Source organism: Amblyraja radiata, chromosome 17 (assembly GCF_010909765.2).
Source record: "Amblyraja radiata isolate CabotCenter1 chromosome 17, sAmbRad1.1.pri, whole genome shotgun sequence".
Classification (NCBI taxonomy): Eukaryota; Metazoa; Chordata; class Chondrichthyes; order Rajiformes; family Rajidae; genus Amblyraja; species Amblyraja radiata.
The window spans coordinates 42299063-42371151 of NC_045972.1; the positions used below are offsets into that span (position 1 = coordinate 42299063).

At 39.7% G+C, this 72089-nt stretch overlaps 1 protein-coding gene and 1 long non-coding RNA gene across 4 annotated transcripts in view; one reads left to right on the plus strand and one right to left on the minus strand.

Moving 5' to 3' along the window:
* Window positions 1-9950, minus strand: part of irx5 (iroquois homeobox 5) — a 25533-nt gene extending 15583 nt beyond the window's left edge. The window contains exons 1-4 of one of the 3 annotated variants that reach the window (XM_033036320.1): window positions 9728-9950; window positions 8322-8543; window positions 7599-8004; window positions 6444-7142 (exon numbers count right to left, since the gene is read on the minus strand). In XM_033036320.1, coding sequence (XP_032892211.1) covers window positions 6444-7142; window positions 7599-8004; window positions 8322-8543; window positions 9728-9742 — 1342 coding nt within the window. In that variant the 5' untranslated portion in view covers window positions 9743-9950. Of the gene's footprint in view, window positions 1-4241; window positions 4836-6443; window positions 7143-7598; window positions 8005-8321; window positions 9227-9727 lie in introns of those variants that run through there. The other 2 variants (XM_033036321.1, XM_033036322.1) reach the window with 2 other exon arrangements.
* A 35943-nt stretch (window positions 9951-45893) lies between these two features.
* On the plus strand, window positions 45894-51531 carry LOC116982833. The gene is made up of 3 exons (XR_004414542.1): window positions 45894-46129; window positions 49497-49673; window positions 51050-51531. It is a non-coding gene; the product is annotated as an uncharacterized LOC116982833 (long non-coding RNA).
* Window positions 51532-72089: the final 20558 nt, after the last annotated feature.

Here is a 72089-nt window from a genome sequence, read left to right on the forward strand (position 1 = left end):
GCAGCACATCAGAATATTAACATGAATGTTTTAAGGGACTTAAAAAAAAACATTGACTGCATATGGATTGGCCCAGTTCAAACTCACACCAATATTTGCTTTCAATTCCCGATTGCATGTATTATTGTGCGATTCAATATGTTCTGTAAACAGTAAACCACGGATCCCTCGGCAATAAATGGGACTATTTGGAATATTAAATGTATTCTGGAGGGAAGCGTGTGTGAGATCGCGCCAACCCAGCTAAAATGTATTGGTCGGAATTATCCATTCTCTTTCAAAGCGCCGAGGCGAATCGTAAGAGAATTTAAAGTTTTATTTTAAAGGAATACCGGTGAATAATATGAAAATGGTTCTGATCATACATCTCACGAGAGTTATAAGTTGCAAAACAATACCTTGAACAGTGGAGCGTTTGAATGCAGCGTGTGATGTGTGTGGCACGATTATATTTTGATATCACCAGCAAATTAAGAATTCATTCGAAGATAGACACGAAATGCAGGAGTAACTCAGCGGGACAGGCAGGATCTCCGGAGAGAAGGAATGGGTGACGTTTCGGGTCGGGGCCCTTCTTCAAATTCCTTCCACGCGTTCATCAATTTTGTGATGAATTAAAATAATCTTCCCCTCTCCCTTTCCTCCCTTTCTTTTATAGTGGTACTGGGTTTGTCCCGTAGGAAGATAACAAGGATAGTGACAACGACTAGTTCATTGCTTTCAGCGACTTGTCAAGAGTCGAGAGTGTTTTATTGTCATGTGTCCCAGATAGAACAATGAAATTCTTACTTGCAGCAGCACAACAGAATATGTAAACATAGTACATTGTAAACAATATGATAAACGGGGGGGGGGAAGTTCAGTGAGTGTATATATATATAATCACAAATACACACACACCAACACACACACACATATATATATATATATAGATATATATATATATATATAGATATATATATATATATGATATATAATACATATATATATATTATATATATATATATAATATATATATATATATATTAGAATACTCTCACACACACACATATATTTATACCATACATATTATATATATAGATCCACTCACACACACACACTATATAGATATCCCATATGATAACTCTCTCACACACATATATATTATATATATAGATCACTATATAGAAATATATCTATATTTATTTATATAGCACACACACAACACACACACACACACACACACACACACACACACACACACACACACACACACACACACACACACACACACACACACACACACACACACACACACACACACACACACACACACACACACACACACACACACACACACACACACACAAAATCAATATATATATCCCCACACGTTATCCAGTCGGTTAGAAGGAGCTGAGGGTAAACGTTTCGTTTCTTCCGAGATGATTGCATTGCCTGGGCCGCCTGGAGGAATTCAGCGGGCCAGGCAGCATCTCTGGAGGGAATGGACAGGCGACCTTTCGGGTCTGCACCCTTCTCCAGCCTGATTTTCAACACTACTGCAAGTCAGACGCGAAGATGCGAGCAGTAATACTGAGCCGTGTCATTCCCTCCCCTTTCTCCCTCTGAGGTTGCGAACGACCGCTGCCCCGTGTCGCTCCAAAGACTATGCAGGGGAGGAGGAATGCCAGGAATTTGTGCCTGGGAAGGGGACGGAGACTTTTTCACCTCTCGCTATTCAATAGTGACGAGCTAGAATGGGCAGCTGCGAGCTGAACGGGCTACACAGTCCTGGTTTGGAATGGAAGGGGGCTGATTTCAACGGGATAATGCCAAAATCAACTTCCCGGTTTAGCGCGAGTTTGTTTTCCCTTAATATTTCCTTTCGCTTAATCCTTGGTCACCTGGAATACCGTAATCCCCAGCGATGGGGCGACATCCAGTGTTTCTCCTCTGCTTAAGGTCCTTTGTGAATAAATGCAAACGCTGTTTGAATTAATACTATCTGTCTTTCACCTTTCTTATCTTGTATCGATATTTTATTTAATTATTAAAGATGCGCATTTGCATTGTCACCCTTCCTAATATTACAAACAGTGATACCCTGTAGAGAGGTTTCTTACATAAATACGTGGGTGTCATATCTATATGGGCCATCAAAAGTGCACTGATTTGCATTTTCAAAACTTTCTGTAAAGCCTTATCTATTCCAGGGTGTTTTGTTTTGTGTTTGGCAACGTTTCGAGTATTCCTCAGGCCTTCAGTTTCAAACTTAATAGATCTTGTGAAAATAAACCTTGTTTTCCCTCCCTCGTTTTACCTGCTCTATGCGACAACAATCCGAAGATCTGTATCGTTACCCGCTGGGTGTTTAACGCAATGCGGTGGGTGTGTGGGGAACTTAAAGATCAGTACTAGGAACATCGTAAGCGGTATCAGCACTTCTAAAAAAAAAGTGTTTGCGGTACTTTAAAGTCGGATTAGGTAGCAGCCTGACTGGTGTGAAATGTTTTTTTGGTGGTGGGGAGGGGTGAGGGGGAGGGGGGGAGGGGGAGGTGATGATCAAGAACATTTGTTAAGTACTGTTTGGTATGAAAATGTCTCGTCTGAATTTGAACCGCTTAACCTCGATCAACCTTTCGTTAATTCCCTGCTTATTTTTCAAGAAGTCATCTATTTTCGATTTTAACCGAGGACACCAGTAAACCTGGGCTGGGTTAATGGACTGTAGTTATTTACATCTGTGCGCCTATATGCACATTGCTACTCAGTCAAGTGCGTGAACATATAATGCTCCACCAGTCACGAATATTCTGCATTGCCTACTGATAGCTGTGATCAAATAATACATATTCCGAGCGTTTGGAAGAAAGGATGACTGAACTCAGAGCACCATTAAATGTTTTTTTTTTCATTTCTTAAGTGGGTGAAACTAAAAAAAAACGCAGGCACCCAGTAATAAAACTGTTGTGATCTTGCATCGGCAGTTATAAATATTAATACATTCGGCCACCGGTCATCTTTGAGATAAAAGCTGCCCTCAGAGGAAGTCTCGTGTGAGATTCTACAACTGCAAATCCCACGCAAGCCACCAACCTCCCAAAAACCATATCATTTAGTCAAAAACCACAAGGTAACTGGAATCAGGTCTGGGGCTTGGGAAACACTCACTGTGTGTGTGAAACACTGGCAATTGCGTTTGTAAATCTGCGCTTACGCACTTGGAACAACTCACGAGAGATAATTTCTTTATAGAAAAATATTTTTAAAAATCAGCTTAGGACTAATGCCGCCTGTAAAATACTAATCCTTGAAAATTAAGTAAAGATTAATTTAATTCCTAAAATAGACACCATAGCCACACTACTAATTTGCATAGTTTCCATGTTTAAAAAAAAAGCAATTTACTACTAATTCCTTGCTTGAAATTGATCATAACTTTAAGCTGCAGGTTATTTTATGTGTTGTTATAACAAAAAATTACACTTAAAGAAACCAGATGGGGGAGGAGGCGAGGAGAAACTAATAATTATGGCCTTGGTTGATGATATATTGCAATCACACCAAACAAGCTAACACTTTAACACCAGATAAAAATAGAAGTTCTGATTTGAATTTGAGTCCGAGAGACTCCGAACATTTTTGTACTGTTATAAGGGTATTTATGTTCGCCCCCTGAGACGTTTTCGCACAATTTACTGAAAGCCTAGAAAGATGAAATTAAGTAAGATTAATAGCAATCCACCGTTTAACAATCCTGCTGGAGAAACTGTAATTTAAAGAGAACTGATAAGTAAATCTGCCCTTTTTTCTACGCTTTGTTAAACTCACTCCTATTACACATTTAATAAGGTCAGTCTGTGTCTCTTAAATGGGGAACCAATCATCGAATGTACTTTATAGGTAATTGTAAAAATAACATTGCAAAATGGGAATAACATATTGTGCATCATATTCGTTGATTGTGGGTGACTTTTGTGTGTGTGCCTGTGTCTGTATGTTCGTGTGTGTGAATGTGCCTGTGTGTGTGTGTGTCTGTATGTTCGTGTGTGTGTGTCTGTATGTTTGTGTGTGTGTGTGTGTGTGTGTGTGTGTGCGCGCGTGCGTGTGTGTGTGTGTGTATGTGTGCGTGTGTGTGTGTGAATGTGTGCGTTCATGTCAAGTCAAGTCAAGTTTATTTGTCACATACACATAAGATATGTGTATGTGAGTCTGTGTGTGAGTCTGTGTGTGTGTGTGAGTCTGTGTGTGTGTGAGTGTGCGTCTGTGTGTCCGTGCGTGTGTGACTGTGTGCTGCACCTGAAAATGTTTAGGTTCTGAATTAATCATAGACTAATGACAAGTAATTCTGTATATGTCTAATTGGTTATAATGGCAGCAACGTTAAACTTCATCCAGTGGAACTGACTGCGATATTAAAAATATATATTTTATTCATCTTATTTGTGGAACCATCTAGATTGTGATAAGTTAACAATGCAATTGTTAGGAAAAATTTCTGAATCTCTGAAGCACAGGACCCAGAAATACAAATACCACAGGCAATTAGGCGTTAACTAAATATATATACGTGCCAAGTACGAAATTTACATGAGCTCATTTCCATTCAATAACCTTAAACCACCCATAGTTCGGGCAGAATTGCACTGTCGTTAAACAGGCTCTGTATCTAAATTCAATTGAGGAAGATGGGACTGACATCTTCAATTTAATTGCCACTAAAAATAAGCCTTTTTTTGTTTTCCCCTATTCTGTGGCGAAATAATCAGATGGTCCGTCATTAATATTTGATTTCCCAATCTGTTGATCTTTTAAATTAGGCCGCTCGGATTTTGACTGCGGTTCCACAGAAGCTGAAAACAGGAAAACATCAAGTCGCGTTTGGAAAAAATCAGGCTGAGATTTTATTTACAAACATTTCCGAGTCCATTGTTTCGCGAGAGATAGAGAAGAAGAAGAAAAAAACAGCCGCATAAATTAGTAAAAGCTTACAAAAATACATTTCAAAGATTTTTTTTTCTCTCGCCTTTTTGCTGCCCACTCCGTGCACAGAGACAATATTTCACAAAAAAAAACCCTGGTTTTCGTCGCATCGCACGTCCAAGTACGGTGACATTTTCGGGTCAGTGGTCGTATTCTCTGCAAATAATGAGTTGAATTTCTTTCCCATATTTCGTCAAGATTTATCTTCATTTGTTAGTCCCCGGGTTTGTGAATTAGGAGGTTTGTGTTGAACAAAGACTGTTATTTGAGGCTGGTGTGTGTGTGTGTTTTTTTTAATTAATTATAAACAAAATCTTTTTGGCACTTATTGGAAAGTAGCACGGGTTTCTTTTCAGAACAAGTCTGACACCTACCTGCGAACCGGGGAAAAGTTCAAGTTAACACTTTTGAACTGAACGGGGGACTCCAATCTCAATCTCATCATAACGTTGAGGATGGGAAAATATAGGCAGGGAAAATAAATAGCCTAAGAAAAATCTTGTGGCCAACACCGGGAAATTAAACGAATTTACGCGATACGCCAAAAAGTAGTTGACTGTGCGAGAGTTGGTGATGAGAGAGCTATAGGCGACATTATCTAATGCTGGTGTCACTGAGTGTTCCGTTTTCATTGCCTCGTATATCGCACCGCTATGCCTTTATTTTTGCGATAGTAATGAGGACTAAATTTGGCATAAAATCGAACTCATTAGCAAAGTTCACCAGCTGATTGCTTTGCATAAAACACGACACTGATTAGATGTAATTAGGTTAAAGGATGGCACTTGAGTTTTTCGCCTTATTATTCCAGCCAGTTTTCTCTACTTCACCAGCTGCACGGGTAAAAGTGCCACACTCTCTAGCCTGGATTAATTGTCTTTTAAAGTAACGCATTAACAACCCTTAAACAAAAAAACAAAACAAGCCAACAGCAATGCTTGCCTGGGTGTGTAAGCTAAAACTGTGTTTTAATTAAATATTTACAATTTTTTTTGTCAGCAGCGATCTTTGATATTTTGTTTTTTTTGTGTGTGTCTTTTGTTGAGACCTTATTTTCCTCCGATTTCCAGAGAAACAGCTTTCGTCTTAAATTAAATTGCTACCGTGTTAATTATGAAACACTTCAAAAAAACAGATTTATATTATATATGTATATATATTATACGAAAGAACAACATTAATATCTGTACAAGAGACTCATTTCATAATTTACTTCAAAGAGGGTGTATTATCCTTTTTTTAAATACAAAAATGCTACATTAAATATACAGAATTAGTCTCAATACAAATTAATCCGTGGTTGGTTAAGACGGGTTTTTTTCAGATGTTACTTTCGGACAGTTTGAATCGACCGTTTGGAATATAACAGGAACTAAACTTCTTTGTTACTTTATACCACATAGACGGCGAAATTTGCCATGGCAAGATAATAGTGTCCAGAGATTCGGCGAAGAACCATTATTAAATGTTCGACATACCTTTCTTCAATTCATAAGGCGACGCGTCCTTACACTGGTCTAGTGGCGCCGGGCTCTTTGTTTTAGATTCTGGACACAGTTTTGCCAATACTTCTGCTCTGCTTAAGACAGTCTGACTTAATCCATTAGAACTGAAGTGATTTGTGCTGCTACCTCCGTGGTGGCTGTGAAGGTGTCCGAAAGTGCCATAGTTCGTGTAGCCCGTGTAGAAGGGAGAGGTGTAGTAGAGGGGCCGGCCCAACACGGCGCTGTTCGGGTAGGGGCAAGGTGAACGGCTCGGCGATGCAGCGCTGGCGGACACAGCGCAACCGTGGCCCGAGCAAGCGCTCGGCTGCTGCTCGTTGTGTTCTTTCGACTTGTCCGAGGTGGCGATCTCCGCTAAAGACCACAGTTTGGGCTTGGAGCTTGCAGCCGGGGGCGAGTGAATGACTGAAGTCACAGTGCAGCTCGGCGTGTCGCTGGCAAGAGTATGGACTAGGTTTGTATGTGTATTTTCCAAGTCGGAGTCGTGGCTTTCGCGTCGGAGCTCCGTTCGATGAGGAAGAGTCAGGGCTGAAGTAGTAGCTTTGGGCGAGTGAAGGGTCTCTTTTTCCTCCGAATCTTTAAATTCCGAATCGCTCAGGATCTGCTCACTCTCTTTACCGAGGTCTTGTTCCTGAAACCTCTCGCAAGCAATTTCTACCACGTTTTTCTGCTCCCCTGTTTCAAAGAGTTGAGGGAGACAATAACATCACATTTCATTAATCAAACATTTTAATCGCGATCTAATTGCATTCACTTCACGAGAAGATTCACAATTGTACACATGTTTAAACTCTACAATTATATTTACTTTCAAGCAGTATTTCTAAAGGGTGTGTAGGAATGAACTGTAGATGCTGTTGCCTGACACCGGTGATAGACACACAAAATGCTCAGCGGGTAAATGCTGGAGTAACTGCCCGTCCCGCTGAGTTACTCCAGCATTTTGTGTCTATCTTTCCAAACAAAAAGATATTAAGGTTGCAGAGACATTTCCATGCAGCGAAAATTACAATTCCCACGAAAATCCGGTGTGTTCTTTTTGCATATGCGTGCGTTATAAATAATACACTAACAATCAACCCTGCGCCATTATTGGAATTGATTTCTCTAAAATATTCATTAATTTCTTACCTGACTCTGGCTCCGACGAGTTTTCTTTCTCCAAAGGTTTTTGCGGTTCATCCTCGTCGTTTTTCTCCAGATCAATGTTCTCTTCCTCCTCCTCGTCCTCGCTCCTGTTTCTCGGGGTCCAAGTCATCTTGTTCTCTTTCTTCAACCTCCGCCGGGCGTTGGCGAACCAGGTGGACACTTGGGTCAGGGTCATTTTGGTGATGATGGCCAGCATGATCTTCTCGCCTTTGGTGGGATAAGGGTTCTTCCTGTGCTCGCTCAGCCAGGCTTTGAGGGTGGCGGTGGCATCTCTGGTGGCATTTTTCCGGTAAGCCGGGTCGCCGTAAGGATAAGAGCCTAGAGGGGCAGCGTACGGATGATATCCTATAGATCCAGCCATGCCCGTAGTGTGATCATAGGGAGATCCCTGAGATTACAAACAGCCGTCAACATCGCGTTTTGTACCAAACGCATTCAATTGTAAACCCTTTTTTTCCAACATTGTGAAATAATATATTTAAACCTGCCAGCTTTGGAAGATTATTGGAGCGGCTGATTATATATATATATTTTAAACATCATTCCCTCTCACCACCCCCCCTCTCCCCCAACGCTTATCTAAAATCAAATAGCGTTCAAATAACAGATTGAGATGCCTGGAAAGTTTGTGAAGAAGGGTGCGTTAGACGGTGTCGGCGAAGCGCCGTTCATTGTGTGGTTAACTCAGGCGAAAGCAGAACTTACCACGTAGGAGGTGAAGGCAGCGGCCGGGTCGGTGCTGTACTGGAGGTGGCTGTTGTAGCCCGGGGAAGGGGCGCTGAAGGCGGTCGAACCGGCGTAGGGGCTGAAGGCTGACCCCGACGAAGACCGACCAAGTTCATCCGTCCTGGGTCCCGAAATGACGCTGGTGCTGTAAGCCGGGCACGAGTAAAGAGCTAACGAGGCTGACGGCTGGTACAAGTAACCCTGAGGATACGACATGGTTAGTGATAGTGCGCTTCTGTGCGCGAATCAGGACACCTTTTTTTTTTCCCAAGGCTTTACAAAAAAAAAATATATATATATATATAATGTGGAACTGGGCGAACCGGAGCCACGCACCGGCAGATTGCCTGGGTGGGCGTTCTCAGCTCCGAGCGGACTCATCCGCTGTTTACTTGCTTGTAGAAGTTTTTCTTTTGCATAGAGCTGTCTAGAAAAAAAAAGGTCCTGCGAGATGCAAGTTGGAAAATCGGGACTTCTGACGCCTTCTACGCACTCACAGCTCCTCCTACCATGTGTGGTATCAACATAAGAAAGCTGTAGCATGCTGGGGTACCACAGCTAACATAATGAGAGAATATCTCTCTCTCTCTCGCTCTCCCTCCCTCTCCCTCTCTCTGTGGCGGAACAAGAATCATTTCAAGACTCAACTGCGCCGGCCCCTGGATGGCAATCTTTTACCAAGCAACTAAACTTTAGTTTGCTCGTGGCTCAACGTGACGGTAGCCTGGCGAATCAGACCACAGAGCGTGGAAGAAGAGAGAGAGTGAGAGAGAGAGAAGAAAAAAAACAGACACAAATGTGAAACTTGCTGGGGATGCGCGCCAATTAAAACGCTCCCAAAACGCTACCTTCCTCAAAACGTGCATGAAGGAAGGAACTGCAGATGCCGGTTTACGCCGAAGATAAGCACAGAATGCCGGGGTAACTCAGCGGGACAGGCAGCATCTCTGGATCTCTGAAGAAGGAGTCTCGACCCGAAACGTCACCCGTTCCTTCTCTCCAGAGATGCTGCCTGTCCCGCTGAGTTACTCCAGCATTTTGTGTCTCTTTACGTTTCTTAAACAATAATTGAAATTGAAATTCGCAGCCCCGGAATGAATTACAATTTTGGCGTGTGTGCCAGCGAGTTGTGTATCATTACAGCTGTATAACTGCTGTATAAAATGTTGTAAAGGATAGGCTTTCTTTCAAAAAAGATACAAAATAAATGCAGGGAATATGATTCTTTAAGATAGGGTTGAAATAATTTGTCTGAAGAAGGGTTCCGAGCCGAAACATCACCCAACCTTTTTGGCCTGAGATACTGTCTGGACCCGCTGTGTTACTCCAGCATTTTGTACCTTCACCTTCTTTAAAATATAATTTACAACGCGCTAGAGACTCACCCAGCTCGTCTCCATGAACCCCGCGAGTTATCCGGTCAAGAGTTCCAGCAATATCGGTATCCAGCCGGTGCCAATACTAAATGATGCACAGTGATGCTGGCTTCGGCGCCTTGCTTAGTCGAGTGAGAGTGCATCTGGCTTTCGCACTTCTGATTACCGGCCAGTGACTTAGCTGTGAATTGTGTGCGCCTGTGTGTGTGTGTGTGTTTGGGCGTCGGGCGAGGACAGGATCGGCAGTGATGGTCTGAATGTGATGTCACTTGCCCACCAGCTGATTGTCACTGTGACCACGGATCAGGAACTAGAAGGTACCTCGCTTCTCTTGCAGTCGGTGGAAGGGATTGGTCTTAAGGTCATAAGCGGTAGCGGCAGAATTAGGCCATTCGGCCCATCAGGTTTATTCCGCCATTCAATCGTGGCTGATCTATCTCTCCCTCCTAACCCCATTCTCCTGCCTTCTCCCCATAACCTCTGACACTCGTACTAATCAGGAATTTAACGATTTCTGCCTTAAAAATATCCATCGACTTGGCCTCCACAGCCCTCTATGGGTTGAGTTGAGTAGAGCTTAGTTTATTGTCACGTGCACCGAGGTACAGTCGAAAAGCTTTTATTGTGAAGAAGGATTTCGGCTCGAAACGTTGCCTATTTCCTTCGCTCCATGGATGCTGTTGCACCCATTGAGTTTCTCCAGCACTTTTGTCTACCTTTGATTTTCCAGCATCTGCCGTTCCTTCTTAAAAGCTTTTTTGTTGTTGCATGCTAACCAGTTTGCGATAAACCAATACATGATTACAATCGAGCCATCCACAGTGTACAGATACATGATAAAGGGAATAGCATGAATAACACTTAGTTCAACATAAAGTCCAGTAAAGTCTGATCAAAGATAGTATGAATGCCTCCAATGAGGTAGATAGTAGTTCAGGACCGCTCTCTAGTTGTTGGCAGGTGGTTCAGTTGCCTGATAACAGCTGGGAAGAAACTGTCCCTGAATCTGGAGCTGTGGGTTTTCACACTTCTGCAGCTAATGCCCGATGGGAGAGGGTAGAAGAGTGGCCCAGGTGCTACTCGTCCTTGATTACAAGTCTTTTGTTGACTCCTTCACTCTACCCGAGGACTTCTAATCAAGGTCGAGTCACACCCCGGCCACTCCCTCTTCTCCTCTCTCCCATCTCCTTATTAGCAGTACCTTGAAATCACTCCAGGGTATTGGCTATTATGATGTGCCGTTAACAGTGCACTATTAATCTGATGAGGTGATTTGATTCAATTTTGGGCCTGTCTGTATTCTCTTCTGACAGCAGCTGTCAGTGTAGTCTATAACATTAATGCGAAATGGGGCTCTCGCGCTGAAGGATCAACAATTGTGAATGTCATTACTGAAAATATATTGAGGAATAATTTGCAGTAGGTGCATGTAACGCACACAGAAGCAACCCCTACCCATCCAGGCCCTCAATGCTGTATTTGATGGTTGTAGATTGTGAAGAAGCTAATTTTTACCATTGGCTACCAATTGACATCCGCATGTAGCTGTCATTAGCAAGGCTTGCCAGATGATGATAAAGCATAATGAGTAGACAGTACGTACATAACATGTATGGGGGAAAAAGTGTGTAAGAATGAACTGCTGATGCTGGTTTACACCGAAGATAAACACTAAATGCTTGAGTAACGCAGTGGGTCAGGCAGCATCTCTGGAGAAAAGGAATAGATAACGTTTTGAGTTGAGATCCTTTATCAGACTGGAAATAAATACTGCTGTAACAATAAACTCAAAACCAAGTGCATTCAATAATAATAAATAATCATTTACAAAATCTATTCTTTGGCTATAAAATAATCTCGCACATATCAAGAAATATTAAGCCCCACATTTCATTATTTTACATATTGAAAAATGGAAATTGATTAATGGAAATGACCAAACTTAAAATTTGGAACTAAAATGCATTTTACAAAACATAATTGTGCTTTATACAACATGACCTATTCGCGACACAGGAAACTGCAAATGCTGGGGTCTTGAGGAAACCCATCTTGCATTTAATTTTTTTGTGGTTCAAATTAGTGAGGTAAGTGAGATAGGGAATAGTAAATGAATGAATGAATGCCTTGCTGACTATAGAAGACAGACAATTTCTCCTTTTGAAAATAAAGTATAATGTACAACAGTTCCATGCTAGATTTTTATTTTGGACCCAGAATGCTGAGAGTAACACAACGGGTCATGCGGCATCTCTGGAGAAAAGTAATAGGCGACGCTTTGAGTCGAGACCCTTATTCAGACTGATTATTATTTTGTTTATTACCTTCCATTCAGGTAATTGAGTAACAATTTTGTTTTACATATTTTGTTGAACAATCTATCATCCATTTTTAACATTTTCATTGTATAATATAATGAAATGCATGGTTTTATATTTTCCAATATGTGTAAACACCTATTAGAACTAAAGAACATAACTAAAGAACACATTTTGAAAACATTAAGTGTAAGCATTTAATTTGATTTACAATCTGAGGTGGCCTGCAACCCATCAGTGTTGGGGGGTTTTCTGAATATGGACTCAAATGCAAAATTTCCTTTGACTGTTTGGACTAACATGCACTAAATAAGGCACTGTTCATCCTACGAAGCCCTCATTGTTCTTCACATATGTCTGTAGCCACTCCTCCTGTCCTCAAAGTCTTTCACAACTGTCTCAATGAAAGGCAGTGAAGAAGTTGTTCGCAGAAGATGTGTCATTTGTCGTTAACTTAAGTTAACTGTCACACGCACATAGGAACCTGATGATTCTGAATTTTGAGTGCAACTCAACAAACTGAATACAGTAGACACAATGCTGGAGTAACTCAGTGGGTCAGGCAGCATCTCTGGAGAGAAGGAATGGGTGACGTTTCGGGTCGAGACCCTTCTTCAGACTGAAGAAGGGTCTCGACCCCGAAGGAGGGTGTCGACCCGAAATGGCACCCATTCCTTCTCTCCATAGATGCTGCCTGACCCGTTGAGTTACTCCAGCATTTTGTGTCTACCTTCGATTTAAAACAGCATCTGCAGTTCTTTCCTACACAAACTGAATACAGTTATCTGGGCTTATTATCCAGTTCCAAAAAGAGTTAGACATAAATGCTGGAGTAACTCAGCCGGTCAGGCAACATCCCTGGAAGAAAGGAATAGGTGATGTTCGGGTCAAATCCCTTCTTCAGACAGAGTCACGGGAAAACGAAACGAGGGAGAGGGAAACTGGAGGTTTGGAAAGGTACAGAACTAATCAGAGCTGGCACTGATGACCAAGGAAAGGTGGAGTACACAATGGTCCATTGTTGACTGTGGAAGAAGTGCACAGAATGGGAGCAGCAAGAGAGGGTGTTGCACAACTAGCGGAGAGAGGCGGAGAACTACTTCAAAGTAGGCATACCTAGTGGAGATTTCACAGTAGAGCAGAAATTCCTGCACTGTCAGAAATGTTTCATTTTGGTTGAAACTCTAAACCAAGGAACCATAAGAATTCTGACGTGCGCATGTGGCGTACTTTACAAGAGGAGTAAGGCAGAGTTCCTTGATATCCAACCACTATGCATCCCTCAATCAACATCTCTAAAATACACATTATCTGGTCCTTATCATATCTCCGTTTGTGGGACAATGCTATGTACAAATTGGCTGTTGCTGATTAATTCCAATCAAAAGCAAGGTCTAGACATTAATTTTATCAAGTGACCAAGAGTTCTTCAAGTGGGAATTTACAAGGAAAGTAGAACTGTTAGGTTTCACAGCTACAGTGCTACAATATTGATCCAGTGTTATGCTGGTAACAAAAATGGAGAACGTTGAAGGCTTAAAAAGGACCAATTTTGTATGTCAAAATTTGGATATAATAATTGATGTGTTATATCCAATGAAGCAGGCATCACAATTCACATCTGATTTAACAGAATTTACAGCTTTTATACAAGACTGAGATGGTATATCTCTCTACCAGGATGAATGCTACACCTTTTCCCATTATCAGCAGAAATTCATAATTCTCATCACAGTCTGTGATCACAGAAACTCACAGTAGTTGTATGGGCATCAATAATAGGTTCACAACAGGTGAAAGAGTTAGGTGCATTACAGTCAAGTGACAACCATCCACTGAGAAGATATTATAGGCTGCACTTCATGACATATTTTATTGTTTGCTAATGTAATCCACTTAACCATCATGCTTGTTGTGGTTACCTTGTTACTTTCAACAAAGTCTATTTTACCGCATGGCACTTTTCAATCAATCTTTCTGCCATGCTCGAAGTCCAAATACATTATATTTATAAACACACATAACCCCTCTGAGAAGAGCAGACATTTGCTTCAAAATTTGATACCCCACTTAGATTTATAATGTGTTTTATTTTATTTTGCTCTGATATACAGGTGGCCCTACAAATTGACATCTCTGCCTCAGAGGGCAGTGGAGGCAGGTTCTCTGGATGCTTTCAAGAGAGAGCTAGATAGGGCTCTTACAAATAGCGGAGTCAGTGGATATGGGGAGAAGGCAGGAACGGGGTACTGATTGGGGATGATCAGCCATGATCACATTGAATAGCGGTGCTGGCTCGAAGGGCCAAATGGCCTACCGTTGCACCTAGTGTCTAATGACTATTTATTTGTGTGATAGATAACTCATAGGTAATAAATGAAAACTCTATAAATTAACAACAGATATAGTGCAAAAAAAAAAGCCTGAAATCCTTAATGCAGCCAAAGACAGTCCATAGTTCATTGTTCATAGTTTAGTTAGTGTTGTGTAGTGTTCAAGAGCCTGATGGTTGTTGGGAAGAAGCTATTCTTGAACTTGGTGGTCATGGGTTACATATTCATAAATTAGTCTACTTCCCTATACTATCCATCATTGTATACCTCAACCTTCCTGGCACAGATCAATTATATAAGTTCCTAACAACTTGGACAAAGTTTTAGGTATGCGTGAATTGCATAGAAAGAAAATAATTGCTCCGCATTAAAACCAACTTATCATTGGAAAACTTAAAACAAGTAGACAACAATATTTCCCTCCAGCTGCTGCACAGTTGTGGAACAGCTGCTGACAACATCTGTCCATTCTGAGGTATTGCACTTGCTGGTTCATTTTTACTTTTGATGGCTGAATATTTTGGTAACTTTAGTTAATGCTCCTTCTCTTTACTCTCCAAGAAGGCCATTATATTCTAAAAAAAGCCAGTGAATTGTTTCATAATCTCTGTAAGGCATGTAAGCCGGTTTAGTTCTTGTGATCACTGAACACATCGTTGGAGATGGAGACTTAAGGCGATGGACTATATTGAAATATCTTTGAGTTCAGTTTATTGTCACGTGTATCAAGGTACAGTGAAAAGCTTATGTTGCGTGCTAACCAGTCAGCGGAAAGACAGTACATGATTACAATCGAGCCATCCACAGTGCATAATAAAGGGTATATTGTGAATGTGTTTGGTGCAAGATAAAGCCAGTAAAGTCCGATCACAGATAGTCCGAGGGTCTACAATGAAGTAGAGACCTCATGCTGGTGGTAATGTGGGTTACTAATATATTTGATAACATTATGTTACAGTAATGTTATCCAACCCATTGATGCAGTGATCTGAGGATGTAAACTAAGAAAAGGAAGAATGAACTGTCAAAATGTACACTTTAACCATCAGACGAATTCAACAAAGACCACAATTACAAGATGTCTTCATATAATATAATTAGATATTCTGCTAATATTAATGTTGATATTAGCAGGGGGTCATTTTATGATTAGCTCACTAATTTGGTGCAGGTCTTAATTTATTCTTGTTATTTTAACTTGCAAAAAAAAAAAATCCTATTAATTGATTAAAATGTCATCAGCTAACAATGGCTTGGAGTTGGTACCCCGAGAGTGAAACCCTTTTATGTGTGAGTTTGGATCATATCCATACTGTAGGTTGGTGCAGGACACAAATCAAAGCCTTGTTATTTAGGCTGAAAGACATAATATGGCGATTCTTCACGATGGCATGGAAGTCACATCTAGAAAGGGGTCACCAACTTATGAGGAAGAAACATGTGTACACCCTTCAAGTGTAAGCAGTTCTTGAATCTAAAGCTCGTTAAGCGAATACACAGCAATTGTTTCGTTTTCGTAAGTACCACAGAGATTTCTGTCAATTAAAATCTTCCGACAATATTAATTTGAAATATGCACTCGGCTAGTTCAACTATTTCCCTCTGCCACCGAGCAGTAATTCAACTGCAACACTTTGCAGAAGAGCTAAAGTTAGCGACCAATTATTAAACTGGGAGAGGTTACGTTATTTGCTCTGTGCCCAATAATTCGAAGAATGGCAAAGGTTATTTAAAACAATAAATCGACAAAAGAGGTATACATCGATTCAGCAGTTGATTCAGGAGAAACCGTTCTGTTCAGCTTTCTTGTATAGGTTTCGAATGATATTAATTACTTGGAGAATTCCGAATTTAGACGGGCGTCTCTACAACGCGGAGCAAACCCACGGGTTCGCGGCATTTCACACTCTCAAGCTCAAAATGAGTGTTTACTGGTGGATATAAGCGAATAAACGGACCAGGTATCCCCTCTCGAAAACTCATAAAAGGGTAGAAGCGAAAGCAGATTAAAACCATATGAACTGGGCTAAATCCCTGCCGATCAACGGATGTAATCTCCTTTGATTCCACCAGATATATTTCCCAACACGAACATATCCCGGTTTATTTAATTCTCTTTGTCTGTTTATAGCTGCTATTCTGCTCAAGCCCACATCTCAGCGGGAAATCTCACAAATCGATAGTTTTCAAAGTCTTTTGCCCTGCGAAATAAATCAGCGCATTGCATATTATTGCCTTTAGCCTCCCAATGTTAAGAACGTCATTTTACTCTACAATATCATGCTCTGATATCACTCCGTGTTAATGATTGATTGAGATGTTTGTTCATATTCATCTGTTTATAATCCGTTTTTGTTACTTTCAATTACGTTTCTTTGGCGTGGATTAAAGGCTTAATGCTCCATCTTTCCGAAATCATCTTTGGAAGCATTATATTTATACAGGAAAATGACTATTGTCAAATTGTACACGTTGCTAATGTGTGCATCATTGCTTTACATGGACAGATAATTAACATGTGCGCCTCTACCTCCACATTTGTTTCCAAGTACATGGATGTTTCGTAATTTGCTTTGAACTGTCTGGCAAGATGTTTTTAACAAATCTCAAATGTGCAAACATCTGGAACCTGACGAAATGCAACCTTTAACTGCGATTTAAAATGATCTGTACATTGCAGGATAGAGGAGATGCCGCTCAAAATAAGTAATTAATGCAAATAATGCAACTCATACCAGCACTTTGCTCCAATTTCACTCCTTTATCTATATCATATTAAAGATAGATACAAAATGCTGGAGTAACTCAGCGGGTCAGGCAGCATCTCTGGAGAGAAGGAATTTGTGACGTTTCAGGTCGAGACGCTTCTTCAGACTATCTCCTTTTACAGATGCCCTTTAAATTAATCTGCATTATTGCCTTTAATCTGTATATTTCGCAAAATAGTATTTTCTTTCTATTTGCCTTCCACTTTTTTTTTCAGGCTCATAGATTCCTCCGCTTATCAGTTGCGCATCTGGGGCATTAAAAAGAGTATGATGGTTGCAGGAGGCAAATATTAAGCCATCATTTTCTGCAGTCTCTACTGTTTCTGATTTATTTTACCACAGAAACATTCCTCTACATCCAAACCATGCACAGACAAAATAGACACAAAATGCTGGAGTAACTCATCGGGACAGGCAGCATCTCTGGAGAGAAGGAATGTTAATACAGCATTTTGTGTCTCTCTTCGGTGTAAACAGGCATCTGCAGTTGCTTCCGACTTATTTTGTGTCTATCTTCCGTGTAAACCAACATCTCTAGTTGTTTCCTACACTATGCACAAAGAAAATCCGATTGAAACCATTTCGCAGGTAACATCAGTCATTGCCTCTGCAATCCACACGTCCAGCTATTGCCGGGGGAAGTCGTGATTGACAGGAGTGCCTGGGAAGCGCGAGGCGGTCTGGGAAATGTAGTTGGCGGACTACAACTCCCGGAATGCCGCGCGCGGCTGTGACGCGTCCTTCATTTTACATGGCCGGGGAGTGGGCGGGCCGAATGTAAATCGGGCGCCCCGCCCACCGCTGCGGAAACGCCCACCTGCTTCCGGTCCGGTTGCCAAGGCAGCGAACGGGCGACCGGAAGCGGGCGGCGGCGGTCCCTGACGCCCTGACGCCCGGCCGGAGATGGCGGACAGCGGGCGGTTGTCGGCTTCACTCCCGGTCCCGGCCTGGCCTGGCTCCCCTCACTCCCCTCACCCACAGGCCGAGGCGGCCTGCACCGGACCCGACCCCCCCCTCGGGTAAGTCCCGCTTCTCTTCATCCCAGCTCCCTATCATCATCTCCGTGCGCTCTTTATTCCACAGCGCGCTTCACACCTTAACTAAAGCCCATCAACATTTATTTATATCTATAAATATTTCGCAGTCATAGAAACGTAGAACATAGGTGCAGGAGTAGCCATTCGGCCCTTCGCGCCAGCACCGCCATTCAATGTGATAATAACAATAATAATAATAATAATATATTTTATTGTCATTGCACATAGGTGCAACGAGATTTGGTATCACCACAGATCATTGCTGATCATCCACAATCAGTACCCCGTCCCTGCTTTCTCCCCAATATCCTTGATTCCGTTAGCCCCAAGAGCTAAATCTCTCTTAAAATACAATATATTCCGCGTTCAAATGTAATACATGCTTATAGATGATATATAGGTTTCAGAATTATATGTCTGTACTACTCGTTATCCCACAGCTAACAATGGACCGTTTCCTTTATCATCGTTATTTTTTGTGCACGTCTTTCATTCATTTGTTCTCTCTCTCCCTCTGTCTGTCTCTCTACATCACCGTCTCTATACCTCTTGTTTCCATCTCCCCTGACTCTCTGTCTGAAGAAGGGTCTCGACCCGAAATCTCACCCATTCCTTCTCTCCAGAGATGCTGCCAGTCCCGCTGAGTTACTCCAGCATTTTGTGTCCAACCAGGATTTTATTCACTTTATATATTGAGACCATTACACCAGTATTTATGCAGAGAGTCAAATGTACCCAGGCGACGCTCGAAACAAACCTGAGTGAATTGTTAGCCACACAAGAAGCTGCAGATGCTGGAATCTCCAGTGAATTATTCATTGCATCGTGGCAGAGGTGTACGAAATACTGTGTGCTATTTATTTCGAGGTGGCTGCATTGATTGCTCTCACCTTTTAAGGTTGTCAACAGTGTTTTGATTTGTTCTTTTCACACCTTTAATTCATTTGTTCTGTGTACCTTTTCGCGCCTCTTGTTTCCCTCTCCCCTGACACTCAGTCTGAAGAAGGGTCTCGACCCGAAACCCCACCTATTCCTTTTCACCAGAGATGTTCCTTGACCTCCAGCAATTTGTGTGTCTGTCACCAGTGTTTTGCTGGGTTGGCGTTTGCAGAATGTGTGACTTGGTGAAAATAGATTTCTCTCCGGCAAAAATGGTGAGGGCGAACTGTTCTGTTCAGGTTCGAGAGCAGGTGCGTAGCTTTGCATTTCACCCTCTGGTCGTGGATAAAATGCGTCGGTGAGTCCTAGTTAACGCGAAAGCAGATTTTTCCAGGCACGCAGCCGTCAACGGGAACTTACCCCTTCATTTGAAATTCCTGACCTGAAACTGATTGCAAGCCGCAGATTTGCTTTGATGAAATTAGCACTCGCCCGCACCTTTTTGTTAACAGCCAAATAAACAGACGGTGCCTTGATAGTTTTTTTTAAACTACCAAATAACATAATTTGTGTATCGTTTGAGAAACAAAGCAATTATTAAAACCAACTATTCAGAATAATATAGAACGTGTAAGTATATCTTCTAAACAGAACATTGCCTTTTCTACAATCGTAATTTAATATAAATATCGGTACAATTGACCCAACATAAATATCGGTATAATGGACTATATATAAAGTGAATATAATTACTCTGAAACCTGTATATCATTTATATATGTATGTATTATATTTCAACGTAAAATATACTTTATACTTCTAACATATTTCTTGATAGAAATAAATATTCATAGGATTTGATCCATAAACATAAATACTGCTTGTATTTTCTTGGTTTTTATTTAATTATTGTGGGAGTTAAATGTATAATCCTAAATAAGGTGAAATGTTGATGTTTCTAATGTTGTGTTGATATGAATAAGATTTTATCTTGTAAAGACTTTTTTATACATGCTTGGTCGAGTATATATTTGGTTTTCAGTCTTGATAATAAATATGGATTGTTATTTGTCATTGTTTCTAAAAATGTTTAATAGACTGCATATATTGAGTTATTAAATTCTAACTGCCCCAAATGTGTTTTACCACCATTGTATATATTGCATTGATTATGAAAGCCAATCAGTAATTTGGATGTTTAATGTCAGTACACTTATCATGTTGAGTCTAGCCATCAGTATTGGCTTTGCAAGAGGAAATGAGACAATTAAAACTGACATTAATAAATCTAGTATTTTTGTGGCACATCTTTGCCGATAGAGATAATTTCCATATGTAATATTTGTCTTGCCACAGGTATGGAACTACTGCGCAAAATTAATGTTACTTCTGGATATTTGTAAAATGGCTGTCTGTATAATACAACATTGGTTATTAATTCCAGTTGAGATGTAATCAATTCCTAATCATTCTGAGCTTTGTTCCTGGATACAATGAAGTTTTATAAATTAGCAATGAACTGCTGTGACTAAGCTACCTCATTTAAAAAAATTCAATCATTTTGCCAGAGTTTTACTTTCGACTGGTTATAAGCAAAGCACTGATTAAAATCAAAATAAATGTCTGCTATCTGATATTTTATTGAAACTTCAAATATAAGACAAGCAATCATTACAAATGCATTTGTAAACACGTATTCTAATTCTAATTTGAAGTAGCAACAATATGATGGACTTCAGGGATCATGATGTACTCTATAACCCCATGTAGCAATATGCCAGTAATATGATTTGAAATTGTTCCAACAGGAACACAAAGATCAGGGTGACTCCTCACAACTAGTTTTACTCGTGTTTATTTTCAATTGTTGAATTTTAAAATTTATACCTGAGAATTCTATTACAAAAATATGCAGTGATCGTGTATCTCTGTGGTGGTATAAGTAGCTATTAACCTATCACAGGTGGTAGAATCCTTGAGTCAGGAAAAGAATGGTTGCAAGTTAAAGTGCCAGTTAATACTGTCAACCCCGTTTGCCTGTCGCTGCATGAGTGTTATCCGTGCTCAGTTGCAGCTACAATACTGCACGCTAAGAGGGGATGCTCCATCTTGAGACTGCAAACTGTAAGTCAACATGGTCTAATCTAAGACCTTGAACAATGTACCCCTGGATCAGGAATTTACAAGGTAATGTCTTGAGGGGCAACACAAATAAAATATTTAAATTATATTGAAACATAATTTGTATGAAGCAAATGACTAGTATTGTGTCAAATATCCTAAGCATGCAACAGAGAAGCTTTTCTGAACATTTGTATCCTTTCAGGTAGAAACAGATCACTTCAGATGTGTACTTGCAGATTTTGGATCTGTCATTTGAAGAGGAGGTAAGGCAGGGCTATTGAAAGTAACTCTGCTCAAGCAAACGAGTTGTGTATTTGATTGAATGTATCGGCATTAAGAATGGATGAAGAGTTTTTGCACAGTTTTTGTTTTGTGTATGTTTTTAAAATTCTGAATACATTTTGAAATAAAAATATTGATTATCAAAATCTCCAAGTATTACCATAAAAATATATTCTATTAAAGAAAACCAAGATCATTTACTTTGACATTTTTCATGGCTTTAATAACATTGAACTGCAGTTTTTCTTAAAATTCAATTTCTGTCACAATTTTCTGTAATTGGTTGGTTGTCCTGTTATAACAGGCAAACTATAGCCTGTTAGATCAGCCCTGATTGAATGGTGGAGTAGACTAGATGGGGCAAATGGCCTAATTCTGTTCCTATAACTTATGAACATGAACAGTATGAATGTACGTTTTTTGTAAAGTGTTTGAGCAGCAGGCCATCCGAGTGATATCAAACAAAATTTGCCATAGAACTTTATTAGATATTAGGAAAGATATGTACATGGTGTCATCTAAAGCCCTGGTGAGATTATTCATGTTTTGCTCACATGTTGCAGTTGTGGTAAGAAGATAGTTAGGAATTAGAAAAGGCCAAACAAACTCATTCCTCCATTATTCTCGTTCATATAGCGAAGCAACAAATTCACTTTAAATACTCGTGTTTTGTTGCTTTTAAAACCTGGAATTTATTATTAAAATTATTCTTCAATTATTGAGCAAACAAATGTTTACGTTTCTGGTTTCAATTTACTTTCCATATAATTGACAGTTTTCCTTATTTAAAAATAGGAGAGGGTTGCTCAGGAAGGCACAGAAGATTGCAAAAATGAAGCAAATAAAAGAGATGAAAAGTGAAGGGGGGTCAGAAGGAGAGGATGACAATGAGGAGGAGGAGGAGGAGGAGGATGTGGATTACTGAGAGGGAGGAGATAGTGTGGGAGAGCAAGGTTGATCTGGAAGGGCGAGGTTGGCAGGTGAGAGTCAGAAGGTTCAGAGCTGGGATTGTAAGAAGGAATCTGAGATGGAGGGGGTGGTAAGGGAGGATGGGTAGGTAGCTGTTGGGAGGCGATAGTAAGGAAAAGGATGTAATGGTAAGTATGGTGAGGAGGGAATCTGAAAGGGGAAAGTAAATGGTTGGAGAGAAGGAAAGGGTGGCAAGGGAAGGTGGGGGAGGGACGGTCAGGCAAGGCGATGGTAAAGAGGAAGAATGGTAGGTGAGGTGATGAGGAGTTGGTAAATAGGGAAGAGGTTCTGAAGGAGGGAGAGGTTGGTAAAGGGAGGCAGGAGGTCTGGGGGAATGCAATGGGTGAAACATGGCTCGGGTGGAGATGGGAGTCTAAGGGAATGGTAGACCAAACGGTAGCAGCAGTGGGATGAAGTGAGAGGCTTAAGGAAGGATTGGAAGGTAGAGGCATGGAATTTGTGTTTTTACAGTGGGGTCTCTTGAGTGGTTATTTCTGCTGGGAGAGGGAAGTGTCCTAGTCAAGAGGTTTGAGAGGATCTAATGGAGAAGCATGGGTGTGGGAGATGGGATGAAGGTGAAGGGGGGATTGTTATGGGATTGGCGGAGGCAGAGGCAATGGGTGCCTTTGTGGATGTGGGAGAGGGGCAAGAGGAGGCCACTGAGAAAGGCGAGTTGTGTTCAAGAGGAATGTGAATTCTGAGAGGACACGTGGTGACGAAACAGTAATGCTGATCTAGGAGAAGGGGGTCTGAGGGAGTTGCGAGGAGAGTAGTAATGAGGGATGGTAAAGGGCAGTGAGTGGCTGGTGAGGTGCATGGTGACTGAAGGTGCCTGGTGGGTGGCATGTCAGCGCAGCGGTAGAATTGCTGCCTGACAGGTTCGATCCTGACTATGGGTGCTGTCTGTACAGAGTTTGTACGTTATTCCTGTAACCGTGTGGGCTTTCTCCGGGAGCTCCAGTTTCCTCCCATTCCTAGGATAGCGCTAGTGTCCAGGATGATCGCTGCACAGTGCAGATTCGGTGGACCGTTTCTACGCTGTATCTCGAAAGTCTAAAGTCATGGTTCTGGGGCTGGTGAGAGGAAGGGTGCCGTGAAGAAGAGTGTTCATGAAAAAGGGTTGGGGTCTGGGTTGGAGGTAGGAGAGCAGCATATGAGGGAGAATTGGTGGGAAGAGGGTCATGGATGCATTTGTACTATGGGGTGACTGAAGGAAATTATTGTGATTGAAAGGGGAGGAAAAGTGTGTTGAAAGGGAGGGAAGGGTTCTGAGTGAGTAGTTGACGAGCGAGTGGGAGGGGTGGAATAATGAGTTCTGGTGCATGGGTGTGGGAGAGAGGGAAGATGAGGTGCGATTGAGTAATGGGGCACAATTGGTAGTTACGGGGGTTCTGAGGGAAAGTTTGGTGGATGAGTGCAGAAAGAAGTACAGATGAAGGATCTAATGAAGTGGGAGGCGAGGAGGAACAATGAGTTGTGCTGGAGAGAGGGGAGTGTGAAGAAGGGATAGAGAGCTGCAAGGGAGAGGTGGAAGGGCAGAGGTGTTTTAAGAGTTAAGGAGAGGCATATTGAGAGGTTGTTGTGTGGTCTTTGAAGGAGGGAGGAAAAAGAGAGATGTAGGAGAGAAACGGTGCCTGAGGAACAGGATGTCAAGGGATTATAAGGGTGAGGGTCTACAATGGGGAGGACAGTGGACAGAGGAGCTGGCCAGTGGTAGACAGGTGCGCTTTGTAGGAGAGAGGTGTTGGGGGGAGGTGCAAATTAATGAGAAAGTGAGGGACTTTGAAGTATGTGGTGATGTTTGGGAAGATGAGGGTCGCAGGGATCACTGGGTGAGGCGCTGATGAGGAGGTGAGATCATGAAGGATGGGAGAGGAGGTTCTGAAGGACATTATGAAGCTCTGATGGAGGGGCGGGATGGGGGTTGGTTTTGTGAGGGAGAGGGAGGTTGGATTCTCATGGAGAGAATGGTCTAGGTCAGAAGGAGAAGGTAGTTAGTGCTTTGGCTTCGGTATCGGAAGGAGAACAGTCCAGCCCCAAGAAAGTGGTTCGAATGGAGTGGTTGGTCACGGGAAGAATAGAGAGATTAGAATTAAGCTTCTGGGGGAAGACTAGGAAGATGAAAATGGGGTCTTGGAAGAATGCGTGTTCGGGGAGAGTTCGATGAAAGGAAGGCAGTTCTTGGCAATATGGAGGGAGGGTTGTCTGAGGTAAGGTGTGGCGATTGGTAGGCTCTTGACCTGCCTCTGAGGAGGGGTATTGGAGGAGTTCGTAGTGGGGCTACAGGAAGATTAGATCAGGAGGGTGAGGGTATGCTATGGAGTCTGTGTGATAAGGGTAACAATAAGAAGTCAGAATGCCATTGTTTAGGTCTGAGGTAAAGGTGTGGGTTGGGGGGATTGGTGATGATTCTATGGATTTTGGTGGAAATAAAAGGATGTGATTGTAAATAGATAGCCTGAGAGCGTGTGTGCGAGAGTTAGTTATATCCAGGTTCAAGTGGTAGAGTGTCATATTGGATTCCCTTGTTAATGGACCAAGATCATATTTCATCAGCTGTTGTGCTATGATTACCCCCAAGTAAGAAGAGCAGTGCTCGGATGTCATCCTTCATAACAGAACATTTTAAAGTAATATTCAGGATTCAGTTTTTCTCCTTTTTTACCCACTGAGGCATCTCTTCCCATCGCCTATCTTGACTGCGGTTAGAGGAGAAAGGAACCTGCCAAAGAAAATTGCTTGAAGTTTACCAGGTGTCACTGCTATGGTTTGTACCTCGGAGATTTTATTGCTGGACTCTGCTGATGGGGAGTGCCTGGAACAACTTCATTTGAAATATACAAAGCTGCAGAACCGTGGAGACCATCAAAATACTTCATTTTTGTGCGTTTATTTGTTGTTACTTTTTGTATCACATTTTTGTATTTCATTTTCTTACATGCACATCAAGAAGCAACATTGGTTCGAAAGCAAGGAGGTAGTTAAATTGTATGTCATTAGCGATTTAAAACACTGGATTTGTCTACATTTGGACATTTGATGCACCCAATGTGTGGATCTCAGCTATGTAATTATTTTGTACATTTAATTGTTTGAATAGAGGTATCATGGTTTAGATTTTGCACAAAACAGATCTCATAAACAGATTATATTGAGTACTTTGAACATTGCACATTCTTTGTTCATAGTACATTTAATTTGTAAAACTTTTTAGCAACGTTGTAACATTAACTTATATACTTGGAACCTAAAAAGCTACGGGTTTATCTTTAATTAACTAAATACTACATCCTTTTTAATGATGGTATTTAATAATAAATGTAAAGATATTATTAGTCCTTTAAGGTCATAAAATAACCATCTTGTATACAGAAGTAAAAACATAATCATATCATGGTGCTAAATGGATTTCTTTATTTAAGTGAGTATGATTTATAGTAATCCTTTCTGGTTTTGCTTACCGAGTGTTCATGCTTATCTTAATTGAGTGCATTAGTGATTATCTCTTAGTATGAATTATAAGGTAAGGAATGGTGGGAAATTACTTTTAGCTGCATTTTAAAATATGCTTTATGTCTAGTAATTTGGGAATTATTTTCAAATCTTTACATTTTTTCTTGGATGGGTCAAAAATGCGTACCTGCTAACTTGAAATGTTTGCAGTGATTTTTCACAACATGTGCCTCTCCCATATCAAAATTTCACAAAGAAAATGGATGCAAGAATAAATATGTTTTCTCCATTAAAACTCCTCATCTATCTAGTCAGTAATTGTGAAATTGATTTTATGCTCTTTCATCAGCTTTAGTGGATCAAGTGCCTTTATGGTATCGTCTATTATGGATTTTTACTTTTAAACGTTTTGCTGTTTAACCATTCTAGAGCTTTAACTGTACAGGCTATAATATAAGTTGTGTTGTTATTTTTAAGTCAATGTCCACAAATAATGGCTTCAGTGTTTATTCATCTTTGGTGCATTTTTTTGCTTTCAATTATGCTTTATCTTTACCAGGTTTTGGCTGCCTTCTCATTTTATACATTTTTGTTCTATAAATGCTTGAATCCATTGTAACAATTTAAAATAATTTGAACAAATATCTAACAAAATAAATTGCATTTGAAAAGCTTTTTTTAAATATAGATTTGCAAGCTTTGCGCTCAGCATTATTTTATTTTCACCAGCAACCCTTCCTGTAATATCTTTTCCCCCATATGTAATTTAATATAATAGCATGCTTGGGTTATTTGGGATGATGAATAATATGTGCAAAACCACTTAATTACTGTATGAAAAATAACTATATTTGACACTTTACTCGTGCTTAAACTCTGCAAATAACCCTGCATTCAGTTATTACCTCTGACTAATAGAAGGAAAGCTCCCCCCCCCCTTGACTTAAGTATTGAGGAATGCAACACCTTTTTGAGTGACTGTGTCCATTTTATTCATACTCGGTAATGGATTGTAAACCAATGCAATGACTGTGCATGTGCCATTGAGGCAGCTTGCTTTAAAATGAAACATTACTTAAAGCATCAACATCATCACTGTTGTTATTGTCTGCTCTGCTTCAATTACGTTTGGTTATAAAAGTAATTGTCTTTACTCCAACAACTGGTTTACAGACTTTACAACATATATGGATGTGCCATTGAGGCAAACTAGTCAGTATTCTTCTAAGTTGTAATTTAACATCTATTACAAAATTGTGTTTGCGAGCAATAAACTCAGTGTCTCCTGTTTAGTTTTGAGATACTGCATTGAAACAGGCTCTTGGGCCACAGAGTCCGAGCTGACCATTGATCACCCGTACACACTCGTTCTACGTTATCACACTTTCTCATCCACTGCCTGCACGTTACGGGTAATTTATGGAGGGCAATTAACCTACAAACCCAAATGCCTTTGGGACGTGGGAGGAAACCGGAGCACCCGTAGGAGACTCACGTGGTCACAGGGAGAAAATGCAAACTCCACACAGACGGCACCCGAGGGCAGGATTTAACCTGATAGGTTTGTGGCGTTGTGAGGCAGCCGTACTACTGGCTGTGCCTCTGTGCTGCCTATACTACTATTATCAATGTTGATAACATTTAAAAGAAAATATGTGACAGCCAATAGAAATTTTAAAAATATCTGCAGATTTTGGAAATGTGAGATAAAAACAAAAAATACTGGAAACACTCAGTAGGTCAGGCAGTATCTATGGAAAAAGAAAAATTAACACTTCGGGTCAAAGACCCTGCATCAGGCAATTGAGGTTGACCATAATTGAAAAATCTGTACATGGAAGTCAGGGTGTCAATTAATTATATGCAATATATAAGAGACATAAAATTCATGCATCTGGAATAATTTGTCTATGAGCTTTATGATTTTAAGTACATTTTCCGATGACATTGACTGATGTGATGGATTCAGATTTATAGTGCGTTAAGTGGGGGGAAAAGTAGCTATTGGAAAAGTGTCATTATGATGTGTTAACTACTAGCAAACCTGGTGAATTACATGGTTATGTGGTTTATTGTAAAATTCATAGAAGTACAGGGAGTTGTCAAAGATTTGCAGAGATTGCTTTGCCTACGGGCCATTGTGTATGATCTGCAGACCTTTTCATTTTGAGAATTTAAAATACCTCATCCGATCCGAGGTGTTTATTCATAAATATTTACAACATAATTGTATCTCCAACATTCTTTTGATTTAGTATTTATTAATGGATGCTCATAATGTGGAAAAGAGCATTTTTATTTTAAATCCTGACACCACCTATGGCCTTACCTATCCCCAAGTCAGTAGTTGTTCAGAATAAGTATAACCTCAGAGTAAACCTCTCTTTAGAAATGTTTATCTTTTATTATCCTTTCTTCCTGGATTAAAATATCATTTCTGATTTCTGCGTCCTTCATCATTGACTATCTGCATGAGATTGTAATTTAACAGAACCTTTGTCTCATATCAGCAGAAAATTGCCAGAACACCCAAACTGGTTTTATCCAAGTGCATTGGAAAGGCATGCAGTTGCCTCTTACATTTGATCCTGAATGCTTCAGAAAAAATAATATATTTACCTATTAAACATAGATCTTGGATTTTCCTTTTGTTCAAATAAAGTTGCACCTGAATGTGGCCTATGGAGACAGAAAAATAATAAATGATTCTGAATACTACAGGGGAAAGGAATATGTATTTACCTATTGAACTCTGATCTTTGATTTATTTTTGTTCAAACATATTTCCACCTAAATGGATGTGGAAAAAGTACAGTTTTGCTAGTTATCTTGTTGGCATTTTGCTCATTGAAACTCCCAAACCTACATTTAACAGGGGCTGTCTTCCATCAGACCGCCTGTACTGCCATTTCCTTTCTGGTAGCGTCCTCACTGCTCAATCTCAACCTAATGAACCCTCCTGGGTACCACCTCACCATTTGTAATGGTTCGCAAAATAAATACAACTTACAACTTAATAATAATAGATGTTCATTATTAATATGTCTGCTTGGGAAATGGATCGATTCTATCATTTGTAAAATGACATTTTGTTCAGCTGTATGAAGCAAAATATAACCTAGTCAGACGTGAATGTGATCTTTATTTTCGCTTCCAATGACGAATGCAACTTGATTGATGTTGCTAAAAAATACTTGGTCAACATCTTTAGTGGCAGTAACAATATTGAGCAGTTGGCTGTAATTTCATTTGTATTTCCTATCTTTTTTTTCTTCTCTCATCCTGTCAAATCCACACACGTATCTTTATTTTAAATGCACTAGTTCTGTATTCTGTCACAATTATGATCTGGAAGATGTTTTGTGCTAAGTGTTTAAAATAGAATGACAATTTTTATTTGAAATAGCACGTGAACCTTGTTTCTGATTAAATAATGAAACATTTGCAAACACCTAATTAGGACTGAATAATTATTGGTTCTTGGAGTTCTTCTGTGTCCGTCTTTGCCAGTTAAAATAAATTCACTTTAGATTTCAGGTGGTGAAAAAAAACAGAAACTAAAGAGAGAGGAAATAAAATCCCATATGTACATATAAAATAAACAAACCTGCTGAGAAACCCTTGAATTTCTGTCAGAGGAGAGGCTGTGCTCTGTGCAGTATCTATCATAATATTCTGTACCATGCTGTTCATGCAACCTTTAGTCCTTTAAGTAGCTGGATAATAGTCACCCGTCCAATACATTTGCCCCAAGGCAATAGATAGAGACTTTTTCATCATTTTTCTCCTTTGGGTATTGAAACCTGGTGACTCTTGAGGAGAAAGACAATCGTCTGTGTTCCTTTCACAGTGCACTGAATTATTATCCAGTATATAGTTACATGCAACCGAGTATAGAGTCGTAATGTGAATATATTTATATATTAAATTTGTACCAGCTTAAATTATGCAACTTAAGATATTTTTATTTTGTGAAGAGTAGAACATGGAATAGTTGTATTCACAGCACCCGGGAAAAACATTTAAGTAGAAATCTTACTTTTATACAACGTATAGATATCAAAGACTTTAAGTTCCTGCAGGAGCTAATTTGCAGTGAAATTGTGCATGTGAGGCATACATAATTGATTAGTAGGAAGAAAACTGCAATGTAATATTGACAGACAGTTGGCCTCCCTTATACTGCTAACTAATGCAGAAACCATTTAAATTAAATGTTTGTTTATATAACAGTGATGGTTTATCTCCTAGTCATAGTTTTCCCATTCCACGCTGTGAGCGGCAGTGGCAGTGACTGTTAAGTGTTTAAAAGATGACACCATTATGTGAAGTGATTTTGAAATGAGAGATTTCACTGGAAGATTGCATCTGCTTCTCACCCTCCCTATATCACACTCCTTGGCTGTGCAGATTATGATTGATTTGTTTGTGACAGATTGCAGGAAACAGTCATTGATTTTTCAATATTTTACCAAAAAATTATTTACAGTTGTAACCATGGGGAGGTATTTCCATGGGCTGTCAGCCCTTGAAAGACTGGGATAATATTCCCTGCTCCCTGACAAGACAAATTACCTGTAATGAGTGCAATAGCTGAAGGGTATACTTTTATTTTAAAATATGTCAATAACCCCAGTGACTAAACGAATATTGATTCAGCATAATGAAGCCTGAGTAATGCAGAAATGAGCTCTTCAAGAAACCTACTAAAGGTTTCATTCAGCTCATAGCAGGAGGTTTTCCATTCTTCACTGCTGGGTCATGAAATGCTGCTGCTTAGGAACGAATCATTAGAAAATTCAGTGCCCTATTTCAATGCGACGACTGAAAATTGGCCTACTGTAAGTGATAGATAGCCCTGCTCTCCCATGTTTTTATTCCAGTATTTATATTATGTACACATAAAACAGCTTTAATATTAATGCAAGGGCTATTTATTTTGTGAGGTGTTGCCAAAAGTCATTTTGAGATCAACGCATACCTTTTAATCATTTACGTTCACAGAATAAAATTTATTTTCTATACTCCCAGCTTGTTCAAATTATTTCTTGTCAGAGGCAACAGTGAAATGTAAGAAACTTGACAGAATATATGATTTGAATATTTAATTTGTCCATGCTTTGAGGGAAAAATGAAAATTGCTTTACATATTTTTTAAGAGCATTATTCTAATGTTTGACTTGTTTTTTGACATTTTGAGCACTTGATGAGCATTCCTCCTGATACAGTATTAGTTTCTAATTTCCATCTTTTTAAAATTGAATTTGGACTCTCATTCCAGTAACGGGATTTGAATCTGTTTACTTCGGATTGTTAGTCTGCATTACTAGTGCATAAAACATAACCAATATTATAACTTGTATTAGTAATATATTCTGAAATAAGACAGTCAGAAGCAGGATTTGCATGTGAATGCAGTTTTCTATGGACGAAGGAATACAGAATTGAAACATTAGGTAGAAATATGGAAGTTCAGATGCTGGTTTACAAAATCCCTGGAGGTCGGAGAGAGGAGGAGAACGTTTTCAAAGTAGGCATACCCTGAAGAGTTTTTGCAGTGGAGCAGTCAAAATGTAGAAATAAGAAACTGCAGATGCTGGTTTACAAAAAGACAAAGTGAAATGTCAAAAGGGAAATATAAAATAAACGTTTCTTTCCATACAAGCTGCCTGACATACTGAGTTTTGCCAACATTTTCTGTTCTGTTCCATGTTTTTTGTTATTGACTCATGGACTTAATTCTTCATCCATCGTGCTACTAGCTGCCTGTCATGAGGTACTTGCAAGAGTTTCTATGCTTTTGTTTCTGATCCTGACTTCCTTGCAGTCACTGTAACAGAACATTGTGACCTTTCCAACCCTATTGCAGTTCATAGGTGGGCCATCGTGGGATGGGGCGGAGAAGGAAGGGGATGTTTGAGATGCAGAAAACAGCATTATGTAATAATCTGTGCAGGTGCTGGTACCAGTTTGGTATAACAAGTGGAATGTAAATTATCAGTGAAGTAGTCTTTGGAGATTTTTAATCATATGTTGATTAATGACAGGGTTTAGAAAAGGGTATTGTTAGTGAGGAATAGCACTGAACTAGAAATGCCGAGATGTTTCAAAATGGAAAATGCAGAGGCATATTATTTCAATGCGACTAATCAGAAGCATAAATGTTCTTCATTTATTTTCAGGTAATTGGAGTTGATATAATAGCCAGTGGGGGAGAAAAAAGAGTGATTTTTGTATTTTAATCTACCAGCAGAACTTTTGAACTTCAAATGGAATCAAGTGTGCCCTGCCCTGGCCCGGCAGTCAACATTTCTCTGACAACGTCACTAAGGTTTTAAGATCAATCCCCAATCCACACAATCCAGACTGAAGACGTTGAGCAATGCTTAGGAAATATTGCATTGTTAGAGCTGCCACCTGCCAAGTGGCACATGAGTTTGCGATCCAGGGAAACATAAGATGGAGGACATGAAAAATTCTATAAATGGGAAGAGCTGAGTCGTGACTTTGTTCAAGAATTAATTCTGTACAGTTACATAGTTGGAGACAGTGGTGAGTTATTAATTTAATGGTTGCTGAAGCTTTTTGTGTGCCACTTAGTTATGCCCGCTTAGTTCACAATGATTATAACATTTGTAAGAGAAGTGATATATCTAATGAATTAGCATTTTTCTGTAAATTTAGGCTTTTATAAAGTATTGTTAATCGAATAATGCATGGAGGATTGAGGTAGAGGGATTATTGGAGGAGCCTCGGCCCTTGAGCTTGTACTGCAGATCTGAGATTCTTGCTCCCTGTGCAGACAAGTGTGGGGGATGTGGGAAGGAGAAGCAAACTAACCATGGCACCATGGATCAGGGAGTCATTCAAAATGGGAGAGAGAGGAGAGACATAGGTGTCATTGGAGATAGTATGGTCAGGGGAATAGAGACCATTCTCTGTCACGAGGATCAAGTGCCCTGAAGGCTATGTTGCCTGCCTGGTGCCAGGGTCCCTGCATCTCGTCTGACCTGCAGAGGAATTTGGAATGGGAGGGGAAAGATTCAGTTGTCGTGGTCCATGTGGGTACCAATTACATAGATAGAACAGGGAAAGAGGTTCTGCTGTGGGACTAAATTGAAAAAAAAAAAAAAGTTTATGATCTTCATATTGATATCTGAGCTATAGGATCAAGAAGATGAAAGAGTTGAAGGTGTGGCTCAAAGACTGGTATTGGAGAAGTTTGTTTGAATTTGTGGGACATTGCATCAGTATTGAGGAAGAAGGAAGCTGTTCCGATGGGACGGACGCCACTTGAACCCTGCTGGGACCAGAGTCTTGGCGAACTGTATAACTAGGACAGTGGATAGGGGTTTAAACTAAATAATGGGAGGCCAGGGGAGGGGAGGGGGGGGGGGGGGGGTCAACAAATTGGAAATGTATAAATTGAGTTGAAATGAAGCAGAGTGCAGGAGGTTACTGAAGTCTGCAGCAGTTATAGGTCAGAAGGTTTAAGACGGGATAAGTGTCTAAAGTCAAGCAAAATGGGGACCAATTTGAGGAAAGGGGTGGGGGATACTGATCTATTCATATTTGAATGTATGCAGTATACGGAACCAAGTGGATGAGCTTATAGCACAGTTAAAAATTGTGTGCAGTTTTGAGCTCCATATCTGAGGAGGGATGTTTTGGAGTGGGTCCAGAGAAGAATGATCCCGGGAATGATTGGGTTAACATATGATGAGTGTTTGATGGCTTTTGGCCACTACTCGCTGGAGTTTGGAAGGATGAGGGGGACCTCATTGAAAATTACTGAATAGTAATAAGCCTCAATAATGTGGATGTGAAGAGGATGTTTCCACTTGTGGGAGAGTCTCTGACCAGAGGGCACGCCCACAGAATAAAAGGACGTACCTTTAGAAAGGACATCGGGAGGAATTTCTTTAGTCAGAGGGTGGTGCAACTGTGGAATTCATTGCCACAGAAAGCTGGGTATTTTTAAAGTGGAGATTGACAGATTCTTTATTAGTAAGAGTGTTGAAGGTTACGGGAGAAGGCAGGAGAATGGGGTTGTGAGGGAAAGATAGATCAGCCATTATTGGAATAGCGGAGTAGACTTGATGGGCTGAATAATTCTGCTCCTATGACTAATGAACTGTTATAGATGGGCAGTATAGAAGGGCATAAGTGAGGAACAGGATTGAGGAGTGAAGTATAAGAGGTAATATATGATTGAGGAAGGGATTCAGTGCAAAGAAAAACAGAAAACTATCGGCAAAGTGATTTTTTAATTTTTTAAAGCTATTATTGGGTATTTTCATGACCTCCCAAAAGTGCTTTATATTCAGCTAGTGACTTAATTATCTTGCTTTTGTCTGCCGCTTTTCATAAATCCCAGTATCCAATATGCTTATTTTGTGATCAGCTTCTCAACCCGCTTCACACCTTCAAAGATTTGTGCGAATTTACAAGATCTGTTGCAGCTCCTTTAGAAATATCCTTTTATATTGCCCTTCTTCATACTTGTTACCAATATGCACTAAGTTTCATCTAGCGCATGTCCACCCATTTTACCAACCTGTCAATATCTTTCTCACTGTTTGTCACACTTGCTGAGAGATGTGTCAACTGTGATTTTAGAAATACTGCTTGTAGACCCAAATCTGTCAATATGTATGAAGAAAACCTTGGGGTGCCCCACAGCATATGCTTCTGTTGCTTGAGAAGCAACCATTCACGTTGATTCTTTCTTGTCTCTCTAACTGCTGTCACTTTTTTGCCATGTGCTCCAATCTTTACTGATAAACGTGCATGGCAATTTAGCCAGTGTGTTTTGAAAGTCCGTTCATAACATCAGCTACTTTGCCCTCATTAATCTCCAACTCATCAAATACTCTAGTCAGATTAGCTAAGTACAATTTGCCTTTAATATATTCTTTCTTTGGATGTTGTTCCAAAGTTGTCCAAGTGAGTTTTAATTTTGTCCCAGGTTCAGTCTACAGCAGTATTCTCTGAGTTATTAGGTTTATCTTTGCAACCTTTTAGAAAATACCCTCTGACCCTTTAGCACCACCCAATTATCTTGGAATCCAAGCAGTTCATTCACACCTGGTAATTGAATTGTCTTAATCATCTGCCTTTTCACTACATTCATATCATCAAATTTTAGTTTGTTTGGAATCCCAATTATTTTTCTCTTTATGCTGACTTTGGCAGCAGTCTCTCTGTTGGCTGTGAAGTCTTCTTAGGCAGGAATGAAAGAGGCTGCAGCAAGCAGTAGACTTGATTGCCCGGTCTATCACGGATATTGACCTCCTCACCATCAAGGGGATCTACATGAGATGCTGCCTCAAAAAGGCCGCTTATATCATAAAAGACTCTCACCAGCTGGCCTTGCCCTCATCGCGCTGCTTCCATCAGGAAGAAAATACAGGAGCCTGACAATCATGACCTCCAGGTTCACGAACAGCTTCTTCCCAGCAACCCATCAAGCTCTTGAACCACACTCAAACACTAATCACCTTCTCACCTCAGCAACACTTCACTATGGACTTTATTTTGAATGCATTACATATTATAAAATAAAGTTAGAAACAAAATGCTGGAGCACTCAGTGGATTAAGCAGCTCTCAGGAGAAAAGGAATAGACGGCGTTTTGGGTATGAACCCTTCTTCAAGAAGAACCCTTTGTGTCTATCTTCAGTATAAATCAGCATCTGCAGTTCCTTCCTACACATACTACATAATAATTTGATTCCCTGATATTACCGATTAATAATTAATTGTACTGTTGATTATTGTAAATAAGGAGACCAACTTGTGGCTAAATTTGAAAGTTATTAAATCATAATGAAACACCACAGCATTACAAATGGGCTTACTTATTATCCTTTTGAGCTAATTTGTGATCAAAATCGACCAAAATTTGACCAAAATGTAATAATTTCAAAATTTGAAAAAAAAACGATAATTTTTTTTACTGATTTCTAAGCTCCCTTCCAAATTGTTGACACATAACTCACCACGAGGCCCGTAGTTCACGCTAGAGTCATTATAATCGTGTTTGAATTTTTTTCAAATCACAATGAGTGCAAAATAAATCAGTCAGAGCATTGACGAAGTCAGACAACGGAAGGGACTACAGAATGAGACATCGATACAATAGGTGAGCAAACTAGATTTTTATTTCATTATTTTAAGTTCTATTCATTATTAAGTATTTCAATGGAAAGCTTAAACACAAAATATAAACAATAAAAAAAGAAAGAATAAATATAAAAACGGTTACTCTGCTTTTAATTCTCACATTTCACACGTGACCAAATGGACACTGCTACTCACGTTGGCTGCAAAAACTCGCGGCATCAGAAAACCATCTAATCAGGTGCTAATCATAAAAATCATAAGCATAATCAGAATTTGGCTTATATAGAGTTATTTAATTGCAAAATTAATGTAATCTTTCTGGTATAAATTAGCCTAAGGATTTGATGAAATCTTGTTTGAAAAATGTCACAAAAAAAGACAAGAAAACACAGGGACACATCTGATATTTTTCTTCGTAAAAACAGAATTATTTATTTTTGCTTCATCTCATTATTTTGGCTATACACCATGATCTGTACTATTTAAAATACAGGATATGAAACAATGGGAACATTACATAAAAAAACAGGAAAATAGCCTGGAAGTTTGAAGACCTTCAGTTTCACTACTGACTGAGTGCTGTATTTACAGAAACACCCATAATATATTTGTTGTGTTATTGCATGAATGGGTCTGTGAAGTTGCAACCAGTAAAAACATCATTTTTTCTGATCCTGGTACATATGACAATTAAACACACTTGATTCATGACTCCTTTGGTAATATCATAGATCTCGTTTTTGGTCCCTAATCATCAGTACTCCTCCTCCTCGTCTTGCAAACAATTCATTAGATGTTCTAGTATGTCAGTAGAAAACATGATTAAATTTATTATTTGCTGATCTACTCTCATATATTCTCTTTATCATCTCTGATCTCTCTATATATAGTCTGCATTTTCACATTCTATTTTTCTGACATCTGTCATGCACTGCATTTTTCTGCTTTATCTTGCTCTCCATCTCTTGTCATCCAGGGAACTCGGGCTTTGATTGCCCTGCCTTCCCCCCTGAAGGGAATATACCTTGACTGCACAGAAACATTTCCTCTTTAAAGACTTCCAATTGTTCAATTACAGTTTTTTTGCCTGCCAGTCATTGATACCAATTTACCTTGGCCTGATCTATTTTCAATCTGCTGAAATCAGCACTCTTTCAATTCAGAATTTTAACTCCAGAATGTTCCTTGATCTTTTCCATGGTTAATCTAAACCTTATACCATAATCACTGTTCCCTTAATGCCATCTCATTGATCCTCGCCCATTTGACTCCTCTCATTTCCCAAAACAGAACTTTTCTTGATGAGCTAGAAATGCACTGAGGAAGGCATTTTTCTGAGCATGCCCGACAAATTCTTCCCCTTTCGCCCTTTATATTTAAATAGTTCTTGCATCACTTTGCAATTTCACTACATTTGTCTCCATACACTTTCTGTTTGTTGGCCGATGGAATATACCAGGAATGTTAATGTCGATCTTGATAATTTATTTGGCTTAATTCCAAGAATGGAAATATTTTTGGAAGGTCCAAACCTTCAAGTGCTGGTGTAACTTGCTGCCGCGCCCTTCTTGGGTGATAGAGGTCATGAATATGGAAGGTGTAATTTCTGTGTTCCAATCATGGGGGGAGGAATTTTCATATGGTGGATGTGGACGAGTATAGAAGCAAAGAGGTCGTTCTGCAGTTGTACAGGGCCCTAGCGAGACCACACCTGGAGTATTGTGTGCAGTTTTGGTCCACTAATATGAGGAAAGACATTCTTGCTATTGAGGGAGTGCAGCATAAAGGGCCTGTCCCACTTGGACGACCTAATCCACGAGTTTAGAAGACCCTAGATAAGTTGAATAAAAATGTCACGGTCGTGTTGACTCGCCGAAGTAAAAGACCTCCTACGACCTCCTACGACTATGTCTACCACCTCCTACAACTATGTCTATGACCTCCTACGACCCCCCTCGACCTCAGTCTTCCACACCTAACACCAACTACGATTATCTACGAGTGGAAAACGATCACATGATGAAATGATGTCATGTTTGCATATTTTTTTTCTCGGGCCAGTTATCGACCTACGACTACCCACGACTATCTACGACTATCTACGACTACCATCACGACTTACTACGACGTACCTACGAGTAAAAAGTGTCCATTTTTTCCATGCCGTCCTTTTTTTTACTCGTGGACATTTTTTATCAGGCTGGAAAAAACACCGCAACCTACTTGAGGCCACGAGTACGCGGAGACCACTCACGAGCATGAGGAAGAGTTACGAAGACCTTCTACGACCTCGTGGCGACCATGCTGCGAGTACGAGTCAAGGGCAAACACGGCAAAGATCGCCAATTAAGTCGTGAAAGTGGGACAGGGGCTTTACGAAGACCTCCTATGACCTTGTGGTGACATGCTGCGAGTATGTCAAGGGCAAACTCGGCAGAGGTCGCCAATTAGGTCGTGAAAGTGGGACAGGGGCTTAAGTTTACAAGATTAATTCCCAGGATGTCGGGACTGTCATATGCTGAGAGAATGGAGTGGCTGGGCTTGTATACTGTGGAGTTTAGAAGGATGAGAGGATATCTTATTGAAACATATAAGATTATTAAGGATTTGCTAGAGGCAGAACACATGCTCCCGATGTTGGGGGAGTCCAGAACCAGGCCACAGTTTAAGAATAAGGGTAAGCTATTTAGAAAGGAGACGAGGAAACATTTTTTCTCACAGAGAGTTGTGAGTGTGGAATTCTCTGCTTCAGAGGGCAATGGAGGCTGGTTCTCTGGATCCTTTCAAGAGAGAGCTAGATAGGGCTCTTAAAGATAGCGGAGTCAGGGATATGGGGAAAAAGTAGGAACGGGGTACTGATTGGGGATGATCAGCCATGTTCACATTGAATGGCGGTGCTGGCTCGAAGGGCAGAATGGCCTACTCCTGCACCTATTGTCTATTGACTCAATCAAGGGGATTGCTTTGCACTGGATGACTTTGAGCTGCTTGTGGTAGGCAAACTAATCATCCTACCACAACTAGAGAGCAGTCCTGAACTACTATCTATCTCATTGGTGACCCTCAGACTATCTTTAATCGTACTTTGCTGGCTTTATCTTGAACTAAACGCCTTTCCCCTAAATGTATCTATACACTGTAAATGACTCGATTGTAATCATGTATTGCCTTTCCACTGGCTGGTTAGCATGCAACAAACCCTTTTCACTGTACCTCAATACACCTGACAATAAATTAAACTGATCATTGACACTGCATTCATCCAGACATGTGGAGAGTATTTCATCCCATTCATTTTAGGTGGTGGAAAAGGTTTGGGAAAATCTAGAGGCAAGTTGTTTACCTATGTATATCCATTCACTGCACTAATGCAATTGAAATATATATGTGGCTGACTCGATTCAAATTTTGGTTAATGGTCAACAGCAAGATATTGATTTTTGGAAGCTCTGTGATGCTTCTGTTATTGATCACAAAGAGAAGATGGTTAGATTCTCCCTCATACCACACTATCATTTTATGGTCAGCGGTGATGCCAAGGATACTGATGTAGGTCACCATAAATGTAATGCAACTGAATATCAAGCATATTGTATGGAACCTTTGCAAATATTACTTCCAATGTGTCATCCTATGCTGAAGTGTGGTCCAGGCCACACTGCTTATCATGTTAACAAGTCATAGAAGCAGAATTAGGTTATTCAGCTCATCAAATCTACTCAATTCAATCATGGCTGATCTGTCAGACAAATCTATCAGACAAAAAGGAACCATTCAGTTGGGACATTTCATTTTCTGTGCTTTCAAGAATAAAACTCATCCAAGGTATTGAATTTAATTGTAATAACACTTTGCTTTCTATAAAGTACAATCGTAGTAAAATGTGAACAAAATGATGGGTGGGAGCATGTCACACCCTTAGTGCTAATTATGAGCAGCTATATTATTTTGTGGTGTGGGGGTGGGGTTGTTCAGAGAGATAACTTAACATGTCACTCGAGAAAACTGTGCTGCTGGTAAGTTCAGCAACTTTTCTGAGGAAGCTGGTTTGCTTTCTAGCTGGTGGGCAAGTCTGGGTCTGATTTTGAGGTGCACAGGTATGTAATACGACTTGATGTAGCTTGCAAAGCTAAAGACCTTTTCTTGTGAAGTTCAGGATGAATTTGCAGCTAGTTGTAAAAGAACAATGCACAACCGACAGATATACAAATTGAAATATTAACAAAGACTTTTAAATGAGAGATGATGTTTACCATTGCAACCTACTGCAACAGAAAGTTATTGCATGAAATTGCACTGGATCTGGCACACTGCCCGACTTGTATTTACTTGCATTAGCTCGATCTGGATTTGGAGGTTGTCTGAGCTGATCTGCACATTCACGTGTCCTGCAAAATCTGTCCTTGTCCTTGGGCTATAGTCATACGTCAGATGGTAGATCCTGAGACCGTTATCCAGAATACCATGACAATGGCCTTTTGATAATACTGCTCCAGTAGGCGTTAGATCATGTGTGTGATTGAGGACGCGTCACTGACTTTAGATGATAGGGAGATAACTGGGGGGAGATGAAATTAAAGGTAATTATTAGAAAGGGTCGAGGAGAGATGGCAAAAAGAGGTGTGTGGAGAAAGGAGGAGTGGAAGAGGACAAGAACAACCATGCCTGAAAAGATAGTAGAAACAGAAATCCTCATCACAATTTAAGAATAGTTGGATAATATAAACTGTCTTAATGTAGAAAACTGATGCAACAAAGCAGGGTTAACTTGCATTTGCATGGACATGACGGTTGCATCGGTTCCTTTTTGTCTAATAAATTCCAATAATTCCATGATGACAAAATGGGATTATGATAAGGGAAGGACAATTTACAGCTGTTTACATAGTTGATATATTCACACTGCTGCAAAAAGGGGCTCTGACTTTACACCAACGTGAAGTTGTGGATGGCTTCAACTCATTGCCAATGTGATCGCCAACTCGCATTTACTAGAGATTCGAGCACGCCCAAATATCTCTTCAGTGTTTGTTAGCTGCAACGATTGGTGTGCTGCATAATGCGCTGAAGCAGCAAGAGGTATGGAGCAGCACAGGTGGTGTCAACTGGTGTTCTGGTAAACACTAGGCAGGCTTGCATAGTCGCAAGACCTGGTGTAATAACTTCAGTCACCCTAGCATTGACTCAAACGTTCACAAGTTCTAGTAGCAGAATCAGGCCATTCAGCCCATCAAGTACACTCTACATTCGATCATGGCTGATCTATCTTTCCCTCTCAACTCCATTTTCCTGCTTTCTCTCCATAACCCCCGACACACTTCCTAATCATGAATCTGTCAATCTCCACCATAAAAATATTAATTGATTTGGCCTCCACAGCTGTCTGTGGCAATGAATTCCACAGATTTATTACCCTCTGACTAAAGATTCAATTTAATGATCCAATTTTCTCCTCATCTCCTTTCTAAATGTATGTCCTATTATTCTGAGGTGATGGTCTCTGGTCCTAGACTCTCCCACTAGTGGAAACATCCTCTCCACATTCTCTCTATCCTTTCACTACTCGGTAAGTTTCAATGAGGTCCGCCTTCATCCTTCGAAACTCCAGCGAATACAGGCCCAGCGCCTTCAAACACTCATCATATGTTAACTCAAAATGATTCATCATGGAATCAGATAGTGGGATTTCTGAGTCACTGTGTCTCTGTACTGGATTGTGCCACAAACAATCATTTTTATAAATTAGTACTGTTCAATAATTGTAAGGGGAAAGCACGGATAGAAATAAGTTAGACATTCTCTGCAGCACTGAGGTGCGGAGGTAAATTTGTTGCCTTACAGTGCTAGAGACCCGGGTTCAATTTTGACAACGGGTGCTGTCTGTATGGAGTGTGTATGTTCTCCCCGTGACCATGTGGGTTTTACCCAGGTGCTCCGGTATCCTCCTACACAACAAAGATGTACAGGTTTGTAGGTTAATCGGCTTTGGTAAAAATTGTTTAATTGTCCGTAATGTGGAGGATAGGGCTAGGGTACGGGTATTGCTGTTTGGCACGGACTTGATGGGCCGAAGGGCCTGTTTCCGCTCTATATCTCTAAACTAAATCTCTAAACTAAATTCTATGGCTGCTACATGATTCCCCTGCGATCCCTCTTGCAGTTATTATATTGTGCAGAAGTAAAGTGTCATAAGCCACGATTAAACAATTTTCAAAGGGCAACAAAGTTAGTTAGTTATAGCAAATATCAAACATTTGCAAAATACTGTATAAAAAATAAAACAGCAGTGTGTAATTGCAGAGTTCATTGGAAGAGCTAAGCATCAGGTCCCTTGAATGTTGAATAATATTTTATCGTCCAATTTCCCACGGTGATTATTCTCTTTATCCAGTTCAAAAATAAGGTATTTGTTTCATGGAGCTATTGCTCATGCCATTACTGTTCTATATATTCTTAACAGACAATAACAGTGACAATTTCGTAACAAGTGCCAATTGGAGTGCATTCTTTCCTTAGATTTTGTTTTAACTTTTTGGATTTGAGTTGAACTGAGATCACCCTATTTGGGACCAAAATTTCTACTGCCATCAAGATCATTAAATCCGTTCATTGATTAGTCTCATTGCCATTAATGGGATCATGCTCAAAGAAATAATACTTTGCCAAGCCTGCTTACAATAAAGCAAAACAATAAATGAGCCATAAAAACTGTTTACTAACTATTCACTGCTGTAATTTTATCCATAGGCCTGAACAATTGTAATTTGCCCTTTCCTCCCATCCCCTCTTTATAGCATATGACTTGTACATTGATTTTTATTTTAAAGGGATGGCTGTAAATGGTTCTAATTGCAGAAAATTAATGCAATGGCATTTTTCCTAAATATTTTGCTCTCTCCCTTGCATCAAAGTCTATGATTTTTCATTTGGTTGACGTCAAGTGATCAAAATATCTTTAGACTGAAAAATAATTATTTTTGGTTAAAATGTGAATCTTGAGTTGGTGACCAATAGACATTCTGACTCCACTGTGATTATGGTACTGTCTGTAATGTGATGTTTCAGAATTGGCGTAGCTTTGAGATTAAAATGTGGTTGATGTAAAATTACTATTTTGGCAATACAGGATTCTGTAAATGATCCATTTAACCTCTTACATTGTATTACAGTAATGTTATAATTTTGAGCTGTTTATATATCATGTATTGTTTCTACAGAAACAAAGTGTAAAATTACACCATAATCACTTATTTGTATGTTACGTGATGCCATTGATCAAACATAATCCCTTTCCCACCCTTGTCGTTCCTCCTTCTCCCTACTCCCGTTGGGCAAAAGATATGACTTGGCTTGAAGATATGGCTTGAAAATGCGCACCACCAGACTCGTGAAGAGCTTCTTCCCCTCTGTTATCAGGCGTCTGAACAGTCCTTACAAAAGCCAGGATACAAACTAATTGCTTACTACCTAAGACATAGGTTTAAAGTGAAGGGAAAAAGATTTAATAGAAATCCGAGGGGTAACATTTTCACAAAAAAGGTGGTGGGTGTATGGAACAAGCTGCCAAAGGAGGTAGTTGGGACAGAGGGACTATCTCAACATTTAAGAAACAGTTAGACAGGTACATAAATAGGACAGATTTGGAGGAATGTGGGCTAAATGCAGGCAGGTGGGACTAGTGTAGCTGGGACATGTTGGCTGGTGTGGGCAGGCCTGTTCCACACTGTTTCAGTCTATAACTCTGACTCTACCTCCATTGCAGTCATTGGACTTTGTCTCGAGAACTGTTGCGCTATAATGCAGATAACTATATTCTGTACTCTTTATCATTTCCTCTGCTCTCTATTGTACTTGTGTTTGACTTGATTATATTTATTCTTGGTGTACAACCCGATTAGATAGCAAGCAAAACAAAGCTTTTCACTGTACCTCAGTACACATGACAGTAATAAACCTAAACCTAAATTCTCCTTAGTCAAAAATTCCTTCTCTCTTTCCTCCATCTCTATCCGGCCTGTAGCATCTGTAACGTGGAACATTAAGCCCCCAGTCCTGTCCTTCCCTAAACCATGTTTCTTGAATGGCAACATTAAAGAAGTGTGGCAACTTTAATGGTCCCATGCACCTATCCATACCCTGAGCTCGTCCATCTTGCCTGTCAAGCCTCTTGCATTGAATTACTAGTTTAAATTAATCTAAATATCCCAATGCTTTCCATATGATTGCTGGGGACCACAACCAGACTAGCCAAAAGAAGTATTTGTTGAACCAACATCAACTTCAACATCAACACACACAGACACCGCTATACCACCATCAGAAACACCCACTACTCTATCCCTCGTCCATAGTTTGGAAAATCTGACCACCTGGGTGTGCTGCTTTTCCCCATCTATAGACAGGGACATAATGTGGCACCAGTGAATAGGACTATGAAGTGCTGGTGAAGGGAGGCAGAGGAGCAGTCGAGGGATTGCTTTGAATCGTGGACTGGGTCACATTCAAGGATTCATAAGTGTTAGGAGCAGAATTAGGCCATTCGGCCCATCAAGTCTACTCTGCTATTCAATCATGGCTGATCTATCTTCCCCTCCTAACCCCATTCTCCTGCCATTTCCCCATTACCTGTGACACCCATACTAATCAAGAATGTATCTATATCTGTCTCAAAAATATGCATTGACTTGGCCTCCACAGCCTTCTGCGGACTTGAATGAATATGCCATAGTCATCGGCGGCTAAATGAAAAAATGCGTGGTCATGCATCTGCCTATAAAAAGCTTTAATCAAAAGCCTTGGTTGAACCAGGAGACCCGTAATCTGTTGAGGGGTAGATCACTTGCATCCATTGTAATGAAATGGTTCAAGAGGTTGGTTATGGCATGAATCAACTCTTGCCGCAGAAATGACTTGGATCTGCTTCAAGCTGCATATTGCCACAATAGGTCAACAGCACGTGCTATCTCACGGGCTTTCCATTTTGCTCTGGATTACCTGTATAATAAGTACCAGTTCTTTCATGCGGTCAGTCAGTTGAAGCTGGACACACTTACCACGTGTAGTCACCAGTTACACAGGAAGATTCTCTGATCTCTCACATTATGTAGATGGAGCATACCACTGACCCACCTGTCTACCTGACCTTACTTTCACGCTCTGCTCATTCTCTTGGCAAAGCCCCCTGAGGCTAAAGGGCCTGTCCCACTTAATGAATTATTTGGGCGACAGCCAGCGTCATATCAGCGTCGCCAAAAGATTTTCAACATTTCAAAATCCAGCGGCCACAAAAAAAAGTTGCGACATTTGAAAAAACACCGCGCGTCAAAAGTCATCACGCCACGAATGTTTTGGTGACCTGATACGCAAGTCAATTATGCCGGCAGTCGCCGAAAAAATCACCAAGTGGGACAGGTCCTTAAGCCTCACAATCACAGCACTTTACCTCAGTCACAGCCACTCCTAAAAACAGCTGCTCATGACAGAAATTACTAGATGTTTTTCTTTCCTACTTGAAACCAACCTAGATATTATCTTTGGGATAATTGCATTATCCTCCACCATGAAGACGGACTCAAAATATTGGTTTCAATTGCTCTTCTTAGTTTAATTTAGGGACACAGCGCGAGAACAGGCCCTTTTGCCTACCGAGTCCGCACCGACCTGCGATCCCCGTACCCATACTGGGAACAATTTACAATTAAACCCAGCCAATTAACCGACAAGCCTGTACGTCTTTAGAGTGTGGGAGGAAACCGGAGAAAAAAACTACACCGGTCTCTGGGAGAACATACAACCTCCGTACAGACAAGCACCTGTAGTCAAGATCGAACCCGGACCTCTAACGCTGCGCCATCGTGCTGCCCGTCTGAGGAAGGGTCTGAGTCCAATTTAATGCCTGACCCACTGAGTATGTTTTGATTATTGGTTTAAATTTGCTGGTATTTTCCTTCTTTCATGTTCAGAGTCGTGAACATGTTGTCTGCAAGCATATGTTGCGTTCCATGGTTAGATACCTTTTTTTAAAATAGAGAATGTGAAATTGAGGATGAGGAAGGTCAGAAATGGAAAATGTGAAGACAAGAGAAAGGTGAAAATTGGAGCAACTTGATAAAACATGGGTTAGGTAAGGTCATCTGAACAGAAATGAGACAAGAATATGCCACACATCCCACAAAATGTGCATAGTTTGTGTCCATACAAGTTCCTGTAACATTGATAATTAAAGAACTGAGCTGTGTGTCCAACTAAACTTGTCACCAAATTGTGATGGGTTCAACTAGTGTATTTAAGAAGAAATGAAGCAGAAAATAATAAAATCCACTGGAGTGCTGAGTTGTTTGATTCAAAGTTTGAGGCAGTATTTTCAAAGTCCTATGGGAGATATTACAACATAGAAACTACTTAACAAATCACCACGTGAAATCCAGCATGATGAGAGGTCTTATTGTGATGTCATTCTCCTTTAACCCCATAGAATGAAGTCAAATTACTCAAAATAACCATTTAGTTTATTATTAAAACGCTAGCAAATGGCAACAATTTAATTCTGTAAACTAGTATTTATTTGATTGGTACTGTTATACATACTTTGTTACTAAATGCTTCATGTATTATTTTAATGTATTATCATTTAAATATCAAGAAGACATATCCCAATTGTGTATACATGTAAATAAATATATATAGTCTGTGTGTATATATATTTGTGTGTGTGTGTGTGTGTGTGTGTGTATAAAATGCACATAAAAATATATAAAATTATATTTGTAATAAAATGTTATGTACATATATATACACATGTACACATATATATACACATATATATATATAGATATAGATATAGATATAGATATAGATATATGTATAGATATAGATATATGTATATGTATATGTATATGTATATATATATATGTGTATATATATATGTATATGTATATGTATATAAAATTGTATTAGATATATAGATATATATAAATAACCCAAGAAAATGTTATTTCCATGCAGTGTTCAGAGCACTTTTGAAGTAGCAGAATTATGACTAGGACCCATTACTTAGCAAAACAGCATAATCTAATGAAGAAACAAGAAAAATTCAATTATACCAAATTGTTGCAGTACTGACATATTACTTATTAAGTTAAAGCATTATATGATTTGGTTAAGTGAAACTTTTCTAATTGTATATGCCATGAACTAACTGAAACTTGAAACCAGAGCATTGAGGTCATGCTTGAGAGGGCAGAGAAATATTTTTACTTTCAGAAACAAGGCAGTTCTGATAACTTGTGACCAATAACAGTTCAAATAAATTGTGCCCTGCTTTAATAGTGAAAACACAAATAATAATTCACTGATTTTCGTTCAATATTCTATTTATAAGACAAATTAATTTTGTAATTAATTTTATTTACTTTTGCGGAAGGTTATTACAAGCATAATGGTGTTTTTGTTCACATGAGTTGGTAAGTTAAGTGACCAGTTTTAAGCTCTTTTAAGAGGTAATTTACTATTTCACTTATCAGCTTTTGAAGTAATATGAGTTTTTAGCCTCATGGGTCATTTCTTTTTGAGAACAAAACATGTTTTAAATACTTTTGGCTGCTTAAGAGGTGAATTTGATGGCATACAATGATGAGAAACTGAATTGACAATTTTATAAACTGCTTGAGACTGGTGACAAAGAAATTCTATATATATGTTCAGTAACACTGTGTGATATGTGGCAAAAATGATAGAGTGACTGATGATGGAGGTGCAGTTGAAAATATGATTTAAACTTGTTTTAGGAATTATATTCTCCCAATTACTTTTTTCTTCATTCAGTCTGCACTATTTTCTTCCAAGAGGTGGGTCAGAAGGCTTGATCCATAATTCTTGACTAGGTCATTCTGAAGACTAGGAGACTTGGGAACAGCTGTGTCCCCATTGTTTTGGACTCCCAAACCATTTGCCTCTTTCACATCCCCTTATTGTAGGTACTGCCACATACTCTTTTAACTGTACCTAATTCAGTTATTCTATTATTGTTTTAATATTTATTTGCAGTATTTCAGATTTTACACTATAATACAGCACAATTTTACCGTTTTGCATTTGTCTCTGTATTATTATTGTGTTTATCATTATTATATGTACCCTGATCATTTTCTGAGCTTCGTGGGATGAAAGAATTCCATTGCACACAATTGATGATACGTTGATTCTCTGTTTTTAGGATGATCTGCATATGTCTTGGTGTAACCTTGATGCAACCTTGAAACCCACAACTTCCATCTGCTATTTTACAGAAATCACTGGATATCAAAAATGTCCATTTTGAAAGAATTTAAAAAAGGTGGATAATCTAGTACGTACGTAAAGATGTTAACCACATCCAAGTGTTACAGTTCTTAAAACCCATCAGCTGAGGATTAATATGGACAGATGAAGTACACAACATCTGAAGCTTTTGTTTGGTTTTTCAGATTGGAAAGGATTCTAATGTTAAAGGCACAAAGTCACACTTAATCTTAGACTCGTTCAAGCATGAATTTCTTATTGGGCTTTACTGATTTAATATGGATACTTAATTCCTGGAAGACATTTTTAGTATTGTTTCATCAAGAAACAGCCACACTAACTAATTTTGCTTTTGAACCATTATTCTAATTTTATGTTTCTGTTTCAAGTAGCACCAACAATCCTATACAATATACAATATCTGTTTCAGAACTCTTCTAATTCTGTTGAATTGCCGTACACTTAGTGGTATTGATACGAGTCATAAAGCATTGTAACAGGCCTTTCGGCCTTGCGTGTCCATGCTGAGATTCCCATTTTCTTGCACATACTTGTCCAAATGTTTTTAAAATGCTATGACTACCCACTTTTACTACATCCACTGACAACTTGTTCATATATACCACCAATTCCCGTGTGGAAAGGCACCCCTCAGATCTCCTTTTAAATATTTCCACTCTCACCTTACATCTATGTCTCATTTGAAACTTGCCTACCCTTGAAAGAATCTGTGACTGCCTACCATATCCAAGCGCCTCGTCATTTAATAAACCTCTATAAAGTCCTACTTGGTCTTATGTACTGCACTCCCAGCCTAGCTAATCTTTCCTTGTCCCTCCATTCCAACCAACATCCTGGTGAAACATTGAATCCTTTCTCATGCTACTGCATCCTTCCTATAATGTTAGGATCAGAAGCACACACAGTATTGGCTGAACCAAGTGTGGCTGAACCAATATCTCATACAGCTGCAACACGAGGTCCCAACTTTCATTCTAATTAACAAGCAATCTAAATGACTTCACTACCCTATCCACCTGTGTCACCAATTTGAGAGAGCTCTCTGCACTTGGAACCCAAGGTCCCTCATGATACCAATGCTTCCAATTGAAGAAGGGTCTCAACCCAAAACGTCACCTATTCCTTCTCGCCAGAGATGCTGCCTGTCCCGCTGAGTTACTCCAGCTTTTTTTGTCTATCTTTGTCAGAAGGCTCAGAATTGGAAAGGACTCGAATGCAGGCTTACAGAGAAGTACTGAAGAAAACCCAAAATCCAAACACGAATGGTACAGAAAGATATAGACCTGGAACCGACAGAACTCAGAACTGCTATCGAACCGACAGAATGCAGAACTGATCAGTCAGCACCCAATTGCTGATGATCTCAGGTATTTATACCAAGTGATAGAAATGTCCAGCCAGTATTTGATGGCCCAAAATGAAATTGCCTCACACTTGCCTGGATCTGCCACCTCTCCATCCAGATTTCCACCTGATCCATGGGATGTAATCCTTGATATCTACATTTCTGCTATTCTTCATGTAATAATAATAATAATACATTTTATTTATGGGCGCCTTTCAAGAGTCTCAAGGACACCTTACAAAAATTTAGCAGGTAGAGGAAAAACATGTAAGGGGAATGAAATAAATAGTAGAGACATGACTAGTACACAAATTAAAGACAGAATTCAATTCAAAACGCAATTCATGCACAGATGAAAAGGGAGGGGGACGTGGGGCTAAGGATAGGCAGAGGTGAAGAGATGGGTCTTGAGGCGGGACTGGAAGATGGTGAGGGACACAGAATTGCGGATCAGTTGGGGGAGGGAGTTCCAGAGCCTGGGAGCTGCCCTGGAGAAGGCTCTGTCCCCAAAACTGCGGAGGTTGGACTTGTCGACGGAGAGGAGACAGGCTGATGTGGATCTGAGGGACCGTGAGGGTTGGTAGGGGGAGAGGAGGTCAGTGAGATATGGGGGGGCCAGATGGTGGAGGGCTTTGTAGGTGAGGACCAGGATTTTGTAGGTGATCCGGTGGGAGATGGGAAGCCAGTGAAGTTGTTTGAGGACTGGAGTGATGTGATGCCAGGATTTGGTGTGGGTGATGAGTCGGGCGGCTGCGTTCTGGACCAGTTGGAGTCGGTTGATGTAGGTGGAGCTGATGCCAAGGAGAAGTGTGTTGCAATAGTCCAGTCGGGAGGAGATGAAGGCATGGATGAGTCTTTCAGCAGCGGGAGGTGTGAAAGAGGGTCTGAGTTTGGCGATGTTGCGGAGATGAAAGAAGGAGGTTTTAATGACATGGCGGATGTGAGGCTCAAGGGAGAGGGTGGAATCAAAGCTCACGCCAAGGTTGCGGGCCTGGGGAGATGGGGAGACAGTGGTGCCGTCGATGGTGAGAGTGGGGTTATTGATTTTGCTGAGTGTGGATTTGGAGCCTATGAGGAGGAATTCTGTCTTATCGCTGTTGAGTTTGAGGAAGTTATGTTGCATCCAGGTTTTTATAGCTGACAAACAGGATACTTGCTTATCAGACCACAGATTTGCATCAAAGTAATTTGTGACCAACAACAAAGGTTCCAGCACCGAACCCGATGTTACTCCACGAGTCACCGACCTCCAGTCAGAGAAACAATCTCCATGATGTAATACTTTGAATGGAGGAATTCTAATTCAGATTGTTTATTTTTAATAAGTTAAAACAACCACAAGAGCTTTTTTTTAGACAAAGAAACAACTTTAATTGAATGTTTTTCATTCACCACCAGCTAAGTATAGGATGTCAAGATTTGATCTGTGCCTGCAACAACTGTATGCTATCAGCCCATCAGCCAGCTGCCATTTCAACACTTAAGAAAATCTTGTCTGGGTAAATATATAGGAGCCCAGTAATTATTCCATTGAACATTATTGCAATTGAAATCTTTCAACTGTTAATGAGAAAAATCACGTGGAATTCTGCTAACAAGATTATTGGAAACATATGAAGGAATTGATGTCAGGAAGAAAGCCATCTAATTATTCACCCAATTATGGTACTGTTACGAGTTAAGGATCAGTCATTTTAACTTCATGCCACTAACAATGTCACTGGTAAAGTCTATGCCTTATCAGAAGGCCTTCAATTTTAATTTGTAATTTATGGTGAAAGGAAATCTGCAGAAAATACAATATTAGAATTGGCTAATCATTGAATTAGCAGGATAATACTGGACTATAGTTTGGGAATAAAGCCTCTAACAACTGTATTAAAACACAACCATAATTATCATTCTATGATGTAAGCTTGTACTTGCTTTTTATTTTGCAGATTGCCTACAGTAAAAAATTGTTCCAATGTTTCAAGGTACACAATGCCATGGACAGATAGCTAAAGAATTGTGCTTACAATATTACTTAGTATTAGCTAGCATTTCTGATCATACATAAGATGAAATGTTAGAATTGTCACGGAAGGAGGCCATTCAGCCCAACACGACCATGCTGGGTCTCTGTTCATACTGATTCCTCTGTGCTTTCCCCTGCACACTACATGTTTTTCTTCTCAAATGCTATCTGATTACAGTTTCAAAGTCCAATTTGACTCTCTTTCCTCCATTCTTACAAGCAGCGAGTTGAGACAATTCCCATAAGTCAAAAAGACGTGCATTTGCATCTGGACCCAAAACGTCACCTATTCCTTTTCTCCAGAGATGCTGCCTGTCCCATTGACTTACTCCAGCTTTTTGTGTCTATCTTCGGTATAAACCAGCATCTGCATTTCCTTCCTACACAAAGTAGTAGGTGACCACAATTTAACAAGAACAATAAATATTGGAACAAACTCTTTCCTCAAATTAAGTTTTACCTCGTTAAGTCACTTTCTGGTTTTCTTCGACTGGACTTGCTTTAAGGAGCAACTATCCTTTATCAGGTGTGAAGAGGGTTTGAAGTTGGAATTACTTCACCCGAAAGCACTCCGCTGACATTTTTACAAACAATAGGGGTTCAAACTGCTTTCGACATGAAACAAAATATTCCTCATTGTAGATATCACTGGAATGTACTAGGTTCATTCTTATCAAACAAAGAACTATTTGCATGGAATTTTGCAATGGACTGTCAACAACTCGCCACCATCAGCCCAATAGACACAAAATGCTGGAGTAACTCAGCGGGCCAGGCAGCATCTCTGGTGAAAAGGAATGGGTGATGTTTTGGGTCAGAGTGCCTGTCCCACTGAGTTGCTCCAGCATTTTGTGTCTATCTTCGGTTTAAACCAGTATCTGCAGTTCCTTCCTACACCATCAGCCCAATGACTGGAATCCGTCAATTTCCATGAGGAAAACAAGCCCAATAGAACAAAATGTTTAAAGTTCAGCATTATCCTTTGTAAATTTGTTTCTTAAATAAAGGATGACAAAGTAAGTATGCTTAGAGTTGTCATTTGATTACAATTTCTCTTCTATTGATTGCAGACTTTAAATGGAATTGCTTGATCTCAGCAGATCAGGCAACACTTGAGGAGAGGGGATTAGAGTTAATGTTTCAGGTTGATGAACTTTAATCAGTTCGGATTTTTCATGAACCTGATTTGTTAACTCTTCTCTATCTGCAGATGCAGGGACAAACCCAGATTCAGGGACAATTTCTTCCCAGCTACTATCAGGTAACTGAATCATCCTACCATCAACCAGAGAGTAGTCCTGAACTATTACCTACTTTCGGACTATCCTTGATCGGACCTTGCTGGCTTTACCTTGCACTAAACGTTATTCCCTTATCATGTATCTATATGCTGTAAATGGCTCGATTGTAATCATGTATTCCTCTGGCTGGATAGCACGCAACAAAAAGCTTTACACTGTACCTCGGTACACATTACAATAAACTGAACTGAGATGCTGTCTAACTTGCTGTGTATTTCCAAAGTTGTCTTAATTACACATTTATGCAATTTATTGTGGCAGCTTAAATACAACATGATTATCGACAGTTCTCTTTGCACTTGGCCGGGAAGATTGTTTTTCATATTCACTTTCATATTTTCTCATGACAAAGGAGACTATTTGGCCCATTGTGTCCATGCTGGCTCTCAGATGAATAAATCCCCATAGCAAGTTTCTGTAAGCTATGTTTGCAAGCATGCTTCTGAGGAGTCTTCAAATATCTTCTAACATGAACGTGCTCATAGATGTGTTTTGAAAGATGCAGACTGATTTTAGTTTACTGAGTTCTGAACCTCAATTTAGGAATCTGTGTATGTATTTAAAAATCTGCTTATTCACAGGATATGAATAACCACACACTGTGATTTTTCTTTAACCATACTCATTTTCAGCACTATTGATCAAACTTTTTCTTGCATTACAGCTCTTAAATATATCAGCACACTTTTAACGGTAAAGGTTTTAAAAATAATATTGATTCATTGCCCTTCTTTTTGATCCCCTGGGTAATATACAATACGATACGATAGAACTTTATTTATCCCAGGAGGGAAATTGATCTGCCAACAGTCATAAAAACACAAACTACACAAAACACAAAATCCATGAAATCCATGAAATATGAAATTAAAGTGACGAGTGGAGAGGCTTGGGGGATGCATAGATTGGGGAAGGGGGTAGGGGAGTCAGTCTCAGTCTACCCCATGACAGAAGGGGGAGGAGTTACGTTTGATAGCCACAGGGAAGAAGGATCTCCTGTGGCGTTCTGTCCTGCATCTTGGTGGGACCAGCCTGTTGCTGAAGGTGCTCCTCAAGTTGACCATTGTGTCTTAGAGGGGGTGAGCTGTATTGTCCAGGATGCTCCGCAGTTTGAGGAGCATACTCCCCTCCAAAATCAGGTTAATTTAAGTAGAAGCTTTTGAAGGGGGAGAATAATTTCAAGACACTTACCAATTTGTGCTGTAATCGTTTTAGCACGCAAAATGAAAACTTTCACTCCATGGTCGAAACTCTATGGACAGTGCCTCTGGAGGGGATCTTGGGTTTGGTAGTCTGCTCTGAGTAGTTAGTTGATCTTGAAATTGCAATGTAGGAGAAAATATCTCTTTCTGTATTCCTTAATTTTGTAAAGCAAGAACAGCCAAGAATCATGTATTGTACTTAAAAGTACATTTATGACTATCTGTGATTCATGTTCACACACGACCATTACTGTGTGGAGCAAAAAAGTACTTATTTGCACAACCCCTCTCTGATTTCAACAGTACATTTAAGAGAAATATAAATATTTTTTTTAATAAAGATGGTGAGACTTAGCATAGTTAATGATATTTTGACCAAAGATATACTCTGTGATAAGCAGTGGAACATTAAACATTATGTATTAACATTCTGTTCAATGTCACCTTATCATTTAACTGGGCAACACTGGTTTGCTCAGGCACTCCATCGTTAATGCCAACTGAGTAATTACATGGCAAATTAAAGCTGTGGAGTTTGAAGTTTTTCAGTCAGTTATTTAACCATTAAACCACGATTCAGAATGTGCACCTTGCCTTCACAAAACAGTACACTTAGTTTTTTTACCACTTTATTGTAATCCAAGGAATTTTGATTCTGCATCTTTTGAAAGATTTGCTTTGAGCGGATAATTTCGGGAACATCAAAATGTTATGGTGTGACATCCAAAACTTTTTCGTTTTTCTGAATATATTTGTTAATTATGTACGAGCTCAGTTGAGGGAAAAGTAGAGTTATTTTGCAATATTGGATCATTTCATAATCTCAAGATAACCCCACATGCCTTCACCGCACAGGGAATTTTACTCTTCACATGATGGGCAACTTTGGATGGGCAACTTATGTCTCCCACTTGAAAGTACATTTATGGCTATCTGCGATCCACAGTGAGTTTCAGTAAGTTATGTTCACGTGCATGCTCCTGAAGAGGTTTCATAGGTCTTCTGACACATGGATGCTCGTAGGTATGTTTTGAAAGATGCTAATTTATTTTAATTTACTGAGTTCTGAACCCCAGTATATACTTTTTTTAAAAATCCCATTATTCACAAGATTAATACTGTGATTTTCATTAAAAGTCATGCACATATTCAACAATATTAATCAATTGCATTTAAGTACATCACCTTATTTTAAAGCCTTTACATTTTTTTAATGGTTATTGATTGCATTGGTTTTATGACCCTATGTAATATTTAAATTAGTTTAAGTAGAAACTTAGATTCTGCAATGATTTCTGTATCTTCGACTGTCTTGTAGTTGTGTCTGTAGTGTGCCAGTGTAGTTTGAAGTAAAATAAGTTTTAATTGTGGCACAACATAGCTGATTAAAAGCAACTCCTCGTGGATGCAGGCTGAACTGCTACCAGGATCAATCAGCATGGATTACTATTTGAAGAGCGATGCGGTGGCACAGCGATAGAGCTACTGCCTTACAGTGTCAGAGACCCGCGTTCGATCCTGATTATGGGTGCTTGTCTGGACGGTGTTTGTACGTTCTCCCCATGATCTGCGTGGGTTTTCTCCGAGATCTTCGCTTTCCTCCCACACTCCAAAGACGTAGATGTTTGAAGGATAATTGGCTTGGTTATGAATGTAAAATTGTCCCTAGTGTATGTAGGGTAGTGTTAATGTGCAGGGATCACTGGTTGGTGCGGACTCAGTGGGCCGAAGGGCCTGTTTCCGCGCTGTATCTCTAAACTGAACGTTCTTAGAAAACTTACTCGTTTATTTTCATTCTGCATTCCACCTCTATGACACCAATTTAAAAAGTATGATTTAATTTGGAGCGCTAATGCACAAATGGTTACAGTGCACTAACAGATGTGATATCTCATGCGCGTACTACTCAACACATCTTCCACCAAACACATTGTAGTTTGTAGGATTGTGAAGTGGTGTTTTGAGAAGTGGATTCCTATTAGGATTTAATAAAGCTAAGGTTAAGAGTTGTTTTTAATGTATCAGTAAAAACAGTGTTGAAAGACAGCTTCACTACTGCTCAGTAGATTAGTCTTTGTAAATGTTTAACAATGATTCAGTAAACCACTTTGTCAGTTTGTTTTCAAAACTGCAGAAATGACTGTAATCTACTATCAAAGCCCACATAAGTGTTTAATTTTTCCTTGATTCAAAAAGCATTTCATGGTATAATTCACTTGTGTCAACAGCGACATAAGTATTTGGACAGCTTTCTTGTACAAATATTTTTATTAACTTTCATTCCTTTTGTGTGATAACTGGTACAAATAAAAGTTACAAGCAACTAGGTACCAATGCTTTTCTGAAACATCCTTGAAATGGAGACAAAAAAAGTTGAGAACTGAAGTACAAGGATATGTAACAAAGTAATGGTTGATTTGGAAATGTTTTATCCAGCATAAATTAGCCAGGGTCTTGGAGGCTTAAATGATAAGAGTTTACTCATACATTGTTTAATTAATTGAAAAATGCTCATATTGCAGTAAGTTGTTATTAAAAACTAGAATCAGTGTTGCCAGTACGCAACCATAATTGGTACACTGGGGAATTAAATATTTAGCATTAGTAATGTAGCAGTACTAAGACACAAATTTCTATTTCAGTAATGAAAGGGATTTACTGTAAGTGCAAATGGCTGCAATGACAGCTGTGACAAGGGAAACAGTCTGGACTATTTCAATAAGACTTTTCATTTGATGGCAAGCTTTACCACATTATTTGCTGGTAAAAAGATCTGCACATTTAATTCCCAAATGTAACGCATTACCAAAAGTACTGAGATTTCTAATTACAAATAGGATGAACAGTTGGCCAAATGTCTTGCCTTAAGTGGCCGAAACATGAAGCTCTCACCAACTAACATGACATCAGTTCATGCTGTTGTCAGTAAAAACATAGATGTCAGAAAGATCTTGTTTGTTTTAAGTTTAATTACATTTTGAGCATAAGTGCTTCCACTGATACAACATTAAAAAGTCGGATACAGGCCTCTAATGAGCTGTAGTGGTGGATGGCTGAACACCCTGAGGGATTCTTTCACTAAATTAACTGTACTGCAGTATTTGGTTTGGACTCAATATGTCTTTTAGAAACTGTTTAAGCACAATTACAGAACTCACTCAGTCTTGTGTTCCGTTCAGCCAGGCTGAATTAAGTTGTTTTATCTAAAGGTGCTTATTCAAACAAAAGAATTTACCGGGCATTTTCCATAACTATCTCTGGTCCTGTTTATTTTATATTGAAAAACTAATATTAAAGATACAAAAAGCCTCCAGGTTGAATGATTTTTTTTCCTTCAAATTATTAAATAATTTAGCTCAGCCATTTTAAGTTAAACAAACCCTCTAAATATCTCAACACTTGGAAGTATTTAATGTAATACAAAATCAACTGTAAACTGCAGTTTATTATTGAATTTAGTCCAAATAAGTTGCAGTCAAATACTTTGATCATATCAATACCTAATTTATTTGTATAGATTTAATTAGTCATCTTTTAAAATATGCTTAAACGTGCAGAACAATGTGATACACTTTGTAATTCACCATCTTTGAGAATTGGTGATGATTTATTTTATTTTATTATCCCATAACCTTTTATTCCACGGTGGTAAATATTGGGAAGCATTCTGGTGAGACCTCATTTTAGATTCCTGAGTACAAAGGGATAGTTTTCCAATAATATTTGCACGACAATTTTATCATTACAGTATTTGGCTGAATGTGAGATTCTTTCATTCCTTGAGGAAAATACGACGATTTTAGTATTGATTTTATTTTGAAAGGTGGTGCAGTGGACAATAAAATCTCCTAAGGAAATGTTAGACTTGGCAATAATTGTTATTTGGGATTATGGAAATTTAGAAATATTGATCATTATTTGTTAAAGTTATAATCTAAGGTGCTTTGTGTTGTCTGGGTGGCACATGCTTCCTTGAATTGCCAGTGCTGCTTGTTTTGCCTTTATCAGTCATCAACTCATCAACTGGTCCATTCATATAATGACTCTGGCAGCTCATCAGGGAATGGAGCACCATTGAATACACTTCTATCAGCCTTCACACCTCATTGTGGGAACCTGTATACGATGTCAACTTTCTCTGCAAATTGTGCACAGTGCAATAAAAGGAGATTCAGCAAAATGAAACCGTATAACCTTGTAGCAGTCAGTTGAGATTGCAAGTTTGTGTTGAGTGATAATTCACAGCCTCTTTTTTACTTGGTCACTAAGTCACATTGAGATGCATATCCTTGAAGTCCACCTTACAGGAGATAATTAGACGACATTTCATTTGGTTTAACTGTTGTCAGTTTCTCTTTGAAAGAGATTCCTGATAATTAGGGTATGTGGATCAGTTTTCTGACAGCACACTAACCTTTCACACTCTTGTTATGCTAACTTCTTCCAAAGCATTGTCATGTTTAGTGCGTCAGGTTTCTACAACCTTTGCACCGAATTAAAACACAGTTGCCCTTTGATACTCTACCAACAGTTAATATAATGATTCCCACAAATGTAAGGTCATATAATTTGGCCGTATTTAGTAAACAGTTGGTCCTTGTTACAAATTTATAAATTAGTTGGTATAACTGTTAAACTATATCCCTGCAAAAAAAAGTGCATTTATTCACAATTTATTTTCCTATTATTCCTTAATTTTCATTCTCTTTTTTATGGAATTTTGAATCATAATCATTGAGTGGATGGTATTGATAATCTAAATGGAGAAATGAAAGGCTGGTCATTTGGGCAGTAGGTTTGATTTTTTCATCCAAAAGGCAACACCTTTGACACACCCTGGATTCGACTTCATTTGATCCTTGGTGGTAAGAATTTAACCCATGATCATCCTGAAACCATCACTGCAATCCACGTTGAAGTGCCAGTGTCAGCCCAAGTATATCTATAGCTCTTCATCTATTTTGTAACTACGTGCTGCTCCTTGGTGACATTATCAAAACTTATTTCCATACACAGGTTCAAAACATCTCAGTCACCAACTCCAATGCTTCTGATTTGTCATATTCGCCAATGAAGTGATGGGAAGAGATCACCTTCAGTTCACATATCTTCTCGCCAAAAGTTCCGTCACTTACAGCCATCTGAAGCTGAGACAGGCTATTCGCAATTTGCTTTCATATTTGGCTTCAAGATATGTTGTCATCTGCTGCTGCTCCATCACCAAGTGTGCCACCTTCTACTCCCGTGACATCTCCTGACTCCATGCCTGCACTAACTTGTCTCTTCCTGTAATGCTCCTCTATCCCCTTGTCTGTCCTCTTGACTTATTCTAATGCTCTCCCACCAGTTTCCTATTTTGCACTTCTATAATCTGGTGCATATTTCTTGACTACAGTCATATCCTACTCATTCTTCATCTCTGGCTCACGTTTTGGTGACAGCTCAGTTCTGAATCCCTCACTTTCATTTTGAAATGATTCCACGACTTGTTATTTGTATTTTCTCCTGCACCCTCTTCCAAACAAAGACCATCCAAAGGTATCAGTGTGACATTTCTAGCCTCTGGCTCATCTTCAGTATAATTGCTGCATCATTGACAGCCATGCCTTCAGTGGCCATTTTCCTAGACTTGAACCATAACCTCTCCCTACTCTTCAGAATTGCTCCTTAAAACTTCAACCGACCCCAATACATGGCTCAGTATTTGACTTTTTTAATAGTCCTTCTGAAGTACCTTGGTACATGTAACTAAGTGATGGCACAATATAAATTTCCCACAGTATTTTTATTTGTGGGAGCATAAAGTGTAAATTGTTTATGTTACTCTTAATTCCTTTAGGATGAAACTATAAAAATTCCATTGACTGGAAAACACTGACATTGAGATTCAGTCTTGAGAAAGGCAAGATAGAAACAAAATGCTGGAGTAACTCAGCGAGACAGGCAGCATACCTGGAGAGAAGGATTGGGTGACGTTTCGCATTGAGTCCCTTCTTCAGACAGCCTGACCCGACCCAAAATATCACACATTCCTTCTCCAGAGATGTTGCCTGTCCACGCTGAGTTACTCTAGCATTTTGTGTCTATCCTCGGTAAACCAGCATCTGCAGTTCCTTCCTACACATTGAGAAGTGTTCTTTGCATAATATAATCCTAGTATGGATATGATAAAGAAAAATATATCTGTGAATAACTCTTTACTGTGTTATTGCTTTACATAGTTGCTGTATCTCAAAGTGTTATGTACCGAGGCTAAGATTAGTTACTGGTTGAAATAAGTTTTGATCACATAGGATCCTCTCAAACATCTGTTTTCTTCGCATTTGGTTCATCGCAACTTGGAAAATTAGTCAATAAATCAAAACGCAAGGAATCGCACATGCTAGAATTGTAGCTAAAGCAAAGTGCTGGAGTACCTCAGCAGGTCAGGCAGCATCCATGGAGGGAATGGATAGACAACATTTTGGGTGGCGTAAACTTCTTCAGATTGTAATAGAGGGAGAAAGTTGGACAAGAGAAGTGGGGGCCTGTCAAAGCCTGACAAATAGTAGGTGGATACAGGTGAAGTGGGGGGGGGGAGTTGACAGATAGGTGGAGGAAGTGACAAAGATTAAAAATGAAAAGCAGATAGGATGATAAATAAGGAAAGATGAGTGATGAAATGTAAAGCCAGGGGGAAGGATATAGGCACAATAGGAGGGGGGGGGCGTGGAAGATGGGTGGGGACAGTGGGGAAAATGGATGTGCATTCTGATGGGAGGGAGGCATCCAATTCAGTTTTGTTCCTAAGTACTGGGCAACAATAAGTACCACAAAATAGATAAAATTGAATGATAATTAATTCACGTTGCTTTGACTACTTCACATTGCTTGGGTTGCTGTTTCCCTCTCCATGTACACATGACTACGTTAGAAACTGTGCACTATTATGGAAAAATACATTAAAGCCTATCCACAAAGTGTAACTATTTCATGCTTGAATTGTCCATTCTGCTTGTTTCTGCTCACTTGCTTTCCTATTAGTAACAAATCAAAAATGTGCTGATTTTCAAAGATGCGTCACTCATGTTGTCTGTTTTATACTGTTGTGAAACTAATATTCAAGATGCATTTAATGCATGCCATGTGATATTAAAGCATATGCGAGAATTGTCTATAATTATATGTTGCAATGATTGAAGAAGTTATTACATTTTCAGCAAGTAACTAGCATCCTTTTCCTTTCTGCAGATGGACTGCTCTGTCTTGCAACCTGAGAATACTGCAGTGCACACCTATAATGCCTATGATAACTTGGGTAAGAAGCTTCAGTAACAAGTTCTTGCATTATTCTTGCATCATCTGAAGCCATGATAACATCTTTAAATCCTAAGCTCCCTGTGACTAAAACTGTTAGTACTAGTGAGTCTGTAAAGCAAAACTTACGTTTTATTTGCAGTTTTATTTATTTCTTACTCACCAGGCTTTTTGTGTTTGTGTTTTTCTTTCAACCATGCCAAAGTGAGTCTTCACTCTCCATCGCTTTTCTAATCATGTGCCTTGTTTCAATTCCGTTCATCTTTTCACACTTCCTTATGTTTTTGTACTTCATTCTCTCTCAGTTCTCTTTTTGGAATTCTCCTTGCTTCCAGATAAAAGCTGATAGAAGTATATACAAGTATAAAAGTATATAACATTATGAGAGGCATTAGATTGGATAGACAGTCAGAACTTTTCCCCCAAGGTGGAAGTGTCAAGGACTGGAGGGCATAGCTTTAAGGTGAGAGGGGCAAAGTTTAATGGAGATGTGTAAGACACAGAGTATGGTGGCAGCTTGGAACGTGCAGGTGATGGTGGAGGCAGATATGATGGTACCATTTAAAATACTTTTAGGGCAGCACAATGGCATAGTGGTAGTTGCTCCCTGACAGCACCAGAGACCCAGGTTCAATCCTGACTACAGTGGCTTGTCTGTACAGAGTTGGAGTAGCTTTTGTAGCTTAATTGGCTTGGTATATTGTAAATTGTCCCTAGTGTGTGTAGGATAGTGTTAATGTGCGGGTATCACTGGTTGGTGCAGTCTCGGTGGGTCGAAGGGCCTGTTTCCACACTATATGTCTATGACACACAACCTATGTGGCAATCACTTGTGCATGCAGCTGGATCAAAAAACCCACTGTGGATTATCAGGTGGATGACCATGCAGTAGTCTGGATTTTGCTCTCAGTGGGTGTGCAGATAATTTCTAATAAGCTCTGTAGTGGACAGCAGTGCATCCCAAATCTCTGCACCTCTGCATTGTAGTGTAGATCCAACCTTCCACCCTACACTCAAGTTGCCATCAGTTCCAGGCTGTACCTGGCCCTTATGATTTATTTAATCCACAGCTAGTGCATTAGACACACAGGGCAATTCATTTACCTGTGGCACCTGAATGCTGGAGCAGCTGAACGGTTTAGGCAGCCAATGTGAAGAAGGGTGCCAACATGAAATGTCACCCATCCTTTTTCTCCAGAGCTGCTGCCTGACCTCTTGAGTTATTCCAGCACTTTGTGTCTATCTTCAGTATAAACCAGCACCTGCTGTTCCTTCCTACACATTTAAAAATAGAATGTAGTTACGTTTTTTTAAATTTTGTCTTTATTTTATTGCAGCTGCTTCAGCTTATTTAACTTAATATTTAGGTTTTTTTTTAAACACTTTAAATCTTTTTTCTATGCTTTCTTTTAACTTTTAATTTGGTTTGGCAGTTTCCAAATGTCTCCATTCATCATGGGAGAGTATGAGATGCCTCATGCTTTCAGCAGCTCCTAGCTAATCATGGCTCATGCAACACAGAGCTTCACGGAGGGTCTGAGGCACTGATGCTACCTGAGACCTTTGTAACAATTTAGCTTGGCCAGTAGACCGGTACCACTGGCATCCTTGAGGCCAGGACCAGTTTTGGAGGAACTCTGCAGTTCTTCTAGTGGTTTGAACCAAAAAACAATATGTTTGTGTTGTTGAAGGGCAAGAAATAAACCCTGGATTAAGGGCAAGAAAGATTGAAAAACGAGACTTTTGGCAAGACAATGTTCCCTTAGTGCTGCAGAACATTGTTTGATGAGTGATGTTTGATGCAAAGGATCATCACAGTCAAACCTTGATACTCCAAGTTTCTTTCTCTCTGATTTACTTGCTGTGGGTTTGAATGGACTGTGGATGGGAATAGCTGCAATAGATCCTGGGATCATCAAAAAGGTCTCAAAATAGTTCAAGGCAAGCCACTGTAGCGAGCAAGACCAGTTTCCAGAAACATAATCGGCAGGGAGTGGAACCAAATTGAATGTGAGAAGCCAGTATATGATTTACATGGTCTTATAGCAGAATAGTAGGAGTCAAAGCATCTCCAGTAATAAATAGGAAATAGCCAAAGTCATCTCAGTGAGGGTATTCTGAGAACAAATTATTTTAAGTCATTGTATTGAAACATAACAGAATTGAGGACTCCAGCATTTTGTAATTATCTTCAGTATAAACCAGCATCTGCAGTTCATTCCTGCACACTTCAATGGCGCATCTGCTTAAATTTGCACAATCGTGTCATCCAAAAAAGAGGGGAATAAACAAAGCAAACACACGGTCCTTGAGTAACAGGTGCTCAGGTAGCATATCTGGAGTACGTAGAGAGGTAGCATTGTGGGTCAGGATCCTTTTCCAAAAAAGAGGGATTGAATTTCACAATTGTGACAGATTGTGGCAGATTCTATGTTAATGAAATTTACAGTAATTGAGATTAAATTACTCTGGGTAATAACAAAGGAGTGGAAATATTGAATAATTGCTCTACTATTTACCTGAGAGACATGTAAGCCAGGCATGACTTTGCAAGGTGGGCTTAGAAAAGATATACTAATATTTAGAATAAAATGAGGAAAAATATTAATGAAATGCAAAATGTCTGTGTGGGTTAGATGTATAAATTTTAAGTGGACCTCGAAGATAAGGCAAATATACCGTTTATTTACAACATGCTGAAAGAAGTGTGTAGTACTAGTGGAGGCAAGGCTGACTATCATTGTGGGTGTATTTAAGGGAACTGGACACTACCCATCTTAATATTGGAGTCAGGAAAAATAATATAAATCTTAAAGTCGAAGGGATAAAATATATCAAATCTATTTTAATGAATAGAGTATACATTTCAGAAAGGAGAACTTGCTCCCTCAATCTCATTGAATTATTTGAGAATGTATCAAAGAAAGCAGAGAAGGCAGGTGCAATAGATGTAATATTTCTACCTTTCTGAAAGGCTTGCTAATTAACGTCAGCAGGCAGAATAGAGTTGGTTTTGGGATGAGAATGAGAGTTACGATAAATAGTTGCTCCTCATGGTGACAGAAGAGGGAAGCACAGTCTCACAAAGATCAATGCTGAAACTTCTGTTCATAATTTTTATTCCAAAATTGGCATCATCAAAATAAAAGACAATTCCAAAATATTCAGACAGCAGCAAATGTTGGATCATTTGGGGAACGATTGCAGCAAATGGCAGGAAATTAATTACACACACAGGTATTTAACAGGGAAGTGCATTTCAACACAGCGAAGTGTTTACATTGGTAAGGAAAATAAAGGGGTCACATAGAAAATAAGCATAATTGAGATCGAGGAACAAAGTGATTTGTGTGCTGAGTGTAGTGATAAAACCATGGGTGTGGTGAGAGGTGGTGTGGGGATGTAGGGCTGAGTTTTGTTTTGGAGGGTCAGTTAGTGGGTGGACTAGTCGATTGAGTGGGTTGAGTTTGGTATCCACAAAGGTAAAGGAAAATAACTCCTTCACTCACCATACTGCACATCTCAGTGCAGTTTTGTATTTGGAAGGCCAATCTTCTGCTCCCAGGGCGATGTGACTCAAAATGCTGAAGTAACTCAGCGGGACAGGCAGCATCTCTGGGGAGAAAGAATGGATGACATTTCGGGTCGAGACCCTTCTTCGGAAACATCACCCATTTCTTCTCTCCTGAAATGCTGCCTGTCCCACTGAGTAATTCCAGCGTTTTGTGTCACATTGCCCTGGGAACCGTAGATTGGCTTCAGTGTAAACCAGCATCTGCAGTTCCTTCCTACACAATGTGACTCTAGTTCTCTTGCAGTGATCCAAAACGGGCATTTTATGAGGACGGTCATCATCCCAGATGCCTCTGACACGATAGTCGCAAGAGTGACGAGCCGGGGATTGGAATTTAAAGTTTTAGTTATAGAGATACATCATGGAAACAGGCCCTTCGGCCCACACTGACCATTCACACTGGTTCTGTTATCCCACATTTGCATCCACTCCCTACACACTATGAGCAATTTACAGAGGCCATTTAGCCTACAAACCCACTTCATTGTGGGAGGAATCCTGAGCACCCCAACGTCACAGGGAGAACGTGCAAACTCCACGCAGACAGCACTATAGGTCAGCATTGAACCCAGGTCTCTGGTGGTGAGGCAGCAGCTTTACCACCTGTGTTAAAATGCTGCCCCGTATTGTTTCTGAAATGCTGCGAAAGGATCTAAGAATTATTTTTGATTTTATTTTGGAACAAAATTAATTTTCAGTGATGCAATGCCGAGAAGAATGCTATACAATCGAATGTCTATTCAGGTAGCCCTGCAGCATGGATCTTACCAAGGTAAAAATAGTTATTGAAACATCTGGAAAATTATATGCACTTGTACCACTTACAAACACAAAAGGATGAAAATGGGACAAAACGTTAAATAATCCAACAAATTTTTCAAATTATTGTACAGATGCTCAAAACATTATGCTTAAATTGCGATAATTGAAACTATATGCTGCCGTAGAAAACAATGAACAGATGGTCCTTTTTTTGTTTTCCATTTTGTTGTGGGGCTGAATTTGATATCCCTTGCAATATGTTGAAATTCATCCCTGTTTGGCCTTACAAAATGTACTCTATGGAGTTGTATGCAGCGTTTAAAATTTGATTAGATTAACCTCAGGTGAGATTGTACGGTTAGTGACAAACACACAACCTTTCCCAAACAACTGGGGGCAGCGGCGAAGAGCAGATCTAAAATAGCAATGTGTCTTAGTCTGGTAAAGACCACCAAATTGAGAAACAAAGCGATTTCAGCTGAACAATCAACTTGGTAACAGCCAACAAATAGAAGACGGTACTCGTCGAGTTTAATGATCCATTTATAAGGTTGACAAACATGGGATGGGCTTAAAAAATGGATCTGCTCTGCCTGTGTCCACCACAAGAGCCATATATTGATGAGTTGCAAACCTCTTCTCCAGGGTGGAAATGTCAAAGACTAGAGGGCACAGGTTTAAGGAGAGAGGGGCAAAGTTTAAAGGAGAAGTGTGGAGAAAATGATTTTACACAGAGGGTGGTGCGTCCCTGGAACACACTGCCAGGAGTGGTGATGCCCAGTCCATCACCAGCTCTGACCTCCCCACCATCGTAGGGATGTTTCTGGAATTACTGCCTCAAAAAGGCAGCCAGCATAATCGGAGACCCACACCACCCTGGCCACACACTAATTTCACCTCGGCCATCGGGAAGAAGGTACAGGAGCCTGAAAACTGTAACATCCAGGTTCAGTAACTGCTTCTTCCCTACTGACTATCTATCTAATTTCACACTAGATCTCTGCACACTGACTATCTATCTAAGTTCACACTAGATCTATGCTATCCCACTTTCACATCCACTCCCCACACACTAGGGGCAATTTACAGAGGCTACAAACCCACACATCTTTGAAATAAGGGAGGAAATTGGAGAAAAATGAAGAAACCCATGAATTCACAGGGTAAATGTGCAAACTCCACACAGACAGCACCCAAGGTCAAGATCGAGCCAAGTCTCTGGTGCTGTGAGGCAGCAATTTGGTGTTTAACAAAGATTTCTTTTAAACTAATAGAACTTGTCAGACTTCTGCGAATTTGAAGCATTTTATTTGTCGGCTATTTTTTAAGAAGGTGGTATGATATGAATTCTCAAAATAATATTTGGCTGATAGAACCAACTTTTAAAAGATGATAGGCATTAAACAGGGAATGAAACGGAGCTAACAGTGATTGGAACACAAAAAGGCATTTTCTTATAAATCAACTCAAAAAATGACGAAGTCTTATATGAATTTGAATTGAATTGAATCCTTTATTTGTCATTCAGACCTTTCGGTCTGAACGAAATGCTGTTGCCTGCAGCCATACATGTAATAATAACAACACACAATAAACACAAATTAACATCCACCACAGTGAGTTCACCAAACACCTCCTCACTGTGATGGAGGCAAAAGTCTTAGAGTTACTGTCTCTTCCCTCCTCTTCTCCCTCTGCGCCGAGGCGATACCCCACCGGGCGATGGCATCAGTCCCGCGGTTCAAGCTCCGCGGCCCGGGGGTGGTCGAAGCTGCCCGCAGCTGTTGCAACGGGTGCTCCGGAAAACAGGCACCAGCCTGTGACCTGCGAGCTCCCGACATTGTCCTCCACTGGCCCGCGGCCGAGCCCCGGATCCAGGTCGCCGCCGCCAGAACGCCGCCTCAGCCGCCGTAGCACCGTCTCCGCCCCGCACCGGGCCGCCCACACGGCAGCGTCTCAGCCCCGCACCGGGCTGCCCCCACGAGAGCACCTTCCAGCCGGGAGCCGGTCCGCCCACACGGCAGCGTCTCAGCCCTGCACCGGGCTGCTCACACGGGAGCGCCTTCCAGCCAGTAGCCGTGCCGCTCACACAGGAGTGTGAACCAGATGTCCACTAGATATAATCCACTAGTGGACATATATGTTACAATACAGCAAAAACATGGTAGCTTGATAGGGGATTAGTTTATAATTTACCTTAAAAACAGATATTTCATTTATCAGTCTGAAGAAGGGTTTCGGCCCGAAACGTCGCCTATTTCCTTCGTTCCATAGATGCTGCTGCACCCGCTGAGTTTCTCCAGCAATTTTGTGTACCTATTTCATTTACACCTTCTTTTGATTTAGCTAAGTTTACTTGCACCATCTTGCACCATCATCTCTTGAATCATTTAATGTCATCCTTTTGCAGACATTTATTTTTGCTTTATCCTTTTCTCCACCTGTCCACTACTGTGCATCTTAAAATTCCTTCAAAGTCTTGTGGATTTCTGACTGGATTGCTCACGTTACCTAAATTATAATTCCTTCTATTTTCATAATTAAACGAGGTTAGAGGCAGGCTAATTTCTGAGTAGCTAGTTATAACTTCAATTGTTGAGCAGGTCATTTACTGAATGGTAATAATGACACAACGACCCCCTTTCTGAAGACGATGAAGTTTGTCTTGAAAACAATTGGAATTTTGTTATCATGACATCTTGGGGGGTTTTAGCGCAGTCGGTTGAGAACAATTAGTTCACTGGAATCCAGTGTCCATTAATACATTTTACTTAAGAATAATATAAAATTTTATTTCAAATTCTAGGTTCCAAAAATTAACTTGGTATCTGCAGATCATTTATTGTGCACTTTTTCTAAAGTTTAAGATTTTCTTACAGGGTTCATGCTATTTTTATTGACTGGAACAAGCTGGAATAATGTGATCGTAAGAAAATGAAATCCAAATCAGTAAATTCCATGCTATTACCTGAATATGTCTGAGAATTTTTGTACTAATAAATAAACAGCAAATTAGATTGTTAAAATCTGCAACAATAAAAAACAACCAATGTAGACGCTCGGCAATAATACATTGCCGGGAAAAGGTTACAGTTCTTATTGGAGAGGCGACAGTTTGTACAGTAGGTTTTTTTATGATTTTGTTTTCTCTTTCCAACTAGAGAACAAAGTATGTAATCCTTAAACATACCTGGGATATTGCTTTTGTAGTTGAGGAAAATTCGTTGTCATCTTTTGGAGATGATTCAAAGGGATCCATTGGCATACGCTTCACTGGTGGAAATCCAGCAAATGTACTGGAGTAGTGGTTTATGAACCCATCAACTTGAGACGTAACAGGACGTACTGCTTGAAGATGAAAAAGCTGACAGACTTGCTGCACACCAGCCAGTGTGATCACAAAAGCACATAAGGTATGTGATAGACAATTGAGTGATGTAAAATTCACTGTTATCTGTGGTTATTTGTATGCAAGACACTAGTTAACATATTGATCAGTTGTTACTTCTCCTACATTGTGGTTTATGTGCCTTTTATTTATATCTGTGGAATGGCACATTTATAACATTTTCTTACCATTTCTTTCACTTGCATTTTATAATTAAGTTACTTAAAAATACAAACATATTTGCCTGGCTCGCCGTGAATTTTCTTGAAGGAAAACATTGCCAATCTCATTATTTCCAGGTTAATCCTGGAAGATGATTTAATTTTTTTTAAACAAATTGTTCAGCATGGGCAAGTTGGGCCAAAGGGCCTGTTTCCATGCTGTTGCGGCCAATGGTGTGGTGTTGTTGATGTGACATGAAGGCTGGCTGGGCAAAGACCACTTGTAATGTCAGATAAACACCAGCCTTGCTGGCTGATAGAACAGCTGGTGTTATAGCTGCACCTCTTGTACCAAAGGCACTTTGCTGGCCCCATTGTAAAAAGCCCGTAAAATATAGTTGGGTATATAACAATGCTGATAGAGACGGCAGATGCTGGAATCATGAGCAGAAAAAAATGGCAGTATAATGGTTGGGTGTCCAGTCCTGAGAATTCATTTATTCCATCCCCGGATTGTGGCTGACCCGCTGAATTCCTCCAGTACATTATGATTCTTTATGTTTTTTTCATGATACCTCTCATGGTACCTGCAGGCATCCTTTAGTTGCATAGGCATCCCTGCTAAATTATAAAGAATTGTGAACTGATATTCAATTTTAAAATTGGATCATTAAATTGAATCTTTAGGCAGAGGGTGATGAATCTGTGGAATTAACTTCCACAAACGGCTGTGGAGGCCGAGTCAGTGGATGCTTTTAAAGCGGAGATTAACAGATTCTTGATTAGTACGGGTGTCGGGGGTTATGAGGAGAAAGCAGAAGAATGGGGTTAGGAGGGAGAGCTAGATCAGCCACAATTGAATGGCAGAGCAGACTTGATGGGCTGAATGGCCTAAATCTGCTCCTATCACATGTGACCTTATGAGCATTTCATGTTTTGCACATTCATTCTGCTATGTTTCTGCAGATTTTGCAGTTTACAGTTTAGTTTATTGTCATGTGTACCAAGGTACAGTGAAAAGCTTTTGTTGCTTGTTATCCAGTCGTAGAAAGATAATACATGATTACAATCGAGACATTCTATTGTTATTGCCTGGCTAGCTGTTTGCAGCTTTTACTTTTTTTACTTAAGATTGGCACCATCTACCATCTGTATTTGGTACTTAAGCAACTTTGTCAGTGAAATCCAAAGTGCAGGCCTCCCCAAAACGCAGATAGTACCTTTGTACGGGGTCTACCTTAAGCCCCAGTGTCTAGTTCAATATGTTTCCTCACTTGGTGTAATGGATAAATTATGCCTTTGACTAGCAAATACAAGAGGTCATTGAAAATGTATCAAGAGTGCCATGTCATAACAGATACTACTGTTCAAATACTAATCTAGAAAGAGAAATGACCTGAGGGTAAAATTACATTGTTACATTGGAAAATCATAACAAAACCAAGTGATAATGTATTCCCATACATTTATTACAAAAGCATGTGTCCCAACTCCCTTCCATCCATATGTACTAGCTAGTTTGGTTTAGTTTATAAAAACAGCGTGGAAACAGGCCCTTTGGCTCACCGAGTCCATACCTTCCAGCGATTCCTGCACATTAACACGATCCTACACACACTAGGGACAATTTAAACTTATACCAAGCCAATTAACCTACAAACCTGTGCGTCTTTGGAGTGTGGGAGGAAACCGAAGATCTCGGAGAAAACCCACGCGGTCATGGGGAGAACATACAAACTCCGTACAGACAGCACCCGTAGTCGGGATCGAACCTGGGTCTCTGGCGCTGCAAGAATTTAAGACAGAATTATTACTTTTCCATTTATTGCTTTAAATAATAAACAACAAACTGCTGTATTTCCTGCTTATTTCTTTTTTGACAACAGCTAAGTTAATTTAATGATAGATTGCAAAATGTGTTGTTTAACTTTTAGTTGGTTTTGATTCCAGTGTTCCTTTGTTGAAATCTTTTGAATGGTGTCCACATTATTATTTGGTTTGATGAAGTACTTTTTCGAGTTACAGATTTCATGATAAGTAAAAGCATGTTTGATTTTTACATCAATGTTGAATCACACTGAGAGTATAATTGTAATTTATTGGTATAATAGTTGGCATAATACAGCATGCAAGTCAATGGAGTAAAATATACTGAGCGAAATGGTTCTTTTGTTAGCTTTTGAGCTGTTTCAGCTGAACCAACGCTGTAATTCCACTGTTATCACAGAAACATTAATGGTGTATTTTCCACATGGTTCATTGCTGCATGGTTGCTTAGGTGATGGAGTTATATAATCCAAAATTAGATAAAGCAAACGTCTAAGTAAAATAATTGAAGAATTAGAAACATAACAAGCTGATATCTGTTTACCAAAAGTGATTTGAATTTTGCAGAGAATAGGTACAGGAAATTGAAATGTGCATTAAGATGTGATTGTAAAAAAACAAATGGTAATTTTTTTTTCCAGTATTGTAATTTGTTGGGAGAAGTGAAGCAATTCATGGAGAATTTCTGCATGTTTTTTCTGCCTTATTCTTGAAAGAAACCTGGTCAAAAAGGTGTGACTAGCTATTACTGTTAAAGTGATAGATAATGACGAGAGGTATAGATAGGGTACACAGTGGGATCCTTGAGTCATAGTAGGGTCATAGAGTGATACAGCCTGAGTGAAACGGGCTCTTTGGCCCAACTTGCCAACATGTCCCAGCTACACTATATCCCTCTAAACCTGTCCTA